The 60,948-nt window shown below is 32.8% G+C and overlaps 6 protein-coding genes across 6 annotated transcripts; 1 reads left to right on the top strand and 5 right to left on the bottom strand.

Moving 5' to 3' along the window:
• Positions 1–486: 486 nt before the first annotated feature.
• Positions 487–7,104, bottom strand: BDCG_03930 (nucleoporin). Its single transcript, XM_045419597.1, has 4 exons — positions 6,797–7,104; positions 5,790–6,741; positions 2,609–5,734; positions 487–2,556 (listed from the first exon to the last, which is right to left on the bottom strand). The coding sequence occupies exons 1-4, from the start codon at positions 6,862–6,864 to the stop codon at positions 1,165–1,167; spliced, it is 5,538 nt and encodes a 1,845-aa protein (XP_045275861.1). The 5' UTR covers positions 6,865–7,104; the 3' UTR covers positions 487–1,164.
• Positions 7,105–9,782: 2,678 nt separating this feature from the next.
• On the bottom strand, positions 9,783–10,994 carry BDCG_03929 (BRCT domain-containing protein; the record flags this gene model as incomplete). The annotated part of the gene is made up of 5 exons (XM_045419596.1): positions 9,783–10,130; positions 10,224–10,307; positions 10,378–10,421; positions 10,501–10,689; positions 10,817–10,994. The coding sequence occupies 5 exons, from the start codon at positions 10,992–10,994 to the stop codon at positions 9,783–9,785; spliced, it is 843 nt and encodes a 280-aa protein (XP_045275860.1).
• A 456-nt stretch (positions 10,995–11,450) lies between these two features.
• Positions 11,451–13,766, bottom strand: BDCG_03928 (anthranilate synthase component 2; the record flags this gene model as incomplete). The annotated part of the gene is made up of 1 exon (XM_045419595.1): positions 11,451–13,766. The coding sequence occupies one exon, from the start codon at positions 13,764–13,766 to the stop codon at positions 11,451–11,453; it is 2,316 nt and encodes a 771-aa protein (XP_045275859.1).
• A 1,483-nt stretch (positions 13,767–15,249) lies between these two features.
• BDCG_16819 (uncharacterized protein) lies at positions 15,250–15,399 on the bottom strand (the record flags this gene model as incomplete). Its single annotated transcript, XM_045426015.1, has 1 exon — positions 15,250–15,399. The coding sequence occupies one exon, from the start codon at positions 15,397–15,399 to the stop codon at positions 15,250–15,252; it is 150 nt and encodes a 49-aa protein (XP_045280686.1).
• Positions 15,400–16,394: 995 nt separating this feature from the next.
• Positions 16,395–16,706, top strand: BDCG_16818 (uncharacterized protein; the record flags this gene model as incomplete). Its single annotated transcript, XM_045426014.1, has 2 exons — positions 16,395–16,460; positions 16,554–16,706. 2 exons carry the CDS (start codon positions 16,395–16,397, stop codon positions 16,704–16,706), a joined length of 219 nt encoding a protein of 72 aa, XP_045280685.1.
• Positions 16,707–60,502: 43,796 nt separating this feature from the next.
• On the bottom strand, positions 60,503–60,733 carry BDCG_16817 (uncharacterized protein; the record flags this gene model as incomplete). Its single annotated transcript, XM_045426013.1, has 1 exon — positions 60,503–60,733. The coding sequence occupies one exon, from the start codon at positions 60,731–60,733 to the stop codon at positions 60,503–60,505; it is 231 nt and encodes a 76-aa protein (XP_045280684.1).
• Between the last annotated feature and the right edge of the window lie 215 nt (positions 60,734–60,948).

Here is a 60,948-nt window from a genome sequence, read left to right as displayed (position 1 = left end):
TATACTAAGAATAAAATTAAATGAAATTAAATGAGATCACTTTCTTATTTTTTCTAAGTTATAGTCTCATTTTAAGATCTGATAAATAGTCACTTTACATGTTTTTTTAATCATTAGTTCTAGTGGGATTTATGTTAAGAAATGTATAAGACTAGATTAAATGAGATCAAACATGAAATTCATAGTTCTGCTGATCAGTCTAATTATAACAGATAGTTACTGATTGACAGAGCTTGAAATATAAGAATAAGTGCTCACAGATGATTATTCAGATGTTTACAGCTTGATGTAATATATACTGATAGCTACTAGAAGTATTCACAGTAGAAAGATAAATATAGAGATTAAATATATAATAGTATTCAAGCTGAGTTATAAATAGTATTCATGAACTCCAGTCTATATGATTGTGTGTAGCCAAGGGCCACTAACCCTATTGATTACGCGAGAGATAGGAATAGGGGTAAAGGATCCGCAAGGAGCGGGATTTCTTACAAAACATGAATATTTTGATTTTTTTGTAGTGTTTTGCTACTAATTTTCAGGGGGGCTGGGAAAATTCTGCTTTTGCAAGCAATACATCCGCCACAATAATTCCAATCTAGTAACAAACATGACAATTGTATGTATGTACAAACCTGAAGGAAATAAGGATTTCATCAATCTCCTGAATGGCTAGTGTCTCTTACAGCTCCAAGGGGTTTCCCGTTCAGAGGTCTGTAAATACTATAGGTTTGATTTATCCACAGCAAATCAATTGCTGAGCCATTCCATTCCCCATTTTAGGTAACCCCGGGCCCCGGCCTCAAGGCTTGGAATCCACAGGGCCATAGACTAGCCCGCAAGCGCGGAGGCATATTTGTGGAGAATCTTTGTGAGCGTGTAGATTATTTCTCAGGGAGATCAAAGGGTCCTTAACTGAGAGAAAAAAAAAAAAGGACGACTATATCTATAGTAATATGAAAATGTGCGCGCCAATGGGTTTGAAAGGACTAACCATGGTACAAAGTACTCTACATACAAAGTTTATTGAGGACAAAGACAAGAGCTCAAACTATTAAACTATTATTCCTGACGCCGCAATCGCTTTGGGAAAAAAGAGAAAGAAGTATATAAAATAAAATAAAACATTGCTGCAAAGTATGCAATTAGAACAAGAATACGTTAAGATGCCTCACCATCAGACAGACACATTACTGTCGTTTGGAGCTCTTTCACGATTTTCTCTTCCAACTGGCTCTGGCAGCCGGTAGTGCGGTCGATGGGTTCTCGCCGGGACATTGCAAGTTCCTTTTCATTTGTGGCAACAATCCGAGAGCGGAGGACTGATCGTTTCTCAAGAAGTGATTCGATATCATCTTTCACTTGTGCTCTATCCCATTTCAGTTCCTGGATATTTCCGGAATCCACGCCGGTACCTGCGCCAGCATCCCGGAATTTGTTGATAATGAGGGATATGAGAGCTAATGAGCAAGCTTCAGTAGTCATACCGAGCGACAGTCTTTTTACCCGTTGGCTTGATTCTAGCTGATTACCAGCAAGTGGCGAGGTTGTGGCGGGTTGTCCGAAGGAGAATGAAGCAGACGCTCGACGTAGCTGCCCCTCGAACTGGTTGAGGAAGGCCGCCACTTCCGGAGCAGCTCGACCAACGCTGTAGAGTAGGTTGAGGCAGAGAGGAAGAAAGCCTGAATTCCAAATAGCATATAGCCTGGGTATTGGATCGAATGGGCCACATCCGTGCGGTTGGCGCAGGACATCAGTGAGGCGGAAAGTCGACAATTTCACCAAAATACCATCAGCGGCCATCTGCTCTGCCATCATGGGGATGCAGGAAAGTTCCAGGAGGAATAGGATACTGAGCTCCCCATATACTGGATCTCCTTCAACTGTAAGTTGATAGGCCCAAGAAAATAATGTGGCTGCGTAGCGGGGTGTGTCGCTATCAGCAAGGTGGAAGGACGCCTGTTCGTAAATGCGGTCCGCGTCCTTCACTCGTAGACATGTTTGTAATATTGCTGTTAATATAGCAAAATCTCTAGGAGAGCACTTTTGCGGTTCGTCATGTAAGTACGTCGTAAGTGATCGAAAGCCCTGTGCGACTACCACCTTGATAATTTCTAAAACAATTGACAAATCCGACGACATTTCGGGCTTTTTGCTGACTGCTTCTGGCGCAGATCGAGAGGGCCCTGCAACATGGAACTGTAGGGCGAGGAATAGGATGTTTAACAAAAGCCCATAGTATTCCGTATCATTGTTGAGAAGGGCAGTTTCGTATGATGGATTTCGAAAGCGCGTAACATCCCATGCAACATTCAGCAACTCAAAAACTTCCGCCCCCCTGGCCTTAGCGTCGTTAAGTCGTTGAAGGAGAGCGAGGGCAAATTCCGCGCGGATTTGCTGAACTTTGTAAAAGATCTTTTCATCCGGTATGGTCTGCGAATTTGAAACGAGGCAGTGGCGGACAACCCGTGCCATCGACTTTTGGATTTCTCGATCCGGCATGAAATCTGCGCAGTGTTCTATGGCAAGAAATTTCCAACTTTGAAGAAGAGTCTATGACATGTTAGAAAAAAGAGGTTTAGGCTAGGGAATGCAAGAAACGCACCATTTGAGCTTCAACAAGTGACAGGTTTAGATTGGCTCGTTTGACCTCCTCCACAAAGCCTTGATCACGGGACCCGTTCCAGGCAAAATCATACCCGAAGATCTTACTTCCCAACTTCACGTCGAAAAAAAAGTTTTCGCCAAGCTCTGGGCGTGTGAGCCCAGTGCGCTTCATGGCCACGGCTTTGCATCCATGGTACTTCATTTCAAAGTTCTTTCTGAGATTTGAGTGCAGGGATGCATTATAGCCGTCCACCTTTACTGCGTTGTCAGAAAACCAGGAGATCAGAGGGATAATGGTTTTGAAAAATGTTAGATCCCGTGATTCTTTCGCACTGTGCAAGTAGACAGCGCATATATCTGCAACTAATGATGCGATTTTCGTATTGAGGCATTGCTCTAGAGGAGGGCATTTGCGAAGATCCAAGTTAGCAACGAAATTCACGATTTTCGGGACGAATTCCGAATGATTTTTAATCTGAGGTGTAGCCCAAAGCCAGTGTTCCTGCGCTCTTGCAACAAAATCTAGGGCAGATATCGCTATTTGAGGCTGAATTGAGTCGATTTTCGTTAATAAATCGAGGGAAATCCCCAAAAACGGTTGTCCAGTCATAGTCGAAGATTTATCTTTGTCGTTCTTTTTTAAGGAATCTCTCGCAGATGAGCCTGTGAGAAAAAAAACTGCAAGCCATTGTTGGCGTTTGCTAATTATCGTGGAAAGTAGATCCCATATTGAAGCATAAAGTGCAGGGTTTTTGAAAGGGCGATCGAATTTCGAAAGGCAGTCGAGAAAGTAGCGGGATGATTTGGCTCCTAGGTGGCCAAGAACAGAGGGTGGCTCGTGATTCGAATCTGAAGCTGCATACGATATCAGGAGTTCAAGGAGAGAAACAACAGGGAGTTGATAATCATAGGATAGAGCGTATAGTCGAATCAGCACAGGTGACGCTTTGAATAATTGGGTTTCAAGCATCGACATTGGAGATCCGACTAATCTTCCTGCTTGCGCCAACCGTTCCGAAAGTGCTAATGCAGACTGGATGTGTTGGGTATGGAGTTGGAGGTTTCGAAGGTCACTGCTCGAGCTGGAAGTTTGAAGACTGATGAGAATAGTGCGGAGGAGTGGATTAAAAGGCAGCTCTTCGATTGTTGTCGGTCGAAGTACTTTCAATATATATGTTGCTGAGCTTGAGAATACTCCCACCAACTTAGAATCCAGGTCGGATGTGTCGTCAGTCGCATACATGCTGTATAGGATTTTGTCAATAGTGAGGGCAAGACATGTATTAATTTCAAGTTGTTGGCAGATGTCATTGAATCTCCAAGTCGTGTTGCTATTGTACGCCTCAACCATCACGCGCACCAAGGCCAATAAAAAGTTGCGCATGATATAGGGCGGGATACCTGCACTGAACTCGGTGAGATGGTTGGACTTAGCAGATACTCGCCCTGCAGAGCGACGAACTCCAGAATGAACGATGACATCATTAACCAGGAGGTCAAACATTTGAACCGAAGCCTGAAGGAAACTGAAATCCCCAGAGGTAGCCTCGATGGACGAGACAATAGTGACTAGCATACCACCTTTCCCATCTGAGCAAATAAAGCTGCTCCTGGACAGGAAAGGCCATACGCGGCCGGGAATAACTGGTATAAGAGCGTTTATAAAGCGAAGGCAAGAGATAACCGGTTGAAGATTGCGGCTCGAACCTCTCTTGCTAATAGTGTTTTGCAGATTCCGTTCGAAAATCTCGAAAACAACGGAAATGATATCACCATGGCGATCGAGCCCGTCGCTAGCCATCTCGAGAATTCTTTTAGCACCTGACTCAGTGCCATTGCGTTTCGAAATAGTTTGTGCGGATGTGATTAGATCAGCGAAGAGGCCTATGATTTCGGCGACCACCTCATCTTCTGGTTCTTGCTCTGATCTGCGACTATTAGTAGCTTGCTCTAGCCATAACCCGAGGAAGCCAAGGCAGTTATAGTCATGATGCCACATTATTACGGCCGGTTTTGAGTCGTTGACAACCTGGCCGACGGCATCTTGGGGGATAACACAGGACTCAGCAAGAACTACCGCATTAGAACTCGATTCATATCCGACTGTGCTTTTCGACATGGCAGTTTCTTGCATAGGCAATGGCTGGATTAGGCCAACGAAATTGGCATTTTCATCTTCTCGGATGGGTTGGTATCCTTGGAAGCCAGGAGCGACAATTTGTGTGTAGGTTTCCATGCTCTCCAGTTCCTGGGCAATGTATGGTAGGCCATCATCATTAACGACGCTAGAGCCTGACAGGGCCCGGCATATTTTCAAAAAATTAATAGCTTCGTACGGAAATCGGGATTTGGCAACTCGAAAAATTCTATCAATGAGCACCGGATCTTGAATAAACATAGATCTCGGATCGCAACCATCATTCAGCTCTGGACTGGCAAGTTCATTGCAAACATCGGTAGGGCCAGAGATAATACACAGGACAGACGACACCACTTCAGGGATATAATCCAAATGCTCAACACTCGCACGGATCAAATCCAAGAGTTCTACCCTTATCCAACGGCTTAGCATGCCACTGTCACCAGCACCCGAAATTGGCCTAAGGCTTTCGACTAGAGCAACAATAAAGTCAAATACATGACATTTATCGACGGAGCTAGTCACAAGAAGCCTCACAAAGTCGTCATCAAAAGCTGGGTTACGAGCCTTCTCAAAAATATCTTCAAAAATGGACTGCTCAGCAACTCGCGATGGAGAAGAGGACGGGGCGTTGTTGTTGTTGAAAGAGTCAACAGCATGCTGGGCTTGCTGAAGTTCACGCTCCTCTTTCGTGGAGAGCGCAATCTCCCTTACTGCAAACATAACAATGGCGAATGCAAAAATCATAGGGGCGGCAGTTAAACAGCCCACATTGGCTGCCTTCAAACATATTTCGTTTATTTCGGCGATATTATCGCGAGACATGAAAAAAGGGGCTTTACCAGTTGAGGGTTCTGGGATTGTAGACAAGTGCGGCACCGTTTCAAAATATGAGGTAGATTCTCGTAGCTTGACAAAAGATAGAGTAGCAACCGCAATGAGAGCCTGAAGAGGACCAAGTATGATATTCTGTTCTTCCATAGCCTGTAAAATTTCTAGTTAGGCATGTGAGGAGCACATTCACAGGACTAAAACTTACCGGGAGTAGGATTTCAAGGAAATCATATTCGGCCATTAAACGTAGCCAAGAAAGGAAGAGCTCCGCGGATGGGATGGCATTCGAGGATTGAAGTTGAAGCACAAGGAATTGAAGGATTTGGTTAAGCTCCTCAAGAACGTTCGTTTGCCAGGCCAGCTCGATTTCCACATTGGGTTCGTCAGGAAGAAGCCACCCACTCCCAGCTTCTAAATTACCAATTCGGGTTCGAACAGCCTCAATGCACTGTTTTATAGAAACGGCATCAGTGCCTTTCCCGGATTGAAGCCCAAATATGGATTTTCCTAGTTCTTCTAGTTTCGTCTGAGCACGTTCAACTCGTGGTTTTCGGGAATCCACGTAATGGCTACCAGGTGCTCTTTTACGCAAAGCCACACATAAAAGTCGCAGAGAAGTTTTGAGTATATGCTGTTTTTCCGACAAATATAGCTGGAATAACTTCAAATGCCTTAATTCCTCTTCTGAAAACCCATTTGGCTGGAGGTTTGTTTCCCCCTTGTATTTTAGAATTTCAGTAGCCTGGGCTCCCTTAGTAGACTGCGAAAGGTTGCCAAGTCCAATCGCACCTTGAAGGCTTGTCGTCTCCTCCTCGGAAAATTCGCTCAGAAGCTGGTCACCGGGTCGATTTTGGCGTTCGTACACAACAATTCTGAGTGCAGAAATCTCATTGATCTGTGTCCGCTTGCTTAACCACGTCGCGTCACTTTTTATTTCGTCTAAATTCCAAGGACCCTTAATACCTGTTGGCACATGAATGGCAGCAGTTTTGGACTGAAAATCGGACTTAGATTTTTCATTCGGAGGAGTAAACGGGTTCAAGGGATTAGAAAGAATTCGGATGCTCTCCGGGCAAGACAAAAATTTGTAGAGACTGTCAGCTTCCCCGACATCTGTCTTTGCATTCGCCAACCGTAGAAAAGCCGATTTCCATGATCTAATGTGCAATCCGGTCAGTAATTTTCCTATGGGCTGATAACTGGCAGACATACATAAGTTGGAAGTCCCCAGAGAAGCATTCGTCCAGGGACGGAAAATACACGGCTGGCGGTGGAGCCATATGGTTCTCTATTATATCATGGCCCGTCACCGAGAACGTGTCGTGAGATATTACTCTAGTCGCGCTTGAGAAGCACAACAGGACCAGATGTCACAACCAAAGGGCCTCACTCAAGCTTAATTGTATTTGCGCGGGTTGAATCAACAAAAGATTAACTAACTCATTTAAGCTTAGTGGATCCCTAGTTACCGGAAGCGGATAAATCTATATCCGACCACATTTTCTTCGCGGCTTCGAGAGTTAACTAATTTTAAAGCATCTCTATACAATATATATAAATTGAAAAGGGAAGAGAGTATTAACTTTATTACCAGCATGCAAAGAGCTTCTATTCTCACTGCAAATTATCTCGATCAATCAAATTTCCTCAATCATTGCTGCAGTTTGGTGCCTGGGATTTGAGTGGAGGCGAACTTACTCTCTAAGCCTTTGAAAATCGGGGCTGTGGTTGATTGAAAGGCCCATCAGCGCCTTGAATAATTGACCAGCACTGCTGCAGTACGCAGTATTCATACCGGAAATTAGTGGCTCCGAATAACAGTAGATTCACTGTGTCATCACTGTAATTAATGTCAAAATGTTTCAAAAAAAGTTATGCATAAACAATCATTAATCTTTTCACAATGTGCAATTAATTAGAAATTGTTAATATATTAATAATATATCAGTTAAATTGTAATGAGCTAGACATACTTAAATCACATAATATTCATAATCAGAGTACAATAAGATTATGATTAAATATAAAAATAAGTACTTATAGATAATTATTCAGAGATTCACAGCTTGATATAATATATACTAATAATTTACTAAAAGTATTCACAGTAGAAAAATAAATATAAAAAATAAATATATAATAATATTCAAGTTGAGTTGTGAATAATAGTTACAAACTTCAGTTTATATAATTATATATAATTAAGAGTCAGTAACTCTATTAATTATATAAGAGATTAAAATAAAAATAAAAAAATTATGAAAAATAGAATTTCTTATATATCTCTCTTTTTTTAAAGTTTTATTCATGAATTTTTTCAGTGAATAATTTTATAAAATCAGACTTAGTATTATAGTAATACTTATTAAAAACTCTTTATATTTATAAAATAAAATCTTAGTAAGAAAAAATCTTTAATTAGTATAATTACTAGACTGACTAGACTGACCGTGTGACCGTGTCTGAGATCAGGACCAGATTTTTTAATAGTCTCATTATCAATTCAACTGATCCCATTACACAGTTTTAACATTAGATAGTAGTCTCATACTGTCTCAGTGAGACTTACTGTCTACTCTTGTCACATTTTTCAAATGAGATCATGATTTCCACTTCTCAATTTAAATTATTTTTATAGCTTTAAATGACTTTAAATCTCATTTGAGCATTATCAAAAAGTGTTACTTTTTAAAAAATTAAAAATAGTGTAAAAAAAACCTTAAAATGTCTAAAAATAGTAACTTTATGCCAAGAATGAAATCAAATAGAATCAAATGAAATCACTTTCTCATTTTTTTCAAGTCATGGTTCCATTTTAAGATCTGATATATAGTCACTTTACATGTTTTTTTGATAGCCAGTCCCAGCGGGATTCATGTCAAGAAATGTATGAGACCAGATCAAATGAGATCAAATGTGAAATTCATGATTTCAGCGGCCAGTCTAAGACTGACTGTGTGACTGTGTCTGAGATCAGAATCAGATTTTTTGATAGTCTCATTACTAATTCAACTACTCTCATTACATGGTTTTAACATTAGATAGTAGTCTCATACTGTTTCAGTGAGACTTACTATCTACTCTTATTACATTTTTCAAATGAGATCATGATTTTCACTTCTCAATTTAAATTATTTTTATTGCTTTAAATGACTTTAAATCTCATTTGAGTGTTATTAAAAAGTATTATTTTTTAAAAAATTAAAAATAGTCTAAAAAAACCTTAAAATGTCTAAAAATAGTAACTTTATATCAAGAATGAGACTAAATGAGATTAAATGAGATTACTTTCTCATTTTTTTCAAGTTATGATTTCATTTTAAGATCTGATATATAGTCACTTTATCTGTTTTTTTGATAGTCAGTCTCAGCAGAATTCATGTCAAGAAATGTATGAGATCAGATCAAATAAAACTAAATGTAAAATTCATAGTCTCAGCAGTCAGTCTAATAATTACTATAAAAAGAAAAAAGTCTATTACTCAGTTTTTTATTCTGTGAAATTTTTATATAATTTATAGATTTTTCTCTGACTATTATACTAATTTATTTCATATTTTTTATTTAAAAAAGTTTCAGTTAACTTTTAATTATTCTTGTAAAAATTAATAATTTCATATAATGATTTACTTTTTATGAAATTATTTTCATTAAAAAAAATATTTACAAGTTGATTTTTCACTAATTTTTATAAATTATTATTATTATTATTATTATTATTATTATTATTATTATTATTATTATTATTATTATTATTATTATTATTATTATTATTATTTTATTATACTTATATACAAGTAAAACTTATAATGAGTTGTTGTATGATGTTAAATACAGATTAAATATTAATTATATGAAAGAAAATACAGATATTAAAATTATATCAAAATATTAAAAAATATAGAAAATACAAAGAACCGTGGTGAAATCACTAAGTTGAGATGGCATATTGATGATAAAGGTAAGAAAGACGTGTATTTGAATGATAATTGAACGAAAAAGATGTGTATTGGATGATAATTGAATGATTCTACAGCAACATGGATATTTTGATTTTTTTGTGGTGTTTTGCTACTAATTTTCAGAGGGGGCTGGGAAAATTCTGTTTTCGCAAGCAATACGCCTGCCACAATATATCAAAAATATGCTGCAGTCCCATTTACGGCAGCGCAGTATGAGGCTGCTCCTTGACTACACTTCAGTTCTCATGATTCCACTTCCTTCGTCTGTCTTTGCTCTGCCGAAGCAGTGGAACTACTCGATTTGCAGTGCCTGCCGGTATCCCTGTTTGTGGTTCAAACCTCAACCAGTTCTCGCTCGGGGGTAGGACGCATCCTTCTCCGTCTTTTCGCGGTAGAGGCTCGGTGTCGTCCATCCTTTCCTCCCATCGTTTCCCACATTTGGCCTTGAAAAACTTGGTGAAGGCTCCGAATGCGAACTCCCATGTACTTCCAGTCGGCGCAAGAAACGCCGATCCAGCCCTTCCAACCCGAGTGTATTTCACCAACGCTACATAGGCATGAGGGCTTGAATCAGATTCGTAGAGCTGTATTGTATGTTTAGTGGGAGATATGAAAATCGGATACGGAGACAAGAGAGAATTGCTAGCAATTCGAACCCAGTGTTTTTTCATTCATACTTGAAGGGTATGTTTTTCTTTGAACCTGACGTCTTCCAGAGGGCGCACAAAATCCTTCAGAATCGGTAAATATATGATGGTCGTCTATTAATCACCAGTGAGCAGAGTATGAAACGAGTGTCTACCGGGTCTACAAAGAGCTGCACTGACCAACCTCATTTCCCGGACCATGGTTACGCCGTTGCTTTTTCAAGCAGTCTGTTGCCATGTTTCATTTATTTAGTACCTTGATAGCGGGAATTGTCGTTGCACGATTTCAGTAAGTGAAGCAACATACTGGAGCCTACGCCATCAATATTCTTGGAGGCATTCTTGCGCTTTCCTGTATCCCTCTTGCAGGTGCCTCGTGTTTGGTACCACAGATATTCATTCTCACGTTTGGGTCGCCTGGTTTTGGACAGAAGGGAATCCTCAAGCCATTCCAGCTTCACAATTTTAAGGCCCTTGATTTTGCGAGCCTGTTGGACTGTGAAAGTTGAAATTCACCAGGTGAATAATTCGCCACACCGCTAGTTTTGTTTAGAGAAGAAGAAGTAGAATAAAATACACAACGAAGAAAGCTAGGGAAACCAAGGAGGTATATGGTTATATACCCGTTGCATCGCGCTTCCGGAACGCATCCTTGGTCGTGATAAGATGAGTTGTTGCACCTTTCTCAGGGTGTTTTGAGAAATCACCACCGTTGGCCTCAACCCACTGCTTGATCTTCTCGGAGATTGGCCCGAAATCACCAGCCAGGCTGATGTGTTGCTTGCGGAAAGTCTTCCCCATGTCTTGTGAGAAGCCAAGCAGACCGGGAATAGCGTCTTTTATTTGGATATGGCGGGGGTTTCCTCAAGATTGCAATTTCCTGTCTCAACGCCAAAGTATATGTGGGGAAAGGGGGGAAGAAGTTCGGTAACGGGCGTGCGCTGAGGTTGAAGTGAAAAGTTTTTGAAGAGAAAGGCGCGCGATTCCGATGAAGTGAGTTGAAGAGGCCAAGGTCCGAATGCTGCTAAAATGGTCATAAGATGAAGATTATAAAAACGTTAATTGTATGATACGGTTAACTGGTATGAAGAGTGAAACCATAAAAGGTCAAGGCTGGTTGAGAGGGATCTCTAAACAATATAAAAATCGGCAATGAAGCACAGGTCACAGGGCTGGGAGCTGTGTAACTGAATTTTTATTCTGTTTTTTATATTAAGGACATGAAGTTCAATATATAAAATGATCAGTCTCATATCATCAAGTCCTGAAAGCTTTAGCAGCTTTCACAAAAGCCCTTATCTTTTCCAGGTCCTGTGATCCGTCTGACTCAACTCCGCTGCTAACATCAACGCCCACCACGCGGTCTCCATATCGACCTAGCTGCTGAAGCGTGTCGGCAACATTCAAGGGGTCCAATCCACCAGCAAGTATCACCCGAAGGCTGTCACTTTTCTTAATGGAGTCCTGTACACACGAAATGTCGAGTTTCTCACCCGAGCCGCCAGCACCAGAATCTAAGAGGGGAAGTGTATGGTAGGCATGTCGTGATAACCCTGGCTCGTTGGGAGAAAATTTCTTTATTACTGGAACAGGTATTAGGCTCGCCCACTCTATCGGCTCCGACCCGTGGAGTTGAACGACGTCAAGCTCAAGCTTTTGTTGTTGGGAAATAATATACGATAGCGGTTGATTCAAAAACACGCCCACCAGCAATGCACGGCGAGGATGGCAGAGTATTTGGGACGAATAGTCAAAATAGTCGACAGAGGAAGTATCGTTGATGCATTCCTGTATTCCACTTACCGTGGATGCTGGACGAGGCGTTGATTTAACCACTTTAGATATCTCCAGAGCAGTATCATCCGAGACCGTTCTAGTGCGCCCCTTCGCCATTATTATGCCAATTAGATCAGCGCCGGATGCAATCGCTGTGCGCGCGGCCTCAGGTGTGCGGGTTCCGCATATTTTCACAAGTAGGGGCCGTTTAGGAATCGACGTAGGAAGAGGGTTCCCGCCACCTAGCAGCTGGGAGACAAAGAGGTTTGTGTCCTCGGCACGCATCAATGCCTCCCCGACGAGGATTGCCTTTACGCCCTCTGTGCTATAAGCTTTGACATCGTCTGGGCCGGATATTCCGCTTAAGGCACATACAATTGTTGAATCCGGCACTAGATCCATTAACCGACTCGTGGTACCCAAGTCGACTTCAAAGCTTTTCAGATCACGGTTATTGACACCGATAACCTGAGAGCCGAGGCTAACTGCGATCTTCATTTCTTCGGCCGTATTTACCTCGACGAGAGGTTCCATGCCCAGTTGTTGAGAATATTGGTAAAGCCGCCGGAGTAGCTCGGTGTCGAGCATCTTGACAATAAGTAAGATAGTATCTGCACCAGCCAATCGAGCCTCCAAAATTTGGTACTCATTGAAAATAAATTCCTTTCGTAGTACAGCCGGTCTGTTTGGGAGGCCCTCAAGGCTCTGGCGAACGGCCCGTAGATCCTCAATGCCTCCTTTAAACCATTCCGGTTCAGTAAGAACCGATATAACACTTGCTCCAGACATGGCATATTTCCGAGCTTGAATTGGAGCACAAGTAGATGACGAAATGAGACCCTTTGATGGGGATGCCCTCTTTATCTCTGCCATCAGTGACAACGAAAACGATGTCTGTCTCAGCCGGTCTGGAAATGATATTTGGGTCGGAGATATCCCAAGGTCGTATGCGGCTTGCAAGTCTTCTGGTCTTTGGGAAGGAATCGCCATTTGCTTACTAACTGAAATTTCGCGATATGCGTAAATCTTATCCAAAATCGACTCCTTCTTTGTAGGTTTTACTCCGTTGCTCAGGGCTGCTGCTGCCTCACCTGGCTGAGAAACAAGGCCGCCGTTTTCTTTCCAGGTACCGCCACGAAGATTCAGAAAGTTCCTAAACATAGTCCGCCCATGTTCCGACAAAATACTCTCTGGGTGAAACTGAACACCTTCCACAGTATACTCTTTGTGCCTAACCCCCATTATAATTTTGCGGCCACTATCCTTTTCAAACTCAGTCCACGAAGTGACTTCGAGGCAGTCAGGAATGGTTAGCTGCAATCCTGCCAGTGAATGGTAGCGCGTAACGGCTAGGGATGGTGGGAGGGTGGCATAGACACCCTTCGAATCATGGTTTAAGGAAGAAGTTTTTCCGTGAAGGATCTCCCCCGTCACATCAACTTTCCCACCAAAGCTAGATATCATGCATTGATGTCCCATACAAACGCCAAAAATGGGTATCTTCCCGCTAAAATGTTGGATTGCATCTTGACTTATGCCAGCGTCTGTATCAGGGTGGCCTGGGCCGGGACTGATAACCAACTGGCTGGGGTTCTTTGCAATGAGCTCGTCCAGTGTAATCTCGTCGTTTCTAAATACCGTCACATTTGCTCCCTCTAGAACGAGGTACTGATACACGTTCCATGTGAAGGAATCATAGTTATCGATCAGTATCAGATTGGCTGCGTTCTCGCGGGTTTGAGCTTTGGTGGGGTTATTGGGCGAATGGTCGACTAAGACGTTGGTGGTGGCGGCCATTGTGACGGAAACTTGATAACGAACAGAATGAATGGGCGGTAAGACCGATCACCTGGACAGACAGCTCTTATATAGATCTATCTGATATCCAGGTAGGATGAGGCTCGTATTTCAGAGGTCTGTGAGATGTGTCACTTCTCCACAGCCAGACGCTGAAAACGAGTCATGTGATCAGACGCTTTCTTGGAGGATAACGTTGTTGTTGTGTGTAATAATCTATCCTATCCCATACGGGAAGAACGTAGGGTTATTACACGACCGGATTATGGTTGTTCCACCATTTCAATCGGCGACACGGTCGCTGAGCTGTAAATCATAGTTGAATGATGAAATCACTGTAAATAAGGTGTAAACTGAAAAAATCAATTATTATATTAATAATATCACTGAATTCAATCTATATAATTACTAATTCTAAAAACTATCTTATTTATCAGTATTATTTTCTATTAAAAATTACAGATACTTCTATCTAAATTCTTCTGAATTAACTAGACTGACTGTGTGACTGTGTCTGAAATAGACTGACCGTGTGACCGTGTCTGGGACCAGGACCAAACTTTACAGTTGTCACGTTGCCTAAAAGCATTACTCCTGATCATGATTTGTGTTCATCACATTGATCCCAAATCACATTATTTCAAATATTAAAGGTCTCAGATTCACTTTTCAAATAAAAATCTAGTCTCAGATAAAGAATATGTTTGAATTCTTAGTCACATTTTCATTCTGATTTCATTATTGAGAATGGCATTAAATGAGACTATGAAATCACTTCTCACTTATATAATATCATAACATAGTGCTCATTTGTTGAAAATTCAACAGAGAGTGTTACCAAATATCATTACTTTTCTGAACACAGATCATAATTCATATAATTTTAATTATGAAAAAAACATAAAATACAAAAAAAAACAAAAAACAAAAAACAAAACAAACATAAGAAAAAATCACATTAAAAAAAAAAAAAAGAAAAGAAAAAGAAAAAAACAAAAAATAAAAATGAAAAAAATCAAGATCACAGGGCTGCAGTACTCTCAAAATACTCACTTCTCAGAGTCTTCACAATGTTCATCATCAACTGTGTATTTCTCACAGTGAGAGTAACACGGCCGTGATGAGTCATTGTCTTAACATCATCTAATAAATAATCAGTATATATCTGTATAAATGTGAATAATTAGAAAATATACACTTAAAAAGTGTGGCCAGGGTGGACTCTGCTGCCACTTGAATGACATCAAGGACAGAACACTGAAATTGATGATTCCTCTCATTGATTTCACGGACAAGGCGCGTGAAGGTGGTCTTGAGAAATATAAGATCCCTCAACTTCTGGTAAAAACGGATCTCATGGAGAGACTCTATTTTCATGATATCAGAGACTGAGTGTTATCAAAAAGCATTACTTCCATGCAATGCACATGCACTTACTGCAGTGATCCACCCTCTGCACATGTGGCTGAGGGTTGCGGCTTTCTCACGCTGCACGGCTCTCCCTGAAATGCTGCCATTGGTTTGCAACCCAGGCAGTCTCCCAGTCCAGCACACGCTGTGCATATACAGCCCTGCGTGCTGGGGCTGTGTTGGCCATTATGGCCTGGCGTGGTACTCGCTTTTCGCGAGCCATGTTTCATTTGGAGGGGAGGGGAAGGGAAGACATGACTGTTGTTTTATTGAGGGGGGGATGAATAATTAGTATTGTTGAATTAATTTGATTCATCTGCATTTAAAATTTGATTAGTTTATACTCTTCAATTTAAGAATTTCTATGAGTGTTTTAATAGTTTTCATACCAGCTTGGACTTAGTGATGAGTTGAAGAAGAAGAGAAAAGAGAGAAGAAAGAAATGAGAATAACTTATCTTTATAATATGAAAACAGAGAATCACTGTAACCATTCTTCCTAGCAACAAAGATCTGTTTTCTGCATGTATCCCTGATATAGATTATATGATAAATGCATACAAAGAATACCAATAGTGCATGCATTGAATAAAGATAATGTTGCTATGCAACACTGTAGCTGTTTCTGTACATCTCTGAAAGCTGTTAATAGTTTCTTTGTCTCTTTATGTTTGATAAGTCAATAATATATTTCAATGCACTTTCTCTTTCATCATCATCATCATCATCATCATTATCATCATCATCATCATCATCATCATCATTATCATCATCATCATCATCATCATCATCATCATCATCATCATTACCATCATCATCATCATCATCATCATCATCATCATCACCATCATATCATTACCTGCCTTCACCCCCTCTTCAATGCTCATTAAAACCAATCATGTCATCTCTCTTCAAATATTCTGCGGTCCTGCGGACCACCAAGGCGCGTGAGCGCTGTCACAGATTGAAGGGAGAGAAGAAGGAGGCATTCAAGCACGGGGAGACAGATTGCAAGACATGTTATGATGCCTTGAAGAGGCTCTGCAAGGAAGCAGAATGATAACAATTTTAAGTAACACTTCTGATAGATTTAGACTGAACTAAGTATAGGAATAATGCAGATGGTGCTGCCTGTGAGAGATTGAAAAAGAAGACAGTGAAGAGCCTCATGCAGCAGTGATGAGATCAGGAGAAGTCCTGAGAATGATTTGAGACCAAGATGAAGAGAGAGAGAGAGAAGAAGAGTGTTGCTGTAAATAAGCAGCAGCAGAAGGAGATTGAGAAGGTATTAAAGTGAGAGATAAAGAAGTCAAAACTGGTAAGTTTTTTATTGAGAGATAACAATTTTTGATAACACTTCTGTTCTCTAATTGATTAGCAGAAGCTGGCAGAGGAGGAGGGGATTGAGGCCTTGTTCAGGTCTCAAATGTGCTCCATGATCCAGAACATTGAGGAGGCAGCCCTGCTCTCTGAGCATGTCAATCTGCTTGCTGCTGGGGTGGAACCTGAGGCAGCAGACCAGGAAATGTGAGATTTTGAAGTGCAGGTTGATCTGGCTGAGAGGGAGTAGCAGGAACCCTTCTCTGAGAAGGCAGTGAAGAGAGATTTTGAGGTGATTATCACCTCAGATGAGAAGGAGGAGAAGAAGAAGAAGGAGAAGGAGAAGAAGAATGAGAAGTGAATTGTAGAGAATAATAAGAAGAATAAGGAAGAGAAGAAGTAGATTTTTTTCTTTTTATATTAGTTAGTTGTAAGTTTAAGTTTTTAATTATTAATAATTAAAATTGATTTTGAGTTTTCAAAAATTATTGTACAAGTTGTAATCAAGTCAGGAATGATATATATATATATATATATTTAACTATCATGATTCACAAATCACTATAATGTATAAGTATCAACATTTTTTCAACATTGATATTCACAATATTAATATATTTTTAATGATATCATCTGATAATGTAATTTGATAATGCTCTCTTTCACAATATTAATATATTTCAAGAAATATGACAGAGATTAATCAAGATTGTTTGTTTACTTTTATACATCAATGATATTCAATCTGAGTTAGTACTAAAATTATAACTAAGCTAAGAAACAAGATTATTTTCTCTTATATTAATTCTTCTTACACACATCAGTGATCAGTTATTGAAAATAAATTATCATCTTTCTCAAATTATTATCATGTCTTCTGAATTCACTTCTTTCACTTCTTTTACTTCTATTGAAGATCCACAAACTCTTCAAGAAATCACTGTGAATCACAAAGTCTACATTGTTTACAATTCAACACAGAATGCTCTCTTTCAATCATGATGAATGATCACTTTATTCTTCACATCTGATTTCAGGTCATGAAATTTATGAAAAACTCAACACAAATATTGAGATGAACTATGGAATAATTATCAACAGGTTGCATTGCAGATTACTGAAGAGTCATCTCTTTGCTGTAATCACTGCAACTTCATTCAGAAACATTCATCATGAACTGGTCATGACCCTGGAGGAATTTCTCAACATCTGAAGTCATCAGGATGCAGACAATAAAAGGAAAATAATCAGAAAATTACTACTGAGCTGGTAAGTTGCTCTACCAGGTAATGATTTTTGATAATGCTAACTTTCTAATTTGAAGAAAATCATGCAAAAACAACCCTGTATCAGTACTCTGATTTCACAACTCTCATCTGATAACTTCTGTGAACAATTACTTCGCATGTGTATATCTCTGAATCTTTCTCTTCAATCAATTGAAAACCCCGAATTCTGAACACTTCTTCAAATGCTTAATTCAAATCTTCATATTTCACATCAATCCTGTCTTCAGTCCAACCTCAAGACACACTACAAAGTCAATATGCAACATCTAGGATCAGAGTTGAAGAATCATCAAAGAGTGTCTCTCACAGTGAATGCATGGACTAGTACAAACAATCTTGCATTTATGGAAGTTACATGTTATTACATTGATGAGAACTGAACTTATCAAGAGACATTAATTGGATTTGAATCATTGATCAGTAGTCATACTGGGGATTATATGACAGAGGTATTAATGACTGTGATTAAAAATGACTATTGAAATATTAGTCCCAGTCTTCTTACAATTACAACTGACAATGCTGCGAATAACTACACTATGGTGAAGAGCTTGGAGCAAAAATTGGCTTTGCATTCCTGGAATGATAAACAAGGTCATATTCCCTGCATTGCTCATGTGGTTCAACTTGTGGTGCAAACACTGGTAAAGAATCTTAACATTGAGGTGAAGAATAATGAGATGGCTGGTTCTTGGGATGAGAATGAGGTGGAAGTGGTTACTCAAGTAACTTTTGCATCCACTTTGCAAAAGATAATGTTTTTTGATAACACTTTTTGATATTGCTTTTTGATAACGCTTTTTGATAATGCTACTGTTAATTTTGAATAGATTGGCTAATAATTTAAATATCATAGATTCAAAACATTGCTAATGTGATTTGTATCTCTTCTAAACAACAACAATGATTCCATGATATTCAACAAACAAACAAATCAGTCACACCACTGAATATGATACAGAATGTTAGAACACAGTGGAGTTCAACATATGAGATGACTGTTCAGGCTCTTCAATTGCATCAGGCGATTGATCATTGAGTGCAACACTCTGATCAGGAAAAGATCCAGATATTGAAACTTTCTGATATGGAGTGGACTCAGTTGAAATATGTGATTGATTTACTGTTTCAGTTTTATAAGACAACAAAGACAGTCTCAATCACTTGTACATCAATGCTGCAGTCAGCCTGGTGAGTGTATAACAGTTTATTTACTTATCTTGAGAAGCAGTTGAATCACTCAAAAAGAAATTCAGTCTGGGATGATGCTATAGCACAGGCTATTGTTGCTGCAAGGGATAAACTGGCATATTACTACAGCAAAATGGAACAACCTTTTGCAGAGTACTATACTGTAGCAGCTCTACTAGATCCCTCCTGTTGAGTTAACATCTACACTTCTCAAGATTGAACAGAGGAGGAATAAGACTCATATGTCAAATTAGCCTGAGACTACTACAATGCCAACTATCAGAGATTTGAACAAGCAGATGTTCAAGATGTGGAGACAGTGGAATACAATTCCCTAGTAAGTAATGATCTTTGATAACACTCCATATCACATAGGACTATAATACTAACTTTGAAACAGGACTTACATACATTGATTGCAACTGAAAATCAGGCAAAACTACATGCTTGTAAAACTGAATTTGACTGCTATCTTCAAGATGATCTGACAAATTTACACGCCAAATCAATTCTAGAGTTATGGAAAATTGTTGAGAGTACATATCCAACTGTTACACTGATGGCGCATGATATTCTGACAATTTCATTGGCAGGGGTGGGAATGAAGCAAAAGTTCAACTCAAGTCAAGATATTTGTCACTATCACCAGGGACAATTACAAGGAGAAACAATCAAGAAACTCATGATTATAAAACATGGAATTATCAGACAGTTTAATACCTCTGATCACAGTATATCAGAGAAGTGTAGTTTTCATGAGAAAGTGGAGAATAAACTTGCACAAGAATGTATTTAGTTGTTTCATGAGCATTACCAATAATCATTACCAAATTCTGATTATATAAGCAATCACTGAATGAACTGAATGGGACTGATTTTGATCTTCAGTCCCAGTCCCATTCTGATTTTGAAAGAATGATCATCTTTCACAGTTTATCCTGGAAAATTACTCTCATTTCACTGTTCTTGAATTAAATCTGGTCATTTTTCACGCCATTTCTCTCAGAAATGGTCCATTTTCAGATTTTTTTGAGGCTTGGTCCTGGTGGGACTCACGCCAAGAAATGTATGAGACCAGACCAAATGGGACCAAATGTGAAATTCATGGTCCCGCCGGCCAGTCTAGTCTGAAATCAGAACCAGATTTTTTGATAGTTTTATTATCAATTCAACTGATCTCATTACACAGTTTTAATATTAAATAGTAGTCTTATACTGTCTCAGTGAAACTTACTGTCTACTCTTATCATATTTTTCAAATGAAATCATGATTTTCACTTCTTAATTTAAATTATTTTTATTGCTTTAAATGACTTTAAATCTCATTTAAGTGTTACTAAAAAGTGTTACTTTTTAAAAAATTAAAAATAGTCTAAAAAAAACCTTAAAATGTCTAAAAATAGTAACTTTATATCAAGAATAAAACTAAATGAGATTAAATAAGATTACTTTCTTATTTTTTTCAAGTTATAGTTTCATTTTAAGATCTGATATATAGTTACTTTTAGACTGACTGTGTAACTGTGTCTGAGATCAGAATTAAACTTTATAGTTATTATAATATTTAAAAGTATTACTTCTAATCATGATTTGTATTCAGTACATTAATCTCAAATTATATTATTTCAAATATTAAAGATCTCAGATTCACTTTTCAAATAGAAATCTAGTCTTAAATAAAGAATATATTTAAATTCTTAGTTACATTTTCATTCTGATCTCATTATTGAAAATAGTATTAAATAAGACTATGAAATCATTTCCTCACTTACATAATATTATAACATAGTACTCATTTATTAAAAATTTAACAGAGAGTGTTATTAAATATTATTACTTTTCTAAATACAGATTATAATTAATATCATTTTAATTAAAAAAAAATATAAAATATAAAAAATAATAAAAAAACAAAAAATAAAATAACAAGAAAAAATCATAATAAAAAAAAGAGCAAGAAAAAAAGAAGAGAAAGAAAAAAAGAGAAAGAAAGAGAAAGAAAAAAAAATAAAAGAAAAATAAAAAAATAAAAAATAAAAATAAAAAAATACAAAAGAAAAATAAAAAAAAATTAAGATTACAAAGCTATAGCACTCTTAAAATACTTACTTCTCGGAGTTTTTATAATATTTATTACTAACTGTGTATCTCTTATAGTGAAAGTAATATAACTGTAATAAGTTATTCTCTTAATATTATCTAACAAATAATCAGTATATATCTATATAAATGTGAATAATTAGAAAATATACACTTAAAAAGTATGATTAGAGTAAACTCTGCTGCTACTTGAATAATATCAAGATTGGCTGATTCAGCTGTAAAAAAGAGTGCAGAATTAAGTAGATCTATTCAAAAAATTATGTTCTGATCTTTTATAAGGAGAAAAATAAAAGAATCTTGTTTACACAAGTGAAATGAAAGCTGGCAGAAACAAAAGAAGAGTATACATTATTCAAGATTTGAAACAAAGCTCAAGTGGAAATCTTGTTCAATTAAATGTAAAAAGAAAATATTCTCATCTATAATACAGCTGAAACTAGAACATGACTATTTCAAATCTTATATACAAAGATTTGATGATAGATTTGACTGAATAGAATGCTCATTCTGTAATACAAATGAGAATTCTGAGTATATTGTAATGCACTGTGCATTATATAATAGTCTCAGAGTCAGATTGAAAGAGAAGTATGATCTAAATCAATTAAATATAAGATTTCTATTCTCAACTGAGACAGGAATTAAATACTTAATAGACTTTCTATCAGAAACTCAAGCAGCTACAAGAAAATGACTAAATTCAGAATTATCTGAATATGAAGAGGAGAAAATCAACCAGATATAGTCTGTTAAAACAGCTATATACTATCTTTTAATAATTTGTTTTGTTACAGTCTTTCTTTATTTTATCTTTTTCTTTCAATTTCTTTCTATCTATCTATTTAATGTGTCTATCTTTAAGACTGTGTTCTCTTTTCCTTTGTCATAATATTGTCAAATGATTTCAAAGTATGAGATGATGTTAAAACACTGCAATTTGTAAACAGTTTTTATATTCTGAGCTAAAATTTTCTGATTTTGCATATCTGAAATTGATGAATGTATAATAGTTAACTTTACAGATATAGGAAAAACCCTGAGAACTAAAAGTTCTCAGGTAGATGTCATAGTCTCTGACTGTATACATTTATAATTGAAGAATAATAATAATAATAATAATAATAATATCAAGAACAGAATACTGAAATCAATGATTTTCTTCATTAATTTCATGAATAAGACATGTGAAGATAATCTTAAGAAATATAAGATTCTCTAACTTCTGATAAAAACAGATCTCACAGAGAGACTCTATTTTCATCATATCAGAAACTGAGTATTTGTCACGCTCCCGGCCGCGCCAAGGCCTCATTGCGGTTTCACACGGCCCATTGCTTTCATGCGGATGATTTCATCTCATCTGAACCGGTTTCCAACCGCTCTATGACATCATTTGAATATATCATAGAAAGATCCGATTGATGAGTATGAGAACCCTGCTTCTATACAAGGTCAGCAGATTACTCTTTCTTGGTAATAAGGCACTGCTGAGGTATCACTTCAGCTATTCTCACTCATGAAATGAGAGAAGAGTGTCCACTCATTGTCTATATAGAATAGCTAGATGCTGGCTTCTCATTAAAGAAGTCAGCAATTCATCTTTTTCTTCTACAGAAATAATATACATAAGAGTTACTATGTGTCTCATACAATCTTCTTAGTATACTAAGTATCATATCTGTGATATCCTTGCAATAACTCTGTAGTCTACAAGCTCACTATTCAAGCAAGATAGTCAAGCTCACTCATACAGCTTCTTAAACAACTATCTCTATATAATATTATCAACTAGTCATCACTTCAATTCTATTATATTACAATTCAAATTACTCAACCTGATTACACATTTAAATCAGTTAAGCTCTAACAGACTGATATGATCTCACACATCTATGCTGAGACTGACTCAATCTCACTCTCTGAGAGAAACACTACATCATTTCCTAGAGTGTATACATCTCTATTTCAGCAGAAATCTGAGATTTCTGAAATCACTGTGTATTTTAACATGAGCTCTTCAATCACTCTGTCATCACTGCAGTCTCTACACATCTACATCTATTATGAAGATAGAGAGATTAAGATCAGAGATTTACTGAGATATAAGAAAAACATCTTATCTGAATTTCACAGCTTTATCTGTATTCTTGAACAGAAATTTCACCTTAATCTGAGCCAGTATAATACTCATGAGATATAAGTAATATATGCTGTCAATCTTCTTGAAGATATCTCTGCAATTACTTGAGTTATTAAGAAGAGAGAGCTTGAGTATATCAATACTATTATAACTTGAGAAGAATTCAAGAACTTTCTACTGAATTAAATCAAAGATCACTGTAACTGCAGCTTCACAGCAGTGCAGTGATTCAACTCATTATATTAATAAAATAATAAGAATTCTTTCAATTTCAATATAAGATTTGAAGAATATTAGAAGAAATTGACTGATGATTTGAATCAATTAAAAACACAGCTTTATCTTATAAAGCTGACTTATAAGATGCAGATAATGATATTATAATATCAGAGTTTATTAATCAATCACACTGAGCTTGTTAATCTGACTTCTCAGATCTATTTGAATAATCAATTCTCTAAGAAAAAGATTAATAAAATCTCTTCTAAGTAATTAATAACAGAATCTAAATAGTACTGTGATAGCTTCAGTGTGAAGAAAGTAAAGAAGAATTTCAAGTATTCTGATTCTTCACTCACTGTAAAGAAATATTAAAAAAGATTTAATAAAGATCTCTATTTCAACTGTAGAGCTGATAATCACTATATCAATGATTATAAGAAGTCAAAGAAGAAAAGAAATTAAGAAAATATCTTCTCAAAGTTAACTTCTCTTCTGACAAATATATTCATAGAAGATAAAGAAGAGAAAGAAAAGAATTGATAATTCTCACATCTTCAAGTTTATATTACAATCACAATGTATATCTCAAATAGAGAGATATTAGTGAGATATCTACTCAACTCTGAGATAGATACTAACTTCATATTCTATTTCTTTTCTTTGATAAAGAGTTGAAAGAAGATAGATCTGTCAGATCATGTAAAATTTACTGATGAAATAAAATGTCATTATTTTAACATAATTTAAGTGAAGTGTGTGATCACAGACTCAGAAGAAATCTTCAAGAAGAGCAGTCTGCTTCTTCACACAGTTAATATTATAGATGAGAACATCATTCTAGATCTTTTATAATTGAGAGAAAACAATTCTCTTATTAACTGAGTTATTTAGATATAACAATATCATCTCACTGATGAAGAGACAGTAATAGAGAAATCTGAAGAGTTTCATCAGAAGAATCTTGAGAAAAAGATTGAGTAAATATACTGCATAGCAGATAATTGAGACTTGAAAACAGATAAAGAAGCTATCACTCTCACTGTAAGATTAGCAGCAGTATTTATCATTGAAGACAGATATATACAACATCTCTTTACAGATTTTAAGAATATCTTTTCAGAAAGAGAAGCAGTGAAGTTTTCTGATATCAAGATACAATATAAGATTTATCTTGAAGACAGTGCAATAGCACTGTACAGATCTCTTTACAACTTGTCTGTAAAGAAGTTGAATGTTCTGTATAAATATCTTGAAGAAGTGCAATCAAAGAACTGAATACATTTATCAAAGAGTTCAGCAGAGACATCTATACTCTTTATGCTTAAGAAGAATGATAGACTACATCTATATATAGACTACAGAGGCCTTAATAAGATGACAGTTAAGAATTACTATTTATTACTGTTAATTAATGAGATGATCAATCAATTATCTGAAGTAAAGATATTCTCAAAGATTAATATACAGAATGTCTATTATAGAATCAGTGTTAATAAAGACAACATTTGAAAAACAGCTTTTCATACTAAGTACAGCAATTTTGAATATCTTGTTTTATCTTTTAATCTTTGTAACACTTCAGTCATCTTTCAGATCTATATAAATGAGACACTGCAGGGCCTTGTCAACATCTCCTGCATAGTATATCTGAACAACATTTTAATCTTCTCAAAATCAGAGAAAGAACATGATATTCATATTTAAGAAGTGTTAAGTCACTTGAGATAGCATCAACTCTATACAAACACTGAAAAATGCTCATTCTACATGCAGAAGATTGATTTCTTAGATTATATTATTGAGATGAATGACATTTTAATGAACAGGAGCTAAGTCTTCATCATTGAGAACTGGCCAGCATCATGGATGTACCGCGAGGTGCAGGTGTTTCTAGAATTTGCAAATTTCTATAGACAATTCATCTATATATATTCACAGATTACTGTTTCTCTTACAGATCTGTTGAAGAAAAGTGTGAAAGACAGAAAAATGAGATCATTTATTCTCACTCAAGACATCATGCAGGTGTTTGCAGAATTGAAACAAGCTTTCACAGATATCACAATACTGAATCATTTTAATCTTAACTTACTCAGTCAGTGTGAGACTGATACATTCAAGAATGAAGTCTGTGAAATCTTTTCACAGTTGACACTGAAGACCTTTCAATATTGAAAGAATCAGAAGATAATTATCTCTGAGAAAATAGATAATGAATTGTCTGTGAGAGAAGACTTTTTCACAGAGTCTATAAGACACTGTGAATAAAGATCAGTGATCTTCTTCTTCAAGAAGTTATCACTCATACAGAGAAGATATGATATCTATGATCAGAAGATATTAGTAATTGTTGAATTCTTTAAGATCTGATAATATTATCTTCAGAGTAGTAAGTACTCAGTGTAAGTTCTCACTGATCATGTAAATCTGCATTACTTCTTAATAACAAAGAGCTTGATAGAATATCAAGTCAGATGAACAGAGCTGCTTTCAGAGTATGATTTCTATATCTGATATCATTCAGATCGGCTTAATCTCACTGACACACTGTCTAGACAGTCTGATTATAATATCATTGATGCAGAGAAGAATTCTACAAAAGAATCTCTGTTATCACTGCAGAAGAAGCTGGCTACAGAGGATTGAGATTCTCTAAAACTCAGAAACAGCACTGAAGAGACAGCTGTGTGACCCAGTATAGAAGATGAAAGAGAATTCAGATCTCTGCAGGAAACTGACACTGAAGATCATGAGCTTCTCATATCACATCTTATAATTATTGAATTAGCAAAGAATGAAACAGTCTACAATCTTTTAATCTGACTACTTTTGAAATTCATTAATAAGTTACAGAAGAGAAACATCTCTACTACAGCTTAAATTTAAAAGTTGAAGAAGAAAGAATCTGATTTAAACTTGAAAGAGACAGACTCTGAGCAGAATGATGTTGCTAAGAAACTAAGTCACTGATAACTAGAAGAATATGAACTTCTACTGCTGAATGATTCAGTCTTCATCTCTCATAGCAGAGCAGTGCATCAGAAGTTATTGAGAATTCATTATAATAATTCTCATACAGAGCACTTCAGGTTAGAGAAGACTGAGAAGCTTCTAAAACATAAATATATTTGAGACAAGCTTCAGACAGATGTCAAAGAGTATGTTGAAACTTATAATATCTGTCAAAGAATAAAGATCTCATAGTATAAGTAATACAGTGAGTTGATATCACTGTCTGTTTCAAAGAGCTTATAACAGAATCTATCAATAGATTTCATAGTTAATCTACTGAAGTCAACAAGAGTCAAAGAATATGACTCAATTTTGATCATTGTTAATTACTTCACAAAGATGATCAGATATATTTCTACTTATAAAAAGATTAAAGTCTCTGAATTGACTGATCTGTTTTTAAATATCATTATTTGTGATCACAGTGCTCTGAAATCATTAATAACAGATCAAGAATCTCTCTTCATCAGTAAATACTGATCAGCTTTTTACTATCATCTTATAATAAGATGTCTTCTCAGTATCACATTTCATTCACAGACTGATGATCAGACTGAATATCAGAATTAAATACTAGAACAGCATCTTTGAGTGTTCTATTTATATTATCAGAATGATTGACTTAAACATCTTCTAACTACTGAATTCATATATAACAATACAAAGAATACAATCTTAAAGATATCTTCTTTCTATACTTATTATAAATATAATTCTTCATTACTCAGTGATGTTGCAGACAACATTTCAAAGAAGAGAATAGACAGTCAGAATATCAGACAGATACAGAAAATGAAGTATCTCTCAGTGTCAGAAGTAAAAGTGAGATTGAAACTTTTGAATAAAATTTATAAGAAGGTGGTGAAAAGCATTCACTGTGTTTAGAAGTGATAGATAAAATACTATAATTAAAAACATCTTCTGATGAAGTTCTTAATAGAGAATCAAGTGCTACTTTCAGCAAAGAATATCAAGATAATAAGACTGTATAAAAAGCTCAGTGAGTGATAACTAGAATCTTTCTCAGTAACAAGAGTGATGAGTAAGCAGATATATAAGTTGAAATTACTTACAGAATTGAAATCAATTCATTCTGTTTTTCACATTTTCTATTTAAAGCTCTATAAGCAATATCTCAGAGTGAAGCTGTCTTGACTGAATGATATAGAAATTAAGAGTGATATTAAATATCTTGTGAAGAAAATATTGAACAAGTGAACATATTACAGTAAGCTTCAATATCTTGTTAAATAAGAAGATTATTCATTGTCAGAGAATTCATGAGAATCACTTAAGTATTTGAAAAATACTGAGAAAGAGATTACAAGCTATAAGACAGTTAATAAAGATTATTCTGTTATACATCAGAGACATTGAACAAGAAATGCTGCTTAAGACTTCTCATTTTTTTTAAAGAGTTTTTTAGAGATGATCTCACAGTGATGAGTCAGTATCTTATAGACTCTGTAGCACTCTTCTTCTATTTTCTCTTAAAGAGTTTTTAGAAGTTTAATGAGACTACACAAGTGTAAAATTCCTGAAGTGATTAGAGAGAAGAGATATTTAAAATTAATAAAAAAGATTAATATTAATCAATCTGCAGACTGCTGCTATTCTAGTAAGACTGCAGCTCACTGAAAAAGTAAAAAGAGAAAATCTCAGAGTCTACTTATTAACAATTACACTCTTATTAAACTCATTCTTCATCATTGAAGTCTTCAGTATCAGTATCTTTATCTGTTAAGAAGTTAGCACTGCAGTGCTACAGAAGAGTATAAGAAATGTATAAAATATTAACTTATTAACTTATAAAGTATCTCAGTTATCTGCTTCAGTTGAAGTGAGATTCTCTTCAATCAGTGATTAATCTCTGTGATGCTTTCAACAGTAGCACTGACTGATTTCTTCTTAGAGTCAGTCATTCTGAGATGTTTTTTCATCTTAGAGACTCACACTTTTGTCTTCTTTTACAGATAAGTAAGAGAGACCTTCTCAGTCTTGACAGAATTCATTAACACTTGAAGCTCTGAGATTCTCACTCTGTACTGCTTGAGCATCTGAGCTTCTTGTCAGAGCCGACATGACATCTTCTTATAGAGTAGATAATACTTACAGAGAGATAGAAGTCATTGTTGCAGATATAACAGAAATAACAGAAGTGAGAGAAGAGATAGATACACAGAATCTCTCTCTCTTTCAGCTGCTTAGTGCAGTGTAGATAAGTAGCAGTGTCAGTCAGAGACTGCACTGAAGTCTTCTCACAGAGAGAAGATGAAGAAACTGCAGAACTCTGTGAACTCAACTCAGCAGTATTCTGAGCAGGGCTTGAGTGTGCTGTGAGAGAGGAACTACAGATTGAGCTTCTCAGAGTCACTGTTCTCAGAATCAAGCTCTCTCCAGATTTCTCTCTGAATGATCACACAGAGTCATACACTACTGTATTAGCTGAGAGAGGGGGCAGTGTTGCAATAGTGATGAGAAGAGCAGAGAACAGATCAGACATGAATGAACTAATCAGCAGAAGAGACAACACCTCACTGCAAGGCACAGTAACTATCATCACAGCTGTAAAAGAAGTAGAAGAAGAAGAAGATGTGACAATGAGAGCAGTGCTTCTACAGCTCATTGACATCACTGCATTCAACCTGGCTTTCTTAGCAGTCACAGAGGCCATCACTGCATCACAAAGATATTTACTCACTAGAAAACATCAGAATAAGCCCTCTATTGTTCTTCAAGAATAATACTCTCATACACTCACTATTGTAATTGAGGGAGAGGGAAGAAAAATGTTTCATGAGAGAGAAGAGATCTTTTTAAAAAATTCTGTCACTACTGTTAGCTTTGTCTCTAAAAACACACCACTTTTGCAGAGAATTTCATACATAGAATAGAATATGTTAAGAGATCTGCAAGTCACTTGTTAACTACATTTTTCATATTTTAAATCAATATATAAGAAACTCACTTATCATGCATTTGAATTGAATGAAGATGAAAAAAGAAAGATCTACACAGTCAGCAGAGAAACTTATCTTTGTGTCATGCACAGCACACACACTGATAATCAGTTAATAATCATTGCTATATAACAAAGATAATTCCTAATTCAGTAATCTTGAGAACATAGAGACTATATTCTTAAAGAAGAGAGTATTATCATACTCTCAGCTATATCAAGACTCTGTTGCAGTTTCATACAGCTCATTACTTTCATACAGATGATTTCATTCTGTCTGAACTAGTTTTCAATCACTCTATGACATTATTCAGATATATTATAGAAAGATCTGATTGATAAGTATAAGAACCTCACTTCTATACAAGGTCAGTAGATTACTCTTTCTTGACAATGAGATACTGCTGAGATATCACTTCAGCTATTCTCACTCATGAAATGAGAGAAGAGTGTTCACTCATTGTCTATATAGAATAGCTAGATGCTGGCTTCTCATCAAAGAAGCCAGTGATTTGTCTTTTTCTTCTATGAGAATAATATACACAAGAGTTACTGTGTGTCTCATACAATCTTCTTAGTATACTAAGTATCATATCTGTGATATCCTCGCAATAACTCTGTAGCCTACAAGCTTGCTATTCAAGCAAGATAGTCAAGCTCACTCATACAGCTTCTCAAACAACTACCTCTACATGACACCGCCGACTAGCCACCGCTTCGGTTCCGCCACGTTACAGTATTATTAAAAAGTATTATTTTAATATATATACACTTACTGTAATAATTCACTCTCTGTGCATGTGACTGAGAGTTGTAGCTTTCTCACACTACACAGCTTTTTCTGAAATGCTGCTGCTGATTTACAACTCACACAGTCTCTCAGTTCAGTATGTGCTGTGTATATACAGCTCTGTGTACTGAGGCTGTATTGACTATTATAATCTGATGTGATACTTGCTTTTCACAGGTCATGTTTTATTTAATTGAGAGAGAGAGAAGATGTGACTGCTGTTTTATTTAAGAGAGAGTGAGTAATTAAATCTGTAGAAGATAATTTAATTTCTTTTATATTTGAAATTTAATTAATCTATACTCTTCAATTTGAGAGTTTCTGAGAGTGTTTTAATAGTTTTCATATCAGCTTGAAATTAGTGATTGATTGAAGAAGAGAAAAGAGAGAAGAAAGAAATGAGAATAACTTATCTTTATAATATAAAAACAGAGAATTACTGTAATTCTTTATTCTAGTAATAAAGATCTGTTTTCTGCATGTATCTCTAATATAGATTATATAATAACTGTATATAAAGAATATCAACAGTGTATGTATTAAATGAAGATAATGTTACTATATAACACTATAGCTGTTTCTGTACATTACTGAAAGCTGTTAATATTTTCTTTAAATCTCTTTATATTTGATAAGTCAGTAATATATTTCAATACACTTCTTCTTTCATTATTATCATTATTATTATTATTATTATTATTATTATTATTACTATTATTATTATTATTATTATTATCATTATCATTATTATTATTATTATTATATCATTTCTAATCATCTCTTCTAGACTGGCCGCCAGAATCATGAATTTCACGTTTGATCTCATTTGGTCTGATCTCATACATTTCTTGGCGTGAATCCCGCTGGGACTGGCTATTAAAAAAACATGCAAAGTGACTATATATCAGATTTTAAAATGAGACCATGACTTGAAAAAAATGAGAAAGTGATCCCATTTGATCTCATTTAGTCTCATTCTTAGCATAAAGTTACTATTTTTAGACATTTTAAGGTTTTTTTTAGACTATTTTTAATTTTTTAAAAAGTAACACTTTTTGATAACGCTCAAATGAGATTTAAAGTCATTTAAAGCAATAAAAATAATTTAAATTGAGAAGTGGAAATCATGGTTCCATTTGAAAAATGTGACAAGAGTAGACAGTAAGTCCCACTGGGACAGTATGAGACTACTATCTAATGTTAAAACCGTGTAATGGGATCAGTTGAATTGGTAATGAAACTATCAAAAAATCTGATTCTGATCCCAGACACGGTCACACGGTCAGTCTAATCTCTTCTATCTTTATCTCTTTTCAATACTCACTGAAATTAATTATATTATCTCTCTTCAAATATTCTGCAGTTCTGCAGATCATCAAGGCATGTGAGTATTATCACAGATTAAAGAGAGAGAAGAAGAAGATATTTAAGTAAGAAGAGACAGATTGTAAGACATGTTATAATGCCTTGAAAAGACTCTGTAAGAGAGTAGAATAATAACAATTTTAAGTAATACTTCTGATAGATTTAGACTGAACTAAGTATAGAAATAATGCAGATAACACTGTCTGTAAGAGATTAAAGAAGAAGATAGTAAAGAGTCTTATACAGTAGTAGTGAAATCAGAAGAAGTTCTGAGAATAATTTGAGATTAAAATGAAGAGAGAGAGAGAGAAGAAGAGTATTACTGTAAATAAGTAACAGTAGAAGAAGATTGAAAGAGTGTTAAAGTAGAAGATAAAGAAGTTAAAACTGATAAGTTTTTTATTTATTAAAAGATAATAATTTTTGATAATACTTCTATTCTCTAATTGATTAGCAGAAGCTGATAGAGAAGAAGAGAATTAAGATCTTATTCAGATCTTAAATGTACTTTATGATTCAGAATATTAAGAAGACAGTTCTACTCTCTGAGTATGTTAATCTACTTACTACTGAGATGAAACCTGAGACAGTAGATTAGAAAATGTTAGATTTTAAAACACAGATTAATCTGACTGAGAGAGAGCAGTAGAAACCCTTCTCTGAGAAGATAGCAGAGAGAGATTTTGAGATGATTATCATCTCAGATGAGAAGAAGGAGAAGAAGAATGAGAATGAGAAGTGAATTATGAAGAATAATGAGAAGAATGAGAAAGAGAAGAAAGATAATAAGTAGAAAAAGTTTTCTTCTTTTTATATTAGTTAGTTATAAGTTTGTAACTATTAGTTAATAATTGAAATTAATTTTGAGTTTTCAAAAATTATTATACAAGTTGTAATCAATTATCAATATCAGGAATAATATATATATATATATTCAACTATCATGTCACTATAATGTATAAGTATCAACATTTTTTCAACATTGATATTTACAATATTAATATATTTTTAATGATATCATCTGATAATGCAATTTGATAATACTCTCTTTCATAATATTAATATATTTTAAGAAATATAATGAAGATTAATCAAGATTGTTTATTTACTTTTATACATTGATAATATTCAATCTGAGTTAGTACTAAAATTATAACTAAGCTAAGAAACATGATTATTTTCTCTTATATTAATTCTTCTTATATATATCAGTGATCAGTTATTAAAAATAAATTATTATCTTTCTCAAATTATTATTATATCTTCTGAATTCACTTCTTTCACTTCTTTTACTTCTATTAAAGATTTATAAACTCTTCAAGAAATTACTGTGAATCACAAAGTCTATAATATTTACAATTTAATACAGAATACTTGTAAGAAATCCCGCTCCTCGCGGATCCTTTACCCCTATTCCTATCTCTCGCGTAACTAATAGGGTTAGCAGCCCTTGGCTACACACAACTATATAGACTGGAGTTCGCGAATACTATTCACAACTCAGCTTGAATGCTATTATACATTTGATCTCTACATTTTATCTTTCTACTGTGAACACTTCTAGTAGTTAACAGTATATATCACATCAAGCTGCAAACATCTGAATAATCATCTGTAAGCACATATTCTTACATTTCAAGCTCAGTCAGTCAGCAACCACCTGTTATGACTGAAAGAACTAGAAACTTGTATACTTCAACCTCTGCAAACTCTACTGCAGGCACCCAGGAGCAGCCACCTGAATCATGAATAATCTCTGTGAAAGAAGTCTCAGAGAACTTATCAATTACTCACAGAACATTATTCTCTGCATCTGTGACAGAGAAATCCTTCAAACTCATGAACAAACCAATCTCAGTGAAGAACATTCTTGAGTATCTTCTACAGAATCAAGCTATTTTTCTACAAGAAATGCTTACTGCTCACAAACACTCTTAAACTGAGTCTTTAGACATGATCTTCAGAGACATCTGTGAACTGAAAAGAAACTTCCTCAAGTCATGATTACTTAAGATTATCTATCAAATCACAATCTATAAAAGCTTTTATAAGTTTGTATTTGAAATTGACTTGCAAGCCTGACTGTGTGATATGAAAGATGAAGAAGCTGTCATCTACATAATAACAGACCTCTATTACACTGAAGTTAAGAACTGGCTGAATTATCTAGAGAATGATTATAAGAGATTCTGATGATCTGTTCTCAAGACCTATCTAGAGAATAAGCTGAGAGACTTTATAAGTCAGACAGAGAACATCTGAGCTGCAATCATTAATATTAGAAAAAGAGGTAAGAAATCTGATAAAGACTACTCACAGCACTTCATGAAATTATGATGTGAATTGAGATCTGTGAAAACAGAGTTCTGAAACAAGACCTGAATGATGATATTTACAAAGAGACTGAATAAAGATATACAGAACAAGCTCATTGAGCAAGGCTCTAAGTTCTTGACTCTGAAGAAACTGATGACTCTTATTCATCATTTACAGATCACTGTGAGAGTCACAGACCTGCAGAGAGTGAATCATTGACCAGTCCTGCAAGAGTCAGAATAACAGAGAACAGATTTGTCAGAAAAAGATGACAAGACATAGAGAGATTCACATCTGACTGCTGAATAGAGAGAGAGAGCTTCACAAGCTTCTGTGAACAGAGTGCACAACAGAGAGATTAAGAAAAAGAAACTCTGTTTCATCTGTTCTAAATCAGAACATCTCTGCACAAACTGTCTGAATAAACTAAAATAGGAATTTGAGAAGTCATGAACAGAGTCAGCAACAGCCTTCTTAAGGACCTTGAAGCTGATATCTGAATCTGTTACTCTCTCAATGAAAATACTTACTTACAGAGAGAGACTGTGCTGCAGTACTACTGTTCTGCAAGTATGAGAAGCATTGATGAACTCAGAATCTCAGGTCACTGTAATGTCTCTAAAGCTCACAGAGTGAATGAGCTGAAAGATGAAGACTGAGAACCTGCTCTTGTAATAAGCAGGGCATGAGAACTCAGATCTGAGAGCTGAGAGACTTGTGAGAATTATCTTTGAATTACAAGATCTCTCTGAAATCTGGAGAAGATTTGCAGAAACTGTGATTGTCACAGATATCACAGATAACATGTATTTGAGACTTGTATAACTTCAAAGATACAATCTGCACATAGCTGTCTGCAAGTCAGGTTTATACTTTCAATCAGTGTTGACAGACTTACTCACAGAGATAGAAGCAGTTGATACTGCAGAGTTGATTAGAGAAGACAAGCTCATCTATATAATGACTTTACAAGTGTCTGAGAATCTTACAGTCATGAAAACTGAGCTTCAGATATCAGAGAAATACTGAGATCTTACAGAGATGTTCAGCTCAGCTAAGGCAGCTGAGCTTTCTTCTCACTGTAAGAAGAATCTGACAATAGATTTGATAGAAGAGTAGAAACCCTTCTGAGAATTAATCTATAAGCTCTCTCATCACAAGACAGAGGTCTTACAGATCTATGTGAAGAAGAATCTGAAGAATAGCTTCATTCAATCTTCACAGATCTCTGTGAAAGCCTCTGTGATATTCATAAAGAAGAAGAATGAAGATCTCAGATTATGTGTAGACTATCATAATCTGAACTTTAAGATAATAAAGAGCTGCTATTCCCTGTCTCTGATTGAGAATGTGATCAATCATCTCACAGAAGCTGTTATATTCACACAACTGAATATGATCAATGTATATACACAGCTGTGAATACAGTCTGAAGATGAATAAAAGACTGTCTTTAGAACTGCACTGAAATTATTTGAATATCTAGTGATGTCTTTTGATCTGACTAATACTCTCACAGCATTTCAGTCTTTCATTAATAAAACACTTCATGCATATCTGAATGTCTTTATGATAATATATCTGAATGATGTGGTGATGTACTCTATAAAGAAGGAAGAACATACTGAGCATGTGCAAAGTGTGTTGAAGGCCTTAGATGAGGCAGAACTGTATATTAAACTCATAAAGTGCAACTTCAGTGTCTGCTGAATTAATTTTCTAGAATATATAATCACTGCAGATGATATTCAGATGAAATCTTTGTAGATTAAGACTATTCTATCATGACTGAAGTTAACTAGTATTCATGAGATTCAGATCTTTCTGAGCTTTGTGAATTTCTATAGATGATTTATCTTTGCATTCATGAGAATCTTCTTAACTCTTATAGACATACTGAAGAATGAAAATAAGAAGAAGTTATTCTGTAAACAGAGAATAAAAAGATTATTGAGAAGAGAGAACTGTAAGAACTTTCTTATCTCAGAAGCTCACAGAGTCTTCACAAGATTGAAACAGACATTTATAAATACAGTGATGCTGTTTCACTTTGATCTCTTACTCTTAATCAGATTGAAGACAGATGTCTTCTTCTTTGCAATTTCAGGAATAGTCTCATAACTACAGTTAAATGAGAACTGAGTTTCAGTGATCTTTTTCTTGCAGAAGATGCAATCTGTGAAGATCAACTATAACATTCATGATCAGAAGCTTCTCATAATAGTGAAATTCTTCTATCACTGATATCACTACTTTAAGAACCTTGTAACAGTGATTACTGTTAGAACTGATTATAACAGCTTACAACAGTTTACTTCAATTAAGAAACTCTTGTGATGACAGGTTCACTGAGCTCAGAGACTGAGTGAGTTCTGATTCAAGATAGAACATATCAAGGAAACTAAGAACTCAGTGAACAGACTCTCTCACAGATCAGACTATGTTAAGAAGGTCAGGATGACAGACACAGAGAGACTAGAGAAGATAGAAAAGCTTCATAGAATGCTCAGACTGAGTGTTGTGAAGAGATTGACTGAAGAGTCTCTCAATTCTCTGTAAGAGAAGAAGAGAGAGAGAGAAAAGAAGCCTGTATAACTACTTTCTACAATACTGAGAGTCAACACTCTGAGAATCTCTGCAAGAATTCTTGAAGAGAGTATCTATAATCTGAAGAATTTGTGAGCTTTGAGAAGCATCATAGAAGACCTGATATAAGAAGAAACAGAGTATAAGTCTTTATAAGATCTTCTATTCAGATTGTCTGAACTGTAACTGAAGAATAAATATACTCAGTATATTCAGAAACTGCTTATGACAGAGATCAATCCTGCAGAAATAAAGAATTAAAGAGACTTAAATAATCTCTTATGAAGAGAGAGCTGAATTTATATATCTATAAATAAGTTTCTACATATAAAACTTATCAAAAGATATCATGACTCTTCTCTAACAGGTCATTTTACAGATACTAGAACTCATGAGTTGCTTATAAGAAAATACTTCTAACTGAAGATACAAGAACTTGTGAAGAAGATAGTGAATTCTTATACTATTTATCAGGATTTGTAAGTAGTATAATTCAGATCATATGAAGAACTTACTTCTCTACTCATCTCATAGAAACCTTGAAAATAGCTAGAAATGAATACTCTTGTAAGTCTCTCTGAAAGTAAGAACATATATAATACCTGCTTTGACAGTGTACTGATGATAGTGAATTACTTCATCAAGATGACACACTTTATACTCACTTACAAGAACTTGAAGTCAAAGAATTTAACTCATATCTTTGTCTGCAATGTGATCTGATTGCATGAGTTGTCTGTAAACATTGTCTCAGACAGAGAATCAATCTTTATAGAAGAGTTCTGATCTGATCTGATAACTATACTGAAGATCTTATAAGATCTAAGTACAGCTTTTTATCAACAGATAGATGATCAGACAGAATATCTGATAAGTATATTAAAACAGTATCTGCAGTGCTTTATTAATTACAATCAGAATAACTGAGTGTATTGATTATCACTCACAGAGTTCATATATAATAACTCAAAGTATGTCAGCACAGGTAAAACCCTCTTTGAGATGCTCACTGAGACTCATCTGTGAATAATCTTGATAAACTCACAAGAGTACACTATAGAGTGTGATGATGCTCATGAACAGACTGAGAGAATTCAGAAGATTCAGGAGAAAGTCTGTGAATTCTTGAGAAAGGCTTAAGAGTATTAGAAGAGATACTATGACTTCAAGCATATTACAAAGAGTTTCAAGAAAGATGATAAAGTCTGACTGAGTCTAGAAAATATCATCATACAGAGATCTAGCAAGAAGCTGAATCTCTTATAGACAGAGTCTTACAAGATTATGAAGAAAATTAGTTTACAATTCTACAGATTGAAACTGTTATCTAAGTTGCAGATATACAATGTTTTTCATATCTCTTTACTCTATGAATATAAAGAATTCTTAGAAGAGAATTCTGTGACTTATCACTCTGTCTACAAAACACTAGAGAGTGAAAGAGAATATCAGATCAAAGAAATTATTAACTCAGAGAAGTGAGATTACAAGCTCTGATTCAAGATTCAGTGATAAGAGTATTCTGATAAGATGAATAAGTTCACTTGAAAATCATCTGAGCAGATAAGATATCTGTAGAAGCTGAGACATGACTTTCATACTATGAATTCTGATAAGTCAGAATAGTGCAGTCTTCACTAAGAACCTGATTATAATAAAGATATTAATACTGTCATTTATAAATTCTAGTCTATAAGATGATGAGTTTCTACTGAGATGAACAGTCTACAGTGTATATAAGAGAAGAAGAAAACATGTTCTTATTAAAGTTAAAAAATAAGAAAATAAACAGGGTCATGAATACAATTTAGAGATCAATAAAGAAAAAACAAAGAAAATTCACACTCATATTATCAATATCTGTGACATTCAATCTTCTCATAACTATCAATTTTTCTCTTCAAAGAAGTAGAGAGTATTATATCTGCAGTACAGACAATTGTTGCATTTGATATAAAGACTGTCAGAAATGCACAGACTTTAGAGAAGTCAGACATCAGAGCATGCACAGTTGTAGCAGAGTCTTGAAGACTGATCACCTGTGCATGTGATCAGATATCTCTCATGAAGCTGTGTCTGCTCTCTCAGTTATGCTGAAGTATTCAGTCTGAAAACAATGAGAACACAGAGAGAGAGCTCATCTGCTCAGATCAACTCTTATCACAAATTCATAACATTTGCATTGTCTTGATTACCTGGATTTTGCAGGTACTCAGAGACTTATCTCTCATTGGCAATAAGATTGCAGAAATGCGCTGTGGCGCGAGAACCATTGATAGAGAACCTAGACATATTTGCATATGCCTGGTCACAGATTGTGCAGACAGAGAGAGGGTGATCATAGGCCTGCAGGGCTGCAGGAGACACTGGCAACATCAGAAGCTTTGCAAGAACTGTCAGCTAGAGTCTGTGAGAACTTACTTGCAAGAAGACTTACAGCAAAGAGGGGGACTGCACTGCTTGAAGTCAGAGGCTGGTCTGAGAAAGGCAGGGGGTTGGCTGCTGGCCTGAAGATCGGGTGCAGTGACAGGGCTGAAAGGAATGAAGGCACAGTCATGGGCAGCAGCACCTCTGCTTCATCAGCTGACAAAAAGTAATCAGAGAAGTTGCAGAGACACTCATAAGAAGCTCAGCAGCAATCAGACATTGTTGTGAAGAGATTGAAATTGAAAATTTTTTATTCTTGAGAAGTTCTTGAATCAATACATGAATATTATCAGAAACACTCTCTCTCTATTATCTGAGTGAAAACACTTCACAGATGAATAAGAATACTCACAGTTTATAAGAATGAAAGCTGTTATAAAAAAAGAAAAAAGAAGATGAGATTCTGCAGACAGATCTGAGATATTTATACTACTTTAGAGAGATTTACTTACACTGTGAGTGATTCTGCAGAACAGTCAGATCACTCTAATAAATAAGAGTAATTATGAATCACAGGTCTGAATCTTTCTATATAACTACAAAGAGTGATTGCAGACTGTAGATATCTTGATTCTACAATTCTACAGAGTTAATGAAAGAATGAAAAATTCCTCATAATTCTACAGTGTCAAAGAGCAATGATTTACAAGAATGAGTGAAAGATTAACTCATGAATATTTCTCTTTAATGAGAGTAATCTTACAAAGAGTGATTCATCTGTGAGATGAATCTGTGTGATAATCACACAAGAATCTCATGAAAATGATTGAGAGTCAATCAGAATCCTTCTGTATGAAAGATGCAAGATGAATCTGCATAGTAGTCAGAGAAGAATCTATAGATTACAAAGAATCTCATGAAATAAGAAACTGAGTGACAGACTCTTTTTTCTTCACAGTAATAAGGGATTTTTCCTCACTGAGATTTTTTATAGATGTGAAGGATTTTTAGTGAGTATCACTGCAGTGCTGAGCTGACTATGAAGTCACTCAGTGAAAGGCTTCACAGACAAAGCCTTAGAGAGGGAGAAGTATGTAAGAAATCTCACTTCTCATGAATTCTTTACCCCTATTCCTATCTCTCATGTAATCAATAGAGCTAGTGGCCCTTGACTACACACAACTATATAGACCGGAGTTCGCGAATACTATTCATAACTCAGCTTGAATACTATTATACATTTGACCCCTACATTTTATCTTTCTACTGTGAACACTTCTAGTAGTTAACAGTACATATCACATCAAGCTGCAAACATCTGAATAATCGCCTGCGAGCACATATTCTTACAATACTCTCTTTCAATTATAATAAATAATTACTTCATTCTTCACATCTGATTTCAGGTCATGAAATTTATGAAAAACTCAATATAAACACTGAGATGAACTATGAAATAATTATTAACAGATTATATTATAGATTACTGAAGAGTCATTTCTCTACTATAATCACTGTGACTTTATTCAGAAACATTCATCATAAACTGATTATAACTCTGAAGAAATTTTCTAACATCTGAAGTTATCAGAATGCAGATAATAAAAGAAAAATAATCAGAAAATTACTACTGAGCTGATAAGTTACTCTATTAGATAATAATTTTTAATAATACTAACTTTCTAATTTGAAGAAAATTATATAAAAATAACTATATATCAGTACTCTGATTTCATAACTCTCATCTGATAACTTCTGTAAATAATTACTTTATATATATATATCTCTGAATCTTTCTCTTCAATTAATTGAAAACTCTGAATTTCAAACACTTCTTCAAATGCTTAATTCAAATCTTTATATTTTATATCAATTCTGTCTTCAGTTCAACCTTGAGATATACTACAAAGTTAATATACAATATCTAGAATCAGAGTTAAAGAATCATTGAAGAGTATCTCTTACAGTAAATGTATAAACTAGTACAAACAATCTTACATTTATAAGAGTTATATATTATTACATTGATGAGAACTGAGCTTATTAAGAGATATTAATTGAATTTAAATCATTGATCAGTAGTTATACTGACAATTATATAATAGAGATATTAATAACTGTGATTAAAAATAACTATTAAAATATTAGTCTCAGTCTTTTTATAATTATAACTGATAATACTGTGAATAACTATACTATGATAGACAGCTTAGAGTAAAAATTGACTTTGTATTTCTGAAATAATAAATAAGATTATATTCTCTATATTACTTATATAATTTAACTTGTGATGCAAACACTGATAAAGAATCTTAATATTAAGATAAAGAATAATGAGATGACTGATTCTTGAGATAAGAATAAGATAAAAGTAATTACTCAAGTAACTTTTATATTCACTTTATATAAGATAATGTTTTTTGATAATACTTTTTAATATTACTTTTTGATAACACTTTTTGATAACACTACTGTTAATTTTGAATAGATTGACTAATAATTTAAATATCACAGATTTGAAATATTACTAATATGATTTGTATCTTCTCTAAATAATAATAATAATTTCATGATATTCAATAAATAAATAAATCAGTCACATCACTGAATATAATACAGAATATTAGAATATAATAAAGTTCAATATATAAGATAACTGTTCAGAGTCTTCAATTGTATCAGATAATTGATCATTGAATATAACACTCTAATTAGAAAAAGATTCAGATATTGAAACTTTCTGATATAAAGTAAACTCAGTTAAAATATATAATTAATTTACTATTTCAGTTTTATAAGATAATAAAGACAGTCTCAATCACTTATACTATACATCAATGCTGGAGTCAGTCTGATGAGTGTATAACAGTTTATTTACTTATCTTGAGAAGTAGTTGAATCACTTGAAAAGAAATTCAGTCTGAGATAATACTATAGTGCAGACTATTATTGCTGTAAGAAATAAACTGATATATTACTACAGTAAAACTGAACAATCTTTTACAGAGTACTATACTATAGCAGCTCTACTAGATTTCTTTCATCAAGTTAATATCTACACTTCTCAAGATTAAACAGAGAAGAAATGAGACTTATATATTAAATTACTCTGAGACTACTACAATATTAACTATCAGAGATTTGAACAAGCAGATATTTAAGATGTGAAGACAGTGAAATACAATTCTCTAGTAAGTAACAATCTTTGATAATACTTCATATTATATAGAACTATAATACTAACTTTAAAACAGAACTTATATACATTGATTACAATTAAAAATCAGATAAAACTACATACTTATAAAACTGAATTTGACTACTATCTTCAAGATAATCTGATAAATTTACATACTAAATTAATTCTAGAGTTATAAAAAATTGTTGAGAGTATATATTCAACTGTTAAACTGATGATATATGATATTCTGACAATTTCATTGACAGAGATGAGAATGAAGTGAAAGTTCAACTCAAGTCAAGATATTTATCACTATCATCAGAGACAATTATAAGAAGAAATAATCAAGAAACTCATGATTGTAAAACATGAAATTATCAAACAGTTTAATACCTCTGATTACAGTATATCAGAGAAGTGTAGTTTTCATAAAAAAGTAAAGAATAAACTTATATCAGAATGTATTTAGTTATTTCATAAGTGTTATCAATAATCATTATCAAATTCTGATTATATAAGCAATCACTGAATAAACTGAATGAGACTGATTTTAATCTTCAGTCTCAGTCTCATTCTGATTTTGAAAGAATAATCATCTTTCACAGTTTATTCTGAGAAATTACTCTCATTTCACTGTTTTTGAATTAAATCTGGTCATTTTTCACATCATTTCTCTCAGAAATGATTCATTTTCAGATTTTTTTAAGACTTGATTCTGATGGGACTCATATCAAGAAATGTATAAGATCAGATCAAATGAAATCAAATGTGAAATTCATGGTCTCACCGGTCAGTCTAATATCAAGTCAGATGAGCAAAGCTGCTTTCAGAGTATGATTTCTATATTTAATATCATTCAGATTAGCTTAATCTCACTAACATATTATTTAAACAGTCTGATTATAATATTGTTAATATAGAGAAGAATTCTATAAAAGAATCTCTGTTATTACTGCAGAAGAAGCTGACTGCAGAGAATTAAGATTCTTTAAAGCTCAGAAACAGCATTGATAAGACAGCTGTATAACTCAGTATAAAAGATGAAAGAAAACTCAAGTCTCTGCAGAGAACTGACACTGAAGATTATAAGCTTCTCATATCACATTTTACTATTATTGAATTGATAAAGAATAAAATAGTCTATAATCTTTCAATCTGACTACTTTTAAAATTTATTAATAAGTTATAGAAGAGAGACATCTCTACTACAGCTTAAATTCAGAAGTTAAAGAAGAAAGAATTCAGTTTGAACTTGAAAGAGACAGACTCTGAGCAGAATAATACTGCTAAGAAATCAAGTCACTGATAACTAGAAGAATATGAACTTTTACTGCTAAATGATTCAGTCTTCATCTCTCATAGCAGAGTGATATATTAGAAGTTATTAAGAATTCATTATAATAATTCTTATACAGAGCACTTCAGGTTAGAGAAGACTAAGAAGCTTCTAAAATATAAATATATTTAAGACAAGCTTTAAACAGATGTGAAAGAGTATGTTAAGACTTATAATATCTATTAAAGAATAAAGATCTCATAGTAAAGTAATACAGTGAGTTAACATCACTGCCTGTTTTAAAGAACTTATAACAGAATCTATCAATGAATTTCATAGTTGATTTATCAAAGTCAACAAGAGTCAAAGAATATAACTCAAATTTGATTATTATTAATTATTTTATAAAAATGATTAAATATATCTCTATTTATAAAAAGATTAAAGCCTCTGAATTGACTGACCTGTTTTTAAATATCATCATTTATAATCACAGTGCTTCAAAATCATTAATAATAGATTGAGAATTTCTCTTCATCAGTAAATACTAATCAGCTTTTTACTATCATCTTATAATAAGATATCTTCTCAGTATTACATTTCATTCACAGACAGATGATCAGACTGAATATCAGAATTAGATACTAGAACAGTATCTTTAAGCATTCTATTTATATTATTAGAATAATTGAATTAAACATCTTCTAATCACTGAATTCATATATAATAATGTAAAGAATGTAATCTTAAAGATATCTTCTTTTTATACTTATTATGAATATAATTCTTCATTACTCAGTGATGTTACAGATAATATTTCAAAGAGAGAGATAGATAGTCAGAATGTTAAATAAATACAGAGAACAGAGTACTTTTCAGTATCAGAAGTAAAAGTAAGATTGAAACTTTTAAATAAAATTTATAAGAAGATGATGAAAAGTATTCACTGCATTCAGAAGTAGTAGATAAAATACTATAATTAAAAACATCTTTCAATGAAGTTCTTAATGAAGAATGAAGTACTACTTTCAGCAAAGAATATTAAGACAATGAGACTGTGTAAGAAGCTTAGTAAGTGATGACTAGAATCTTTCTCAGTAATAAGAGTAATAAGTAAGTAGATATATAAGTTAAAATTACTCACAGAATTGAAATCAATTTATTCTGTTTTTCACATTTTCTTTTTGAAGCTCTATAAGCAATACTCTGAGACAGAGTCATCTTGACTGAATAATATCAAGATTAAGATTGATATTAAATATCTTATGAAGAAAATATTAAATAAGTGAATATATTATAATAAGCTTCAATATCTTATTAAATAAGAACATTATTATCACGCCTCTGACCGCGCCAAGGCCCCGCTGCGGTTTCACACGACTCATTATATTCATGCGGATGATTTCATTCATCTCACAGACCATCTGAACCGGTTTTCAATCACTCTATGACATCATTCAGATATATCATTGAAAGATCTGATTGATAAATGTAAGAACCTCACTTCTATATGAGATCAGCAGATTACTCATTCTTAATAATAAGATGTCACTGAGGTATCACTTCAGCTATTCTCACTCATGAAACGAGAGAAGAATATCTGCTTATTATCTATATAGAATAGCTAGATGCTGACTTCTTATCAAAGAAGTCAGTAATTCATTTTTCTTCTACTGAAATATATACAAGAGTTACTGCATGTCTTATACAATTTTCTTAGTATACTAAGTATTATATCTGTGATATTCTTGTAATAACTCTGTAGTCTATAAGCTCATTATTCAAGCAAGATAGTCAAGCTCATTTATACAGCTTCTCAAATAACTATCTCTATATAATTAGACTGACTGTGTGACCGTGTCTGAGATCAGAATCAGATTTTTTGATAGTCTCATTATCAATTTGACTGATCTCATTACACGGTTTTAACATTAGATAGTAGTCTTATACTGTCTTAGTAAGACTTACTGTCTACTCTTATCACATTTTTCAAATGAGACTATGATTTTCACTTCTCAATTTAAATTATTTTTATTGCTTTAAATGACTTTAAATCTCATTTAAGCATTATCAAAAAGTGTTACTTTTTAAAAAATTAAAAATAGTCTAAAAAAACCTCAAAATGTCTAAAAATAGTAACTTTATGCCAAGAATGAAACTAAATGAAACCAAATGAAACTACTTTCTTATTTTTTTCAAGTTATGGTTCCATTTTAAGATCTGATATATAGTCACTTTACATGTTTTTTGATAGCCAGTCCCAGCGGGATTCACGTCAAGAAATGTATGAGACCAGATCAAATGAAATCAAACATGAAATTCATGGTCCCAGCGGCCAGTCTATATATAATACTGCTGACTAGTCACTGCTTCAGTTCTGTTATATTACAATTCAAATCACTTAATCTAATTACAAGTTTGAATCAGTTGAGCTTTAACAGACTGATATAATCTCATATATCTGCACTGAGATTAATTTGATCTCACTCTCTAGAAGAAACTCTACATCATTCTCTAGAGTATATATATCTCTATCTTAGCAGAAATCTGAGATTTCTGAACTTACTGTACATTTTGATATAAGCTCTTTAACTGTTCTACTATTATCACAGCCTCTACACATCTACATCTATTATGAAGATAGAGAGATTAAGATCAGAGATTCTCTGAGATATAAGAGAAATACATTATCTGAATTTCACAGCTTTATCTGTTTTCTTGAATGAAAATTCCATCTTAATCTGAGTCAGTATAATACTTATAAGATATAAGTAATATACACTGTCAACTTTCTTGAAGACATCTCTGTAACTACTTAAGTTATTAAGAAGAGAAAGCTTGAGTGTATCAATACTGCTATAACTTGAGAAGAATTCAAGAACTTTCTACTGAATTAAATCAAAGATTACTGTAACCGTCACTTCATAACAGTGTAGTGATTCAACTTATTATATCAATGAGATAATGAGAATTCTTTCAATTTCAATACAAGATTTGAAAAATATTGAGAGAAATTAACTGATGATTTGAATCAATTAAAAATGCAGCTTTATCTCACAAAGCTGACTCATAAGATGTAGATAATAATATCATAATATCAGAGTTTATTAATTAATTGTACTGAGCTTATCAACCTGACTTTCTGAATCTATTTGAATAATCAATTCTCTAAGAAAAAGATTAATAAGATCTCTTCTAAGTAATTAATAACAGAATCTAAACAGTGCTGTAATGACTTCAGTGTAGAGAAAGTAAAGAAGAATTTCAAGTATTCTGATTCTTCACTCACTGTGAAGAAATATTAAAAAAGATTTGATAAAGATCTCTGTTTTAACTGCAGAGCTGATAATCACTATATCAGTGATTGTAAGAAGCTGAAGAAGAGAAGAAACTGAGAAGATATCTTCTCAAAGTTAACTTCTCTTCTGATAAATGTATTTATGAAAGATAAAGAAGAGAAAGAAATGAAGAATTAATAATTCTCATATCTCTGAGTTTATATTACAATTATAATGCATACTCTGAATAAGAAGATATCAGTGAGATATCTACTCAACTCTGAAACAGATATTAACTTCATATTCTATTTCTTTTCTTTGATGAAGAGTTGAAAGAAGATAGACTCATCAGATTATATGAAATTTATCAATGAAATGAAATATCATTATTTTAACATAATTCAAGTGAAGTATGTGATCACAGACTCAGAAGAAATCTTTAAGAAAAGCAGTCTGCTTCTTTATACAGTTAATATCATAGATAAGAATGTTATTCTAGATCTTCTATAATTGAGAGAAAACAATTCTCTCATTGACTGAGTCACTCAGATATGACAGTATTATCTCACTGATAAAGAGACAGTAATAGAGAAATCTGAAGAGTTCTATTAAAAGAATCTTGAGAAAAGATAGAGTTAATATACTGTGTAGCAGATGACTGAGACTTAAGAACAGGTGAAAAAGTCATCACTCTCACTGTAAGATTAGCAGCAGTATTCATTATTAAAGATAAATGAATATAATATCTCTTTACAGATTATAAGAATATCTTTTCAGAAAGAGAAGCAGTGAAGTTTTCTAATATTAAGATACAATATAAGATTCATCTTAAAGATAGTGTAATGATACTATATGAGTCTCTTTATAACTTGTTTGTAAAGAAATTGAATATTCTGTGTAAATATCTTGAGAAAGTGCAATTAAAGAACTGAATATACTTATCAAAGAGTCTGACAGAGACATCTATACTCTTTGTACTTAAGAAGAATGATAGACTACATCTATGTATAGACTACAGAGGTCTTAATAAGATGACAGTTAAGAATTACTATTCATTATTATTAATTAACAAGATGATTGATTGATTATCTGAAGCAAAGATGTTCTCAAAGATTAATATACAGAATATCTATCATAGAATCAGAGTTAATAAAGATAATATTTGAAAAACAGCTTTTCATATCAAGTACAGCAATTTTGAATATCTTGTTTTATCTTTTAATCTTTGTAATACTTCAGTTATCTTTCAGATCTATATAAATGAGACACTACAGAGCCTTATTAACATCTTCTGCATAGTATATCTGAACAACATTCTAATCTTCTTAAAATCAGAGAAAGAACATGATACTCATATTCAAGAAGTGTTAAGTTACTTGAGATAGTATCAACTCTATACAAACACTGAAAAATACTCATTCTACATACAGAAGATTGATTTCTTAGATTATATTATTAAGATAAATGACATTTCAATGAACAGAAGCTGAGTTTTTATCATTGAAAACTGGCCAGCACTGCAGATGTACTGTAAGATACAGATGTTTCTAGAATTTATAAATTTCTACAGATAATTCATCTATACATATTCATGAATTACTGCCTCTCTTACAGATCTGTTAAAGAGAAGTGTGAAAGACAGAAAAATGAAATTATTTACTCTCACTTAAGACACTGTGCAGGTATTTATAGAATTGAAACAAGCTTTTATAGATGTTATAATACTGAATCACTTTAATCTCAACTTATTCAGTCAGTGTAAGACTGATGCATTCAGAAATGAAATCTGTGAAATCTTTTCACAGTTGACATCAGAGATCTTTCAATATTGAAAGAATCAGAGAATAATCATCTCTGAGAATACAGATAATGAATTATCTATAAGAGAAGACTTTTTTACAGAGTCTATAAGATACTGTGAATAAAAATCAGTGATCTTCTTCTTCAAGAAGTTATCACTTATACAGAGAAGATATAATACTCATAATCAGAAGATGTTAGTAATTATCAAATTCTTTAAGATCTGATAATATTATCTTCAGAGTAGTAAGTACTCAGTGTAAGTTCTCACTGATTATACAAATCTGCATTACTTCTTAACAATAAAGAGCTTGATAGAATGTCACGTCAGGTGAGCAGAGCTGCTTTCAAAGTATAATTTTTATATTCAATACTATTCAGATTAGCTTAATTCTGCTGATACACTGTCTAAACAGTCTGATTATAATATTATTGATGTGAAGAAGAATTCTATAAAAGAATCTCTGTCATCACTGCAGAAGAAGCTGACTGCAGAGAGTTAAGATTCTCTGAAGCTCAGAAACAGTGCTGATAAGACAGCTGCACAACTCAGTATAGAAGATGAAAGAAAATCTGAGTCTTTGTAGAAGATTAACACTGAAGATTATAAGCTTCTCATATTATATCTTATAATCATTAAATTAGTAAAGAATGAAACAGTCTACAATCTTTCAATCTGACTACTTTTGAAATTTATTAATAAGTTACAGAAGAGAAATATCTCTACTGCAGCTTAAATTCAGAAGTTGAAGAAGAAAGAATTCAGTTTAAACTTGAAAGAGACAGACTCTGAGTGAGATAGTACTGCTAAGAAATCAAGTCACTGATAACTAGAAGAATGTAAACTTCTACTACTAAATGATTTAGTCTTCATCTCTTATAGCAGAGCAGTGTGCTAGAAGTTATTAAGAATTCATTATAATAATTCTCATACAGAATACTTCAGATTAAAGAAGACTGAGAAGCTTTTAAAATATAAATATATTTAAGACAAGCTCTGAGCAGATATTAAAGAGTATATTAAGACTTATAATATCTGTCAAAGAATAAAGATCTTATGATATAAGTAATACAGTGAGTTAGCATCACTGCCTATTTCAAAGAACTCATGATAGAATCTATCAATGAATTTCATAGTTAATCTGCTAAAATTGACAAGAGTCAAAGAATATAACTTAATTTTAATCATTATTAATTACTTTATAAAGATAATCAGATATATCTCTACTTATAAAAAGATTAAAGTCTCTGAATTGACTGATCTGTTTTTAGATATCATTATTTATAATCACAGTGCTCTGAAATTATTAATAATAGATTGAGAATCTCTCTTTAGCAGTAAATACTAATCAGCTTTTTACTATTATCTTATAATAAGATATCTTCTCAGTATTACATTTCATTCACAGATAGATGATCAGACTGAACACTAGAATCAGACACTAGAACAGTATTTTTAAGTGTTTTATTTATATTATTAGAATGATTGATTCTAACATCTTCTGATCACTGAATTCATATATAATAATGCAAAGAATATAATCTTAAAGATATCTTCTTTCTATACTTATTATGAATATAATTATTTGTTACTCAGTGACATCACAGATGATGTTTCAAAGAGAGAAATAAACAGTCAGAATATTAAACAGATACAGAGAACAGAGTATCTCTCAGTATCAGAAGTAAAAGTGAGATTGAAACTTTTGAATAAAATTCATAAGAAGATGATGAAAAGCATTCATCATATTCAGAAGTAGTAGATGAAATACTATAAATGAAAACATCTTTTAATGAAGTTCTTGATAGAGAATTAAGTACTACTTTCAGCAAAGAATATCAAGATAATAAGACTGAGTAAGAAGCTCAGTAAGTGATAGCTAGAATCTTTCTCAGTAATAAGAGTAATAAATAAGCAGACATATAAGTTGAAATTACTCACAGAATTGAAATCAATTTATTCTATTTTTCACATTTTCTATTTGAAGCTCTATAAACAATACTCTGAGACAGAGCTGTCTCAGTCAGATAATATTAAGATTGAGAGTAATACTGAATATTTTATGAAGAAAATATTAAATAAGTGAATATATTACAGTAAGCTTCAATATCTTGTGAAATAAAAAGATTATTCATTATCAGAGAATTTATGAAAACTGCTTAAGTATTTGAAAAATGCTGAGAAAGAGATTGTAAGCTATAAGACAGTTAGTAGAGACTGCTCTGTTATATATCAGAGATATTAAGTAAGAAATACTGCTTAAAACTTCTCAGTTTTCTTAAAGAATTTTTTTAAAGATAATCTTACAGTGATGAGCTGATATCTTATAAGCTCTATAGCACTCTTTTTCTATTTTCTTTTAAAGAGTTTTTTAGAAGTTTAATAAGACTATACAAGTGTAAAATTTCTGAAGCAGTTAATAAGAAAAGAAAGAAATATTTAAAATTAATAAAAAAGATTAATATTATTAATCTGCAGATCACTGCTATTCTAATGAGACTACAGTCTGCTGAAAAAGTAAAAAGAAAGAACTTCAGAGTCTACTTATTAATAATCACACTCTCATCAAACTCATTCTTCACTGTAAGAGTCTCTAGTACTGATATCTTTATCTACTAAGAAGTTAGTACTGCAGCACTGCAGAGAAGCATGCTGTAGAAGAGTATAAGAGATACTTAAAGTAATAACTTATTCATTTATAAAGCATCTCAGTTATCTATTTTAATTAAAGTGAGATTCTCTTCAATCAGTGATTGATCTCTATAGTACTTTTATCAGTAGTACTGACTGATTTCTTCTTAAGATCAGTTATTCTGAGGTGTTTTTTTATCTTGAAGACTCACACTTTCATCTTCTTTTACAGATAAATAAGAGAGATCTTCTCAGTCTTAATAGAATTTATTAATACTTAAAGCTCTGAGACTCTTACTCTGTATTACTTAAGTATCTAAGCTTCTTATCAGAGCTGATATAACATCTTTCTATAAGATAATACTTATAGAGAGACAGAAGTTATTGTTACAGATACAATGAAAATAACAGAAGTAAGAGAAGAGATAGATGTATAAAATCTCTCTCTTCTTCAGCTGCTTAGTGCAGTATAGATAAATAACAGTATCAGTCAGAGACTGCATCAGAGCCTTCTTACAGAGAGAAGATAAAGAAACTGCAGAATTCTGCAGACTCAACTCAGCAGTATTCTAAGCAGGACTCAGATATGCTGTGAGAGAGAAACTATGAATTGAGCTTCTTAGAGTCACTGTCTCTGAAATCAAGCTCTCTCTGAGTTTCTCTCTAAATGATTATACAGAATTATATATTATTATATTGACTAAGAAGAGAAGCAGTGTTGCAACAGTGATGAAGAGAGTAGAAAAAGAACTGAACACAGATGAACTGACTGATAGAAGAGATGACATCTCACTGCAAGATACAGTGACTACTGTCACAGCTGTAAGAGAAGTAGAAGAAGAAGAAGAAGATGTGATAATAAAAGCAGTACTTTCACAGTCTGTTAACACTGCTATCTCTGTCTTCAACTGAGCTTTCTTAACAGTCACAGAGGCCGCAGCCGCATCATGAAGACATTTATTATTCACTAGAAAATGTAAGAATAAGTTTCTTATTATCTCTCAAGAATGATGCTCTTATACACTCACTATTACAGATGAGAGAAAGAGGAGAAAAATGTTTTATAAGAGAGAAAGATCTTTTTTAAAAAATTCTATCACTACTGTTAACTTTATCTCTAAAACAGATTACTTTTGTAGGGAATTTCATATATAGAATGAAATATGATAAGTAATCTGTAAGTCACTTATTAACTACATTTTTCATATTTCAAATCAATATATAAGAAACTCACTTATCACACATTTGATTTGAATGAAGATGAGAAAAGAAAGATTTATACAGTTAGCTGAAAAACTTATCTATTTCTTTATATCATACACAGTATATATACTGTTAATCAGTTAGTAATTATTACTATATAATAAAGATAATTTCTAATCTGATAATCTTGAGAGCATTAAAACTATGCTCTTAAAGAGAAGAATATTATCACATCTCTGACTATGTCAAAACTCTGCTGTGATTTCACACAGCTTATTACTTTTATATGAATAATTTCATTCATTCTGCAGATTATCTGAATTAGTTTTCAATCACTCTATAACATTATTCAAATATATCATAGAAAGATCTGATTGATAAATATGAGAACTCTGCTTTTATATGAGATTAGTAGATTACTCTTTCTTGATAATAAGACACTGCTGAGATATTACTTCAGCTATTCTTACTTATGAAATGAGAGAAGAGTATTCACTCATTATCTATATAGAATAGCTAGATACTGACTTCTCATTAAAGAAGTCAGTGATTTGTTTTTCTTCTACTGAAACATATACAAGAGTTACTGCATGTCTTATACAATCTTCTTAGTGTACTAAGTACTATATCTGTGATATTCTCATAATAACTCTGTAGCCTACAAGCTTACTATTCAAGCAAGATAGTCAAGCTCACTTATACAGCTTCTCAAACAACTATCTCTACATAATACTGCTGACTAGTCAGTGTAGTCACTGCTTCGGTTCTATCATATTACAATTATTCATTATCAGAGAATTCATGAGAATCACTTGAGTATTTGAAAAATGCTGAAAAAGAGATTGTAAGCTATGAGATAACTAGTAGAGATTACTTTATTACACATCAGAGATATTAAGTAAGAAATACTGCTTAAGACTTCTCATTTTTCTTAAAGAGTTCTTTTAGAGATAATCTTACAGTGATAAGTCAGTATTTTATAAGCTCTGTAGCACTCTTCTTCTATTTTCTCTCAAAGAATTTTTTAGAAGTTTAATAAGACTATACAAGTATAAAATTCCTGAAGTAGTTAATAAGAAAAGAAAGAAATATTTGAAATTAATAAAAAAGATTAATATTATTAATTCACAGACTGCTGCTATTCTAATAAGGCTGCAGTCTACTGAAAAAGTAAAAAGAGAAATCAAAGTCTACTTATTAATAATTATATTCTTATCAAACTCATTCTTCACTGTTGAAGCCTTCAGTACTGATATCTTTATATGCTGAGAAGTTAGTACTACAGCACTACAGAAGAGCATGAGAAATATATAAAATATTAATTTATTAACTTACAAAGTATCTTAGTTATCTGCTTCAATTGAAGTGAGATTCCCTTCAATCAGTGATTGACCTCTGCAGCACTTTTAATAGCAGTATCAGTTAACTTCTTCTTGAGATTAGCTATTCTGAGGTGTTTTTTCATCTCAGAGACTTACACTTTCATCTTCTTTTACAGATAAGTAAGAGAGATCTTCTCAGTCTTGATAAAATTTATCAATACTTAAAGCTCTGAGACTCTCACTCTATACTACTTAAGTATCTGAGCTTCTTATCAGAGCTGATACAATGTCTTCTTATAGAGTAGATAATACTTACAGAGAGATAGAAGTCATTATTACAGATACAACAGAAATAACAGAAGTGAAAGAAGAGATGAATATATAAGATCTTTCTCTTCTTCAGCTGCTTAATACAGTGCAGACAAGTGACAGTGCTGATCAGAGACTATATCAGAGTCTTCTTACAGAGAGAAGATAAAGAAACTGCAGAATTCTGCAGACTTAATTCAGCAGTATTTCAAGTAAAGCTCAGATATGCTGCAGAAGAGAAACTATAGATTAGACTTCTCAGAGTCACTGTTCTCAGAATCAAGCTCTTCTCAGATTTCTCTTCAAATGATTACACAGAGTTATACATCACTATATTAACTGAGAAGAGGGGCAGTGTCATAACAGCAGTGAGAGAGATAGAGAAAGAACTGAACACAGACAAACTGATCAGCAGAAGAGATAACATGTCACTGTAAGATATAATAACTATCATTACAACTGTAAGAGAAGTAGAAGAAGAAGAAGAAGATGTGATAATAAGAGCAGTACTCTTATAATTTATCAACACTACTATCTTCATCTTCAACTGAGCTTTCTTAACAGTTATGAAGACTGCAGCTGCATCATAAAGATATTTACTTACTAGAAAATATCAGAATAAGTTCTTTATTATTCTTCAAGAATGATACTCTCATGTACTCACTGTTGTAATTGAGAGAGAGAAGAAAGAAAAATATGTAATAGAAGAAGAGAATCTTTTCAAAAAATTCTATCACTACTGTTAACTTTGTCTCTAAAACACATTACTTTTACAGAGAATTTCATATATAGAATAGAATATAATGAGAGACCTATAAGCTACTTATTAACTACATTTTTCACATCTTAAATTGATATATAGAGAACTCACTTATCACATATTTAATTTAAATAAAGATGAGAAAAGAAAGATCTACATAGTCAGCAGAAAAACTCATCTATTTCTTTATATTATATATAGTATATACACTATCAATCAGTTGATAACTGTTACTATATAACAAAGATAACTCTCAATCTGATAATCTTAAGAGCATCAGAACTATACTCTTAAAGAGAAGAGTATTATTATATTCTCAGCTATATCAAGACTCTGCTGCAGTTTCACACAGCTTATCACTTTCATATGAATAATTTCATTCTGTCTGAACCAGTTTTCAATCACTCTATGACATTATTCAGATATATCATAGAAAGATTTAATTAATAAATATGAGAATCTCACTTCTATATAAGATCAGCAGATTACTCTTTCTTAACAGTGAGATACTGCTGAGATATCACTCTGACTATTCTCACTTATTAAATGAAAGAAGAGTATTCACTTATTATCTATATAGAATAACTAGATACTGCCTTCTTATTAAAAAAGTCAGTAATTTGTTTTTTCTCTACTGAAATATATATAAGAGTTACTGCATTTCTTATACAATTTTCTTAGTATGCTAAGTATTATATCTGTAAGAATAAGTGTTCGCAGGCGATTATTCAAGTGTTTGCAGCTTGGTGTGATATGTACTGTTAACTACTAGAAGTATTCATGATAGAAAGATAAAATATAGAGATTAAATGTATAATAGCATTCAAGCTGAGTTGTGAATAGTATTCATGAACTTCAGTCTATATAGTTATGTATAGTCAAGAGCTGCTAACTCTATTGATTATATAAGAGATAGAAATAGAGATAAGAGATTCATGAGAAGCAGAATTTCTTACATATTTTCTTCTCTTTAAGACTTTGTCTGTGAAGTCTTTCACTGAGTGACTTCATAGAATCAGCTCAGTACTGCAGTGATACTCACTAAAAACTCTTCATATTAATAAAAAATCTCAGTGAGGAAAAATCTCTTATTACTGTAAAGAGAAAAGAGTCTGTCACTCAGTTTCTTATTCTGTGAGATTTGTTATAATCTACAGATTCTTCTCTGACTATTACACAGATTTATCTCACATCTTTCATATGAAAGAGTTTCAGTTGACTCTCAATCATTTTTATAAGATTCTTATGTGATTATTACACAGATTCATCTCACAGATGAATCACTCTCTGTAAGATTATTCTTATTAAAGAGAAGCATTTGTAAGTTGATCTTTTACTTATTCTTATAAATCATTATTCTTTAACACTGTAGAATTGTGAGGAATTTTTCATTCTTTCATTAACTCTGTAGAATTATAGAATCAAGATATCTATGATCTGCAATCACTCTTTATAGTTATATAGAAAGATTCAAATCTGTAATTTATAATCACTCTTTGTTTACTAGAGTGATCTGACTGTTTCACAGAATCATTTACAGTGTAAGCAAATCTCTCTAGAGTAGTATAAATATCTCATATCTGTTTATAGAATCTCATGTTCACAGGTATTATCACACTCTATAGTGTACTCTTACAAGTTTATCAAGATTATTTACAGATGAGTCTCAGTGAGTATCTTAAAGAGAGTTTTATCTATACTGATATATTTTGAATTGTTGTATACAAACTCTATAAGTGATAATCAATGTACTCAGTTATTCTAATTGTAATTAACAAAGCACTGCAGATACTGTTTTAAGATACTCATCAGATATTCTATCTGATCATCTGTCTATTAATGAAAAGTCATGCTTAGATCTTATAAGATCTTCAGTATAGTTATCAGATCAGATCAGAACTCTTCTATGAAAATTAATTCTCTATCTAAGATAATATTTATAGATAATTCATGCAATCAGATCATATTGCAGATAAAGATATAAGTTAAATTCTTTAACTTCAAGTTCTTGTAAATGAGTATAAAGTGTGCTATCTTGATAAAGTAATTTACTATCATCAGCACACTGTCAAAGTAGACATCATATATATTCTTACTTTCAGAGAGGCTTATAAGAGTATTTATTTCTAGCTGTTTTCAAGGTTTCTGTGAGATGAGTAGAGAAGTAAGTTCTTTATATAGTCTGAATCATACTATCTATGAATTCTGATAAATAGTATAAGAATTCACTATCTTCTTCACAAGTTCTTACATCTTCAGTCAGAAGTATTTTCTTATAAGCAATTTATAAGTTCTAATATCTATAAAATAACTTACTAGAGAAGAGTCATGATATCTTTTAATAAGTTCTATACATAGAAACTCATTTATAGATATATAAATTCAGTACTCTCTTTATAAGAGATTATTTAAGTCTCTTTAATTCTTTATTTCTGTAGAGTTGATTTCTGCTGTAAGCAGTTTCTGAATATACTGAGTATATTCATTCTTCAGTTACAGTTCAGACAATCTGAATAGAAGATCTTATAAAGACTTATACTCTGTTTTCTCTTATATCAGGTCTTTTACAGTACTTCTCAAAGTCTGTAAATTCTTCAGATTATAAGTATTCTCTTCAAGAATTCTCACAGAGATTCTTAGAGTGTTGACTCTCAGTAGACTGACCGGCGGGACCATGAATTTCACATTTGATCTCATTTGATCTGGTCTCATACATTTCTTGATGTGAGTCTCATCAGAACCAAGTCTTAAAAAAATCTGAAAATGAATCATTTCTGAGAGAAATGCTGTGAAAAATGACTAGATTTAATTCAAGAACAGTGAAATGAGAGTAATTTCTCAGAATAAACTGTGAAAGATAATCATTCTTTTAAAATCAGAATGAAACTGAGACTGAAGATTAAAATCAGTCTCATTCAGTTTATTCAGTGATTACTTATATAATCAGAATTTGATAACAATTATTGATAATACTTATGAAATAACTAAATACATTCTTGTGCAAGTTTATTCTTCACTTTCTTATAAAAACTACACTTCTCTGATATACTGTGATCAGAGGTATTAAACTGTCTGATAATTTCATGTTTTATAATTATAAGTTTCTTGATTGTTTCTTCTTATAATTATCTCTGATAATAGTGATAAATATCTCAACTTGAGTTGAACTTTCACTTCATTCTTATCTCTGTCAATGAAATTATCAGAATATCACATGTCATCAGTGTAACAGTTGAATATATACTCTCAACAATTTTTCATAACTCTAGAATTGATTTAATGTGTAAATTTGTCAGATCATCTTAAAGATAATGATTAAATTCAGTTTTATAAGTATGTAGTTTTATCTGATTTTCAGTTGCAATCAATGTATATAAGTTCTGTTTCAAAGTTAGTATTATAGTTCTATGAAATATGAAGTATTATCAAAGATTGTTACTTACTAGAGAATTGTATTTCACTGTCTTCATATCTTGAACATCTGCTTGTTCAAATCTCTGATAGTTGATATTGTAGTAGTCTTAGACTAATTTAATATACAAGTCTTATTTCTTCTCTATTCAATCTTGAGAAGTGTAGATATTAACTCAATAGAAGAGATCTAGTAGAGCTGCTACAGCATAGTACTCTGCAAAAGATTGTTCAGTTTTACTGTCATAATATACTAGTTTATTTCTTACAGTAATAATAGCCTGCACTATAGCATTATTTCAGACTGAATTTCTTTTTAAGTGATTCAACTGCTTCTCAAGATAAGTAAATAAACTGTTATACACTCATCAGACTGACTGCAGTATTGATATACAAGTGATTGAGACTGTCTTTATTATCTTATAAAACTGAAACAGTAAATCAATTACATATTTCAACTAAGTTCACTTCATATTAGAAAGTTTTAATATCTGAATCTTTTTCTGATTAGAGTATTACACTCAATGATCAATTATCTGACACAATTAAAGAGTCTGAACAGTTATCTTATATATTAAACTTCACTGTATTCTAACATTCTGTATCATATTCAGTGATGTGACTGATTTGTTTATTTATTGAATATTATGAAAGTGTTGTTATTATTTAGAAGAGATACAAATTGTATTAGCAATGTTTTAAATCTGTGATATTTAAATTATTAATCAATGTATTCAAAATTAACAGTAGTGTTATTAAAAAGTGTTATTAAAAAACAATATTAAAAAGTGTTATTAAAAAACATTATCTTTTACAAAGTAAATATAAAAGTTACTTAAGTAATCACTTTCATCTCATTCTTATTTCAAGAATCAGTCATCTCATTATTCTTTATCTTGATATTAAGATTCTTTATCAGTGTTTGCATCACAAGTTGAATCACATGAGCAATACAGAAAATATAACCTTGTTTATTATTTCGGAAATGCAAAGTCAATTTTTGCTTTAAGTTATTCATTATAGTATAGTTATTCACAGCATTATCAGTTGTAATTATAAGAAGACTGAGACTAATATCTCAATAGTCATTTTTAATCACAGTCATTAATATCTCTGTTATATAATTCTCAGTATGACTACTGATTAATGATTCAAATTCAATTAATATCTCTTAATATGTTCAGTTCTCATCAATGTAATAACATATAACTCTTATAAATGTAAGATTATTTGTACTAGTTCATGCATTTACTGTGAGAGACACTCTTTGATGATTCTTCAACTCTGATTCTAGATGTTGTATATTGACTTTATAGTGTGTCTCAAGGTTGAACTGAAGACAGAATTGATGTGAAATATGAAGATTTGAATTAAGTATTTGAAGAAGTATTTGAAATTCGGAGTTTTCAATTGATTGAAGAGAAAGATTCAGAGATATACATATACAAAGTAATTATTCATGAAAGTTATCAGATAAGAGTTATGAAATCAGAGTACTGATATGTGATTGTTTTCACATGATTTTCTTCAAATTAGAAAGTTAGTGTTATTAAAAATTATTATCTGATAGAGTAACTTATCAGCTCAGTAGTAATTTTCTGATTATTTTTCTTTTATTATCTGCATTCTGATGACTTCAGATGTTGAAAGATTTCTTCAGAGTTATAATCAGTTTATAATGAATGTTTCTGAATGAAGTTACAGTGATTGTAGCAGAGAGATGACTCTTCAGTAATCTATAATACAATCTGTTAATAATTATTTCATAGTTCATCTCAGTGTTTATGTTGAGTTTTTCATAAATTTCATGACCTGGAATCAGATGTGAAGAATGAAGTGATTATTTATTATAATTAAAAGAGAGTATTCTGTGTTGAATTATAAATAACCTAGACTTTGTAATTCACAGTAATTTCTTGAAGAGTTTATAAATCTTCAATAGAAGTAAAAGAAGTGAAAGAAGTGAATTCAGAAGATATAATAATAATTTAAGAAAGATGATAATTTATTTTCAATAACTGATCACTGATGTGTGTAAGAAGAATTAATATAAGAGAAAATAATCTTCTTTCTTAGCTTAGTTATAATTTTAGTACTAACTCAGATTGAATATTATCAATATATAAAAGTAAATAAATAATCTTGATTAATGTCTGTCATATTTCTTGAAATATATTAATATTATGAAAGAGAGTATTATCAAATTGCATTATCAGATGATATTATTAAAAATATATTAATATTGTAAATATCAATTTTGAAAAAATGTTGATACTTATACATTATAGTGACATGATAGTTGAATATATATATATATATTATTCCTGATATTGATAATTGATTATAACTTGTATAATAATGTTTGAAAACTCAAAATTAATTTCAATTATTAACTAATAGTTACAAACTTATAACTAATTAATATAGAAAGAAAAAAACTTTTTCTACTTATTATCTTTCTTCTCTTTCTTATTCTTCTTATCATTCTTCACAATTCACTTCTCATTCTCATTCTTCTTCTTCTTCTTCTCATCTGAGGTGATAATCACCTCAAAATCTCCCTCTGCTGTCTTCTTAGAGAAGGGTTTCTGCTGCTCTCTCTCAGCCAGGTCAATCTGTGTCTCAAAATCCCGCATTTTCTGATCTGCTGCCTCAGGTTCCATCTCAGTGATAAGCAGATTGACATGCTCAGAGAGCAGAGCTGTCTTCTCAATATTCTGAATCATGAAGTGTATTTAAGATCTGAACAAGGCCTCAATTCTCTTCTCTGTCAGCTTCTGCTAATTAATTAAAGAATAGAAGTATTATCAAAAATCATTATCTCTTAATAAAAAACTTATCAGTTTTGACTTCTTTATCTTCTGCTTCAATACCTTCTCAATCTTCTTCTATCACTGCTTATTTACAGTAACACTCTTCTTCTCTCTCTCTCTCTTCATCT

This window comes from Blastomyces dermatitidis (assembly GCF_000003525.1).
Source record: "Blastomyces dermatitidis ER-3 genomic scaffold supercont1.4, whole genome shotgun sequence".
In the NCBI taxonomy this organism is placed as follows: domain Eukaryota; kingdom Fungi; phylum Ascomycota; class Eurotiomycetes; order Onygenales; family Ajellomycetaceae; genus Blastomyces; species Blastomyces dermatitidis.
The sequence above is the reverse complement of the archived record's forward strand: the minus strand, read 5'-3'. Positions and strand labels throughout refer to the sequence as shown.

Coding starts and splice junctions, on each gene's coding strand:
- BDCG_03930 (XM_045419597.1), bottom strand. CDS start 6,864: ATGGCTCCACCGCCAGCCGTGTATTTTCCGTCCCTGGACGAATGCTTC. Junction 6,742..6,796: donor TCTGGGGACTTCCAACTTAT/GTATGTCTGCCA, acceptor ATTGCACATTAG/ATCATGGAAATCGGCTTTTC. Junction 5,735..5,789: donor TCCTTGAAATCCTACTCCCG/GTAAGTTTTAGT, acceptor GAAATTTTACAG/GCTATGGAAGAACAGAATAT.